The sequence below is a fragment of the Cibotium barometz genome, chromosome 23 (assembly GCF_041138505.1).
Source record: "Cibotium barometz isolate CiBa-2024 chromosome 23, ASM4113850v1, whole genome shotgun sequence".
Classification (NCBI taxonomy): Eukaryota; Viridiplantae; Streptophyta; class Polypodiopsida; order Cyatheales; family Cibotiaceae; genus Cibotium; species Cibotium barometz.
Genome location: NC_141068.1, coordinates 20,766,955 through 20,830,656, shown reverse-complemented (window position 1 = coordinate 20,830,656; position 63,702 = coordinate 20,766,955). Strand labels below are relative to the sequence as shown.

The following is a 63,702-nucleotide window of genomic DNA, read 5'->3' as shown; positions in this document are numbered from 1 at the left end:
TCGGAATGAAAGGGTGTAAGAGATCTGCAATAGCTTTCCATATAGATCTATGATGCATCCCAAGATTGTATTGTTGGCATGCTGCCGGAAAAGAAAGAATTTGCCCTCGAGTATCTACCACGTCGTCAATGAACCGGATGCCCAACTTCATAAGATTGTAAGCTCTGATTGGTTGTTGTACAGCAAGGGGAGAGTAAAAAAACAGCACTCCAATGTATGCTTTCCATTCGAAGCGAGGAAGCTATAGAGGCAGGATGGGGAGACCATTTGATGCGAGAGAGCACTTTCTTCCAATCCTGAATCAAGGAAGTAGAAAATGGACAACCAGGGATTTTACCTTGAAATTTGCCAAGTACTACTTCCGATGGATCAACTAACCAACGACCATAAGCATTTGTGCGCATCTGACCACACAAAATTGCCAACATGATAGACCAAGGCTGCTCTTGTTGAAAAAAGGTTTTGAGCATAGTGATCTTTCTTGCTAGCACATGAAATTTGATGTTTATAATATTCAAACCACCATGCATTCTTGGTGAGCAAAGCAGGTCCATTTTGAGCAACCTTAAAGCTTTTTTATGAAGCTTAGTTTTCCAAAAAATCTCCATGGCTTGAGACATAAAGAAGAAAGATCTCGAGATGACCAATGTAAGAGAGGAAGGTAGAACTGGACATAAGCGAGAACAATGGACTGAACAATTCGAAGCCATACGTGCAATGGCCAAGTGGAGATCTTCCAATATTCTAATTTGTCCTGAATTTTGTTTAGCACCCAAGATATTTGTTGCTTATTTCTGATTTTCCAGCCAATGGGATAACCCAAATGTCTTACTATGCTTTCCGGATAAATAATCTGGCCGGGCCACAGGATAGCATGCCAGTCACAATGCTTGAGAGGTAAGAGTTTTGATTTTTGAAAATTAATTTTTAGACCAGCTGCCAACCCGAAATCTGAAAGAGTATCCATCAATAGGCGAAGCTCCAGAGGACTGTTCTTTGGCATGAAGAATGAATCATCTGCATAAGCCTGTGCAATGAAAGGCCGTGAACCAGAAATCTGAAGGCCCTCTAACTGTCTAGTATCAACCAGATGATCCATATAAAGAAGCAAAGGATGTGAAGCAATAGCATAGAACAAAGCACTGAGAGGGCATCCCTGTCGAACTGATCGTTCTAGAGTCCAAGACTCAGACAAATGTTTCCCTATAAAGCATTGAGCAATGGAATCTGAGTAAAGCCAATATATGACATTAACTAGCTTTGGCCCAAAACCAAGTTTAGACATGATTTGAGAAACATAATCCCACTGCACCGTATCAAATGCCTTTGCCACATCCACCTGCATGACCAAGACATCCTGAGCAGAGTATTTTGCATATTCCATTGCAATGAGAGTATTAGAGATATTATCATGTATATGCCTTCTTGGAACAAAACCATATTGCCTGGGATGAAGTCCATCATGAAGGATATCCTTTATCCGATGTACCAACATTTTAGCAATAAGTTTATATATAACAGGCATCAAAGTGATAGGCCTCCAGTCATCCATTGTCTCACACAGAGGTTTTTTGGGCAGAAGCTTAACCAGACCATGCTTCCAAGCTGAGGGAAGATGTTGATGCTGCCAGGCTACATTAATGAGCTTCAAGATTGGACCCTTCAATTCAGCCCAGAAGGCTACAAAAAGTTCAACCGTCAAACCATCCCAGCCTGGGGATTTATGTTTACCCAAATGCTTAAGGGCTTCATCCAATTCAGTATCTGAAAAGGACATTTCCAGCATTGAAGCTTTTTGCAAAGAAACAATAGGAGAAACAAGCTCAATAAATCTGCTCCGAGCCAATGCAGCCTGAAGTGTAGAAGAAGATGGTAGAGAAAAAAGAAGCTGAAAATGATCCAGACATTGTTTTTCTAGCTGCGATAAAGTCTGGGTCCAAAGACCATCGGGTTTCCTGACTCTCATGATAGATTGACTTTGTCTGTACATGTGTAAATTTCGAAAGAAAGATTTCGAGGAGCAACCCTTATCTAGCATAGGTTTAACTCTAGCCCTTGTCTGCCATTTAGAAAGCTTGCGTTTATCATTAGCATCAATTATGGAAGAAGCACAAGACAATGAATTCTGTTCAGAAGCAGAAAGAGACCTTTGATGGCTAATCTGTACCAAGGACTGCTTGTATGATTTTGCCCACTGGATATGCTGTCTGGTTTCTGCCATGTACCATCTTCCATATTCCTTAATGACATTTTGAATACGATGTACAAAAGAGTTCCAAGCAAAATCCAGATCCTCCTGAGCATGGGATAACAATGGCTTACAAACCAATCTGATCATTTGCTGGAATTTTTCATGAGAAAGATATAATTCATTAACCTACAAATGTCTGACTAAAGAGAGCTGAATATCATCCAGAGGCATACCAAATGAAAGGTTGAGCCAAAGTGGAGTGTGATAAGATAGTTGTTGCGAATAATCAGTCCACATTTGAATGTATAATCATCATATTGCTGAGCATGAATAAGATACCATCTATCAAGCCTGGCCCAATATTCTGTAAAAGCATTATGATGATATGTGAATCCCAAAACCGAAGGGTGAGTTGCTGTCCATAAATCTGCAGTATGAAGTGATGAAGTCATATGTTCCCATTGCTGGATTTCAGAGGGAAGCATATGGGATTTATGTGTGGTATTGTCCTTCCAGTGAGGAGAATTATTAAAGTCACCACAAAGTAGAGCATTTGAGGACCAAGGATATTGGTTTATGGAGTCCCACATTTGAGCTCTGGAAGCTGAAATTTGAGAGGCATACAAGGAGCCTATTTCAAAAATCTCTCCATTGATCATACATTGGATAATCATCCATCGGCCACAAAGATCATTATATGCTACACAGGGCTGCAGATCATGTCTGGCTAAAATACACAACCCAGAGAATTCTCCAAATCCTGCATAAAATATATCATATCCTGAAAAGAACCCATGCTGGCCAGCAAAAGAATGCTGATTATGCTCTTGCAGACACACAACATCTGGATGAGTATTATTTATATAATGCCATAGGAGCCCTGATTGCAGAGGCCCTGTATGTTATAAGAAAAACATTTAAGAGAAGTACGCATGAAAATATGTACAAGAGATGAGCAGTCCTCAAAGAGAAACGGAGGCATCAGGCCTCTGCCATTGCCACAGGGTCTTGCTGACCCTCAGAATCCAATTCCCTGACTAGATCATCTTCTTCACAAAGTGGAATACCCTTCTTAACTGCATTGACCCATGCCTTTGAGATGGAGCTGTCCGAAGAGGTAGAAGGTTGACCAGGAGATGGAGCAGAAGCATCCCAATTACGAGATTGGAGAGGTCTTTGTTTGAGAGGCACCGTCTTCTTTGCATTCTGCCTACCCTTGTGAGAAGATGAATTATTTTCCACTAGCTTGCTTTTTCCTTTATCCTTGTTTTGAGCTGAATTGGCTTGGTTCCCTGTATGAACTGAAGGCTTTGCTCCTTTAGCTTCAGTCTTTTCCACATAAGTCTATTGACCTCCTTTATTAGATGACTGAGGAATGGCAGCTGGAGGAGGCGGATGAAGGATTGAGGGACACTCAGAAGCTAGATGCCCGAACTTGTGACAAGAGAAACAAGCTCCAGCAAAAATGCCCCATTTCAAAGTAAAATATTTCTTTCCCAAATTAACACCCTCAATCTCAACTGCAATAGAAGAGGGGGTTGGTCTATCAGTATCCCATAAGATGCAAAAACGATTTTTATTACCTGTGGGACGAGGGGGACAGATCACTTGTCCCAATGTCATCGCTAAGCCTGGAAGCTCTGTTCTCATGTAATCTGGAAAATCAACGACTTCAACCCATACAGGGCAGTGATGTTTAATGAGACTCTGATAATCCTTATTATGAGACAAAGGCATGATGTGCACCATTTGACGACCAAAAAATAAAGGGGACATTTCCAGCATCTTTTGTTTTGTCAATGCATCCAAGAGATGAACCTCATAAAATCCTCTGGAGGCAAAATAGACTCCTTCTGCATAGCATCCACCTAGGAGAGAATTCACCCATTGTCCCACATCATTAGCCGAGGGTATTTTACCTGGAAAAAAGATGATGACTGCAGTTTGAGAGAGCTTCTTCAGAGGATGCACAAGAGAAGGCAACTTCTTCTTGTAAGTGAGTTCCGGAGCAGGTAGTATCCATTCTCTTCTACTTTGTTGAAAATCCTCATTCAACATGTCAAACACATAGGAAGCATCTTCAGATGAAGGAGCTATGGGGGGCAGAGTTTCCCTTGATTGTCTTTTAGGTTCAGGAGAAAGAGCTCTCTTGACATAATACTTGCTTGTTTCTGCCATCGAGACTATTCGAATCAGCAGGAAGACACAGATCAGAAAAAAGGGGGACAGCGCTATTGGAATACTATCTTACACAGAAGGGAAAACAAAGACATGTAGCGAGGCGCGCACACACACACACACACCCCCGCACACACACACACACACTCCTACACACGCAGACAGGTCGCAGAAGAGAGGAAGATAGGGCAGATTGACGATGAGAATATAGTGTTTCTGTGCGCTAAGAAGGGACCCTCAGATTGTCGCGAAGAGGGCTGCAGGCCCGACACAGACCAGGAAGCAGGCGCGCCTTACCAGACGTGCTCACACACAAGGGGCGAGCAGGTCGAGCAGACCAGCATGCGAGCAGGTCGAGGGAGCAGGCGAGCCAGGCGAGCAGGTCGCGACGTCCACCACACACCACACACACACACACATAGGCACTGCACTATACACACACACACTTTTTTTTTTGTAAAGCTTAATGTCATTAATTACAGGTGGGAAACCTCAAAACGAGGAAAACCCACCAAAAAGATCACACTTTTTATTTACAAGTGGGAAACCTCTAAGCGAGGAAAACCCAGAAAAAGAGGAGTAACTATAGGCTTCACCACCTAGAAGCAATCAAAGTAAATCCTATAAGCATCAAGAGTGATGTCCCCAGCATCATAAGCAAAATGAAGCGCGTGACCAAGCGAGAACTTGAAGTAATGGAAGGGAACAATGTCATTGGCTTGGAACATGAGGTTGTTCCGAACATGCCATATGGTCCAAAAGACCCAGAATCGGACCCAGCTGAAAAATACTGCAAACTGAGACTGTGATGCTTGTAACACCCCAAAAAGCCAAAAGCATCTGTGAAAAATGCCCGAAGGGAAACGAAGGCGAAGAGCAGTCGAGACCCGGCGAATGAACGATCTGGAGCATACGCAGCCCCATAGTAAATGTGGGACAGTCTCCTCAGTAGCTTTACATCGGACACAACGTGAAGGCGCAATATGACGTGCATGTAACAAGCTACCAACAGGAAGAGCACCAACCAAACAGCGCCACAAGAACAGGCGTTCTTTAAGAGGCAGATGACTTTTCCAAATGCGAAACAATGTATGTTTCCACCACATTGAAGATTTGGAGAGAGACCATAGCTGATTACCATGTCTGACTATCCATGCATCCGATTGCAAGAGGGCATAAACTGTCCCAGCTGAAATACATTTCATAGGAGTGGTTCCAAGATTCCAATCAGATAGACGGGAATCCACATTCAAGCGAGGTAAAGGAGAAATATCAGCAATCATCCGCTGAATTTCTGTCCAAAGATGAGAATAATGGGATCCCAATTGAAAACGATCCGCCGCAACAGAGAAGGAAAGAACCTGACCAGTGTCATCCACCACCTGATGTATCTGACAAATTCCTTTTTGAGATAGAAAATATGCCTGACGAGGTGAACGGTCAACCAAAGTGGAAGAAAATACACGACTCCAATGCAAACTCTCTAGCCGCAGGGAATTGCCCATCAAAGATCGGGAACCATGCCATATCATATGTGAAGTAACTTCCTTCCAATCAATAATGAGAGAAGAAGTGAAAGGACATCCCGGAATGTGTCCTTCAAGTTTTCCACATATAAGATCCCAGTATGTGGGTTGCCAATGACCATAGAATGGCGTGACAATATGCCGACACAAATGGGACACCATGAGAGTCCAGGGTTGCTGCTGATCCAACAAAACCGGCAAAAGCATAGCTTTCCTGGCCAAAACATGACGTCTCAAATCCAAAATATTCAAGCCTCCAAGGCGCTTAGGAGAGCATAACTTGTCCATGGATAACAATCTGAGGCCCTTTCCACGAGATGAAGTGCGCCAGAAATGCGCCAATATACTTGACATAAGGGACTTCAAGCGGGATTGAGACCAATATAGCAAAGGTAGATAAAACTGCACATAAGCTACAAGAATGCATTGCACAATTCTAAGACGCACATGAAGCGGCCAAGTGGACAACTTCCAATAATGTAACTTGGAGTGCAAGCGCTCGGCTACCCAATCCAATTTCCGTGTAGCCGATACAGTCCAACCCAGCGGATAACCCAAATGACGAACTATAATGTTCGGAGGAACAAGTTCGCCTGGCCAAAGCAGCTTATGCCAATCATATTCAGTCAGAGCCAATAGTTTGGATTTACGAAAATTCACTTTGAGGCCTGCTGCCAATCCAAACAAATGAAGAGTGTGCATAATTTGTTCCACATCATCTTGGTGATTGCGAGGCATAAAGAGAGAATCATCTGCATAAGCTTGCGCAATAAAATGTTTCCCAGAGGGTAATTTCAAGCCCTGCAATCTTCCAGACGAAGTCAAAGATTCCAAATACATAAGCAGGGGATGAGTAGCAATCGCATAAAGCAAAGCACTGAGAGGACAACCTTGCCTTACTGAACGTCCCAAATGCCAAGGATCTGTGAGAAAACCATCCAACAAACCGGCAGAGGTACTGTCAGCATACAAGAAATAAACCCCACACACACACACACACACACGCACGCACACTTTTTTTTTTGGTAATACGCACGCACGCACGCACACACACACACACACACACACACATATATATATATATATATATATGTATGTATGTATGTATGTATGTATGTATGTATGTATATGTATATGTATATGTATATGTATATGTATATATATATACACATATGTCAATAAGAAAGCATACCCTGCAGTTCACCTTGTTCCAACAAATATATATGTACATATGTACATATATGTACATATATATATATATGTACACATAGTTGCCAGGCGTTTCAGAAACGGCAGGTATGAAACGGGTTTCATACGTTTTGAAACGTTTCATAAAAGGTAAGAAACGGGTACAAAAAGGTTTCATACAAAATAGAAAAAACATGTATATTTTTAACTTGAAATATAGAAAAGAAAAAACTGTTGACATAACTTATAAGAGACCACATTGAATTCATTTCAATAAAAACAAAATACATGTAAGATATGATGATATCACAAATCACGTGGGTGATCACTAATGACTAAGCAGAAATCAAAAGGATCACCACGTGGGTGATGAGTCATGACTCAAAATCCAAGATCAAAATAAATAGCATGTCCAAAGTTCAAACTAAATAACATGTCCAAATAAAATGATACTGGCAGCAGCTGCTAGCTACTATCTGCATCCTCATCTGCATCTTTTGCCTTTGCAGCCTCACTCTCAAGGTCACTGCCGGTAGCCGAGTCCTCAAATGCCTCATCCTCTAGAGGTGCAAGTGCACCACTAGTACTAGCCTCTCGAGAAGATCGTGTAGTGCGAGCCGGAGCCATGATCTCCTCGTAGAGCATAGAATAGATGTCTCTCTCCTCCTGAGGAATGTCGGGAATCTCCTTGCACTTCATGATATCAATCTTATCTGGATTCACTTGGCGAGGCTCAATGGGATGACCCTTTTGTTCTAGCAATCAGAGATTGCAATGACAAAAGACAAGCCTCTCCAATTGTGCTGAGCAGAGTCTATTTCTCTTTTTCGTGTGAAAAAGAGCCCATGTACTCCAGTTTCTCTCACAAGGCCCTGAACTGCAATCCTGGGAGAGAACTCTCAATGCAATCCGTCTCTACATTGTACACACAAAAAAAAAAACAAAAAAACAAAAAAAAACAAAACAAAACAAAATTGGATGATGAAAAAAACGCGTTTCATACGGGACGAAACGTTTCGAAACGTTTCGTACGTTTCGAACCTGTATGAAACGCGTTTCTATGCAACTGTGTATGTACATATATATATTTGTACATATATATATATGTATATATATATATATATATATGTACATACATGCTCCTGGACCTCCTGCTGGTGTCGAGACCGGATGGCCGCGATCTCTCTGTGGTGTAGCTGTGGTGTCTAGTAGCCGGCTAGTCTGGGTCGTCGCCTAGCTGGAATCTCCTCCGCTCGCTAAGATGTCACTCCCAATGTGTGTGGCTGGGCTACTGGTGCCAATCTCTGCAATAAGTCAGTCAACTGGGACTGTCTTCCTCCGCTATGATGTGCGGGTGTCTGAAGTAAGATCTCCCTGTGTCTCTGTAGTGGATGTAGTAGTCTGCCTATCTGTCTCTGGGCCGATCTCTCCCAGATGATCTGTCTAAGTGATGTGGTCCCTCTAAAAACCTCAGTATAGCATGCCCTGATCTCCTGCAAAGCACCACACTGGCAAACAAAATGCTCCTCTGTCTCTACCCCCGTCTGGCATAATCTGCAAATGCGCTCTGCTCGAGGGATGTGTGCTGCTCTCCCAGTCTCGATCTCTAGTTGGTGTGATGAGACCCTTAGTCGCCCAATGGCTACTCTGGCTCCATGTGATAAGTGGACCTCCAAGTATCATGGTCGCTGGATGAAGCCGTCTATGGAGGTGCTCAAGAAGTGGTCTCTGTAGTAGAGCGTCTTCGTCGGGAGTGGCTGACTGGGAGATAGCCAAGTCTCCTGTATGTGGCCCTGCCAAATGTCATGTCTCATGACTCTGTTCCTCTCTGTCGAGAGAGAGAGAGAGAGAGAGAGAGAGAAAGAGAGAGAAATATATATATATTAAGCGTCTACTAAAGACCCAATGGGCCTACAAGACCAAAGTGATACAATTGTCCATGGCATATCTCATCATGGAATGGAAAATAAAACAGAAACAAAACATAAACATAGCTATCTCACTGGGGTGATACAAAACTTTCCATTAATAGATAGGTAGATGGAGAGAGAAAGAAAGAAAGAAAGAAAGCTGTATTAACGTCTACTAGAGGCCGAACTCGACCTATGAGACAAATCAATGTACAACTGTCAATGTCTTCTGGATGTCCAGAAAAAAAAAGGACAAAATGAACATGAAGTAAACTATGAAAGTACTGAGCTAGTGGGGGGGGGTGATGGATAGGGAGAGAGAGAGAGAGAGAGAGAGAGAGAGAGAGAGAGAGAGAGAATACATACAGACATTAGATTCTTAACAACAGCTGCAGAGAGCAGCACTGCCCAGAGTGTGATTCCACTAAGACTTGCTATCAATGGATACATTGCAATCAGACCTGTAGTCAAGACCTTTTTATGTTTGAAGGCCAAGAAAAATGTCAAATGAGAAAAAGTAGCATTGATAAATGAGATACAGGCAAGACGTGAAGATCAAGCATACACTGACATCATTAAAATGCATTGAAAAAAAAAAGTCATATCATCTTAAAAGCATATGGTGCGGACACATCATTTATATTACCACATTTATCAGCATTTTGGCTCTTACCGCTGGCACCCGAACTAATTGAATAGCTCCAAAAACATTTGCCAATTGGGGAAATATGAAAAATTGAAACAGGAGGAGCGCAGCTCCTTACAAAACACCAAGAAACTTTGAGTAAGACAACACGCACTTTTTTTTTTGTGAAACCACTGCTTCATTAAGACAACACACACACACACACATACAAAGACCAGACAGAAAATGCCAGCACTTTGTGTCTCACCAGCCACAGCAAGCACATCACCCACTTCTGAGGTTGTAAATCCTAGTCCACCATAAACCTCAGGGCTTACAGCCCATAATGAAAAGATCTTAAAAATAGAACGGTGTTTTGATGTTAGAATATATTTTCTCATTAAAAGGATAGAACAGTAAAGAGCACACTCAGAGAGCACTCACCTCTGAATATGCCATATCCTGTACCCCCCAAAGACAGGTCAAAGAAACTGCAGCCACCATCCCCCAGCTTCTCCGAAGTGGTTTCTTCACTGCCTGTGTTTCACTTTTGGAAACCTCAACCACCACACATTCCTCCGCCTCCTCTGCTCCAACGTCAATGCTTTTGTCACTCGCATCATTGTGAACCTTTTTGTTATGAGTTACCACCTGTGTTGAATGGTTGTGCAAAGTCTCCTGTAAATGGATAGATTAGAGAAATATATTTGTCTATTGTAATATAAGCATGACATTAATGAAGTTTCTTCCCTGTTGCCAAAGGCATTAACAAACTCTCATGTAATGAAAACATGACCATCTTTGCATACCAAAACAGTCACTTTCAGATAGTTACACGGTCCACACTTCCATATAAGGAAGCATGGGCACAGAAGTGAGTCATGTATGACTCACTTCTAGTAAATGAGCCATACAAAAACAGTCTGCCTCGTCCCTACTTCCATAAGGAAGCATGGGCACAGAAGTGAGTCAGTCATACATGACTCACTACTGGTAAGTTAAGCACCATGAATTCAAAGTTCACAGTTGATTTTTTAAATTTTATTTTTGCAGAGAAGAGACTTCTATTAAGTATGAATAGACCATACAAAATCACGTCTAGAAGCCGAAGAACAGAATCCTCATCCCAAAATGTATGGTGATCTCAACCAATCTGGGACACAATGGTGCCAAGAGAGTCATGTAGGGGTCAATGAGAAAAAGATCCCATGATCCCACTCTCATGAAAACATTGTGCTTTGCTTGCGAAGATATGGATGGTCCCCTATATACGAGCCCACAAGGCCATAAGAGTGAACAATATCTCCCCATGCAATATATTGTGAATAATAAGAGTGTGAAAACATTGTGCTTGCTTGCGAAGATATGGAGGGTATACGAGCCCACAAGGCCATAAGAGTGTGAGAAAAAGATCCCATGGTCCCACTGCCTCATGAAAACATTGTGCTTTGCTTGCGAAGATATGGATGGTCCCCTGTATACGAGCCCACATGGCCATAAGAGTGTGAATAAAATCTCCCCATACAATACATTGTGAATAATAAGAGTGTGAAAACATTGTGCTTTGCTATACGAGCCCACATGGCCATAAGAGTGTGAATAACATCTCATATAGTACAAATGCTATGAGTGTCGTATATGTGAATGCCCTCTAGAGACTATGTGCATCTGACCCTCAAAATCTACCAAGCTGTGATACTCGCAATGATCTCCCAAGTGGTATCAATCCTCTCAGAGGTGGTGTATATTGTGTATGAGGAATATCTAGTAGTATGCAATGTTGGCCACACCTTTGCATATCAATATGGTGGTGTCCAAATCCCTGCTGCCCTCAAAAAATATGTGGACCACACCGAGTGATCCAAGCTCTAGCACCCCAAGGAACATAGGTGGTATCTCTCCTCAATCTGTTCATAATCTGAACTATAGAGCTGCAAATCAGCATCTCTACACCCCCACATACAACGTTGTACTATCTCAGAAGCTAAGCTACGGGGCATCTGGGGAGGAGTCATCTCTGATAAGCTGTATCAAGAGTGATTTGCTTCGTTTGGGATGGAATGGGTAGGTCATACAAAGGGGATGCATCACACGCCACTTGGGTTATCCGATTAGAGTTGATGTTGATTCACAGTCTTTGTTGGCATGGATTTCTACAAGGATAAATGATAAGTTTATGTATTGGAAATCTCAGGATTGGCCTATGCATGTTTGGCTCAAAGTGGCACAATCCATTGTGATTAGCATGATATCTTTTTTCTTGCCTTTATTGCCATGGATGGGCAAATATTTGCATCAAATACAAAAGCCAATTAGATTTATGCTATGGAAAAGAGTAGGAAATAAGCAAGGGAAGACGTGGATTTCTTGGGAACATGTTACTACTCTGAAGAGGAGTGGAGGGACAATCCTATTAGATGTCAGATTACATATGGTCTCTCTAGGAGATGGCCTTTATTGCAAGATATGTGCGTATCTCAAGAGCCATGCATGGTAATGGCTAAGGCCCTCATAGAGGAGGTCACACTTGTGCATATGGTAATACTAGGATTGATGGTACATGGTGGGATATAGTCAATGGTTCCCAACAAGTTTCAGTGGTGGCTTCACCTCTCCTTTCTCATTTAATGATCTCATGGAAGGAGGTGTTGGCACACACACTAAATGGAAGCCTTCAGATCAACGGTTGCAGTTGAATTCTATGGTAGACCCTGGACCCACTCCTCCAAAAATCCTATCCTACCCATCATCCCCTCCAAAACGACCCAATCTACTCTGTCATAGGCTTTCTTGAAATCAAAAAAGAGAACAATAAGATCCTGCTGACGCATCGTGGCCAAAGGGGCAGCCTCCCAGAAAGTTAGGATGTTTTCCAAAATGCTCAGATCCTGAACGAAACCCGTCTATGTACCATGTATCAAGTCGGGGAGGAAGGGCTAAGGTCGCCAGTTGATGCGTCTCCACTACCAAATATCCAATCTATCACCACTCTCCTTGGGAATCAAATGGATCAAGCCCTCTGACAACCTCTCCGGCATGGCTCTCGTAACCATATCTCATTGAAGGCAGCTCCGAGACCGCCTTCCATGAGATCCCAGTGTCAAAGAAATAAGGAGACCGGAAGCCCGTCCTCTCTCGAACATTTGCCCCTAGGTAATGCCGTCGTAGCCTGTGCCAACAACTCAACTGTGAGGGGGCCAACAAGAAGGTCCGGAGAGCAAGAGGAGCCATCTCTCTCATATGTCACCAAACCCGCTCACGCATGTCCAACACCTTCGAGGATATGGAGGCACCCATGAGGAGAGAGCTAAAGAAATATGTGGCCATGGCTCTCACATGAGGAGGGGTTGTAACAATGGATCCATCCTAGCCTCGCGACTTGCTGATATCATCTTTCCGTTTGGGTTGGCCTGTAATCTCAAAGAAATCCCCAGTGACCCTAGGGCCTATCTCCTACTCTTATGTCCAGAAGGAGACTTAGGCATGGTATCTGTACTCCACCCTCTACTCCTCTATGGATCTGAGCTCTATACGGACGGCAACCAACTGACTCTCAATCCATGGGCTATCTAGTGCACTCTCTTGTGAAGCCGCTGTAAGGAAACTAAGCCCCAACAAATGCTCCTCTCCTGCTCCCGGAAGCCACCCAGTCTGCTATGCGCTACCTCTTATAATAAACTACTAATTGTTGAAATATGCACCAAACACATCCCTAGTAGAATGGGGCCAAATGGACCTTGTACATGTGAAAGGGATCAAATCCTTTAGCATGTGGGTGAAGCTTCCTTAGCACCTAGTTTTGAGTAAAACCTCTTGGTTGATGAAACCACTAGGTGGTATTTGGTTTGTAAAAAAACCTATAAAAGGGCACTTGCCTATGAACGAAAACATCAAGTTCTATTTGCCAACATCTTGTGTATTTGATCAATTTCTCTAGAGCCAAGTTATAAGGGAAAGACGTTTTTAAGTAGGTAATTTCATTTATAGCCTTCTTTGACCTTTTCTCCACAAAGCTCCAAAATTCTAGCATTACCCCCAAGCTAGTGGAGGAGTGATTTCTCCCCACTTGCTCCACTAGAGCTCAAATTGTTTTGCAAGCTTCTTCTACACCTCAAGGCGAACTGGACTGCACCATCAATTGCACCGATCTACTTGCCGTTGCCGTGTCATTGTCGTTTTCCCCAAAATCGCTTGTTTTCTGATCGTACAGCCATTGCCGTATCTACATGCCGCCATGTCTAGCTCTCCCTAAGAGGGCTTGCCCAGTAGTCTTTCCATTGAGGAGAACAAAGCCTCTCATCAAGGCTATATACTGCACTGCCATAGCCACAACTTCATAATCTTCTAATTAGTGATAATTAATCACTAATTTCTCTATTTTTTGGCTAATCAAGCTTGCTCCCTCTCTAATTAGCACTTGCTCAGCAATAATGTTTGTGTTGGCCCCTCTTGCAAGGCCCAACAAATCCTTACAAAGCATTCCAAAGTGCCTTCCAAGCTTGTTAAGAGCTTCTACCCCAAATCTCTTCTTTATCAAGAGCCTTAACCTTCAAGGTGACTCAAGGCTGAGTCAAATCTTCTTTAATATTTGCTCTCAAGTGTGTTCCTCAACACTCACAACCCTAATGGCCTAACATGATACTACCTTCTGCTTCAAAGGGAAAAACTTCCACACTTGGCAAACGCGCATCAAGCTCATTCTCATGAAGAAAGGCCTATGGAGTATCACAAGTGCAAAGGAGAAGAAGTCAAGGGACCAAGCTACTATTCCAGCATGGGAGACCAGAGATAACAAAGCAAGAGACATCGTAACTAGGATGACACATACATTCACCATGTGGATGGGTGTGAATCTTCCAAGGCTTTGTGGGATCAATTGGATACTTTATTTGGAGCTCAATCTAGGAGCCCTAATTTTGGGAGGAGGACCAATTCCCGTTGCTACCAACCCAAAGAAAGTTGTGGATCAAACATTGAACTTGACCAATGCAAGCCTGGGAGAAGGCCGAGAAGGACCAATTCCCGTTGCTACCAACCCAAAGAAAGTTGTGGATCAAACATTGAACTTGACCAATGCAAGCCTGGGAGAAGGCCCAACAAGTGATTTACCACATGGTAGCGAGAAGAACCTGGTTCGCCACCAAAACCCAGCCAACTAAGAAAAGCCTGGCTGAACTCCACTTAGTAGCTTCTTTCGAATGCTCAAAAGAAGAGGGGCTAGTTGTTGCTCCGGCAAGATATCGATACCAACCTCGCATCCAACATAAGGAAGTGGAGTGCCACTTGGGATCCACTAAAAAGCCTCAACTAGCCTCCAAGTCAGGGCGAGCGATGATTCAACCCACAATCCACACTTCTTGTGCCAGTTAGTCTGCGCTCCGGATGCACGGCAAATGATCTCTATTGCCTCAACAAATCCCTTCATCTCTGAATAGATATGTTGTTGTGTCATCAGCAAACTCTGAATCATGCAAATCCTACGTGCGGATGGGAAGACGTAGTCCCTGGAGCCTTGTCTCCTAAGTAGAGAGAAAATTTCTCATGGCCTCGGGAACAAACAAAAATAGATAAGGTGCTAGTGGACAACCCTGCCGGATGGAGCGAGAACGCGGAAATCTATTGCCTTGGGCTCCCTGAATGAGAACCTGGTTGTGTGAAGCCAAATAGAGCCCAGAAACACCTCGGACCCACTCCTCGGGAAATCCCATCGGGCACATTGTCCTCTCGACAAAGCCCCAATCTACCCTGACATAGGCTTTCTCAAAATCCATAAGGAGAACAATAAGATTATGTTGCCTCAACATGGTTGCCAAAGGGGTTGCCTCCCAAAATATGAAGATGATGTCCAAAATGCTCCGATATCCTAGACAAAATCCGTCTACGTGCCATGAATCACATCGTGGGGGAAAGGCTGCAAGCACCAGCTGATGGCTTTGGCTAGGATTTTGTAGGTAGTCCCTAGGAGGGTGATGGGCCTCCACTGCCGAATCTCGATCTATCACCACCCTCCTTGGGAATCCAATGCATCAATGCCTCTGACCACCTCTCCAGCATGGAGCCCATGGTCATAATCTCATTGAAGGCAACTTTGAAGTGGCCTTCCATGAGATCTCAATGCCGAAGAAATAAGAAAACCGGAAGCCTATCTTCTCCTAGGTATTTTCCCCTAGGGAGTGTCGTCAAAGCCTCCGCAACCTCCTCTAAAGTAAAGGGTAGTCCGGAGAGCAGGAAGGACCACCTCTCGTGTGCCGCCACACCCGCACACACGCGTCCAAAAGCAAAGAGAATACGGGACACATGTGAGAAGAGAACCAAAAAAATCTATGGCAATGGCTCACATCGGGGGGGGGGGGGGCGTTCTGCAACTATCCTCCTGGCCTTGCAACCTACGGATACCATCCCCCTGGCTGTGTGGGCCTGAAATCTCAAAGAAAGCCCTAGTGACTCTCTCACCTGCCTGGGTAATAAAGGAGGCTCTAGCATGGTATCTATACTCCATCCTCCACTCCTCAATGGACCTAAGCTCTATACGAGCTGCAACCAATTGGGACTCAATCCACGGGCTAGTTGGAGTACTCTCCTGAAGCCACTACAAGGAGGCTAGGCTCCGACGGATGCTCCTCTCTTGCTTTTGGAAGCCAACCAATCTACTCTGTACGGCCTTCTATAATAAATTGTTGATCTCTCCAAGGCTTGCGTCCAAAGTTCCTCTGGCTAAACCAATGCGAAAAGCCAAACTCTCCCAAATCTTAGTGTAAATACATTGCTTGAAATAACTTGCGGGACTCAAAAAATAGTGTTCTTTTACAAACATGTCGACTTCTTAAAAAATAGTTTGCTTTATTGGACGTGCAAGCTAATCTACTTCAAAAATGGATGTGAACCTAAAACCATATAAATGTGTGCATATCTTGTAAAATCAAATACACACAAGGGAGCTTTCACATGTCCCAAATGATATATATATACATATATACATATATACATATATATATATATATATATATACATATATATATATATATACATATACATATATATACATATACATATATATACATATACATATATATACATATACATATATATACATATACATATATATACATATACATATATATATATATATATATATATATATCATCAATAAATATGGATGGCTCCCAAAATGAATTAATGGCGCTTATTGTCACAAAATCAAATGATATTTGTCGACACTCAAAATCGATTATCTCAAAATATTCCTAACCACCACCCATGCACCAAAAATCTTCTTATGGGAGGGACTAACGAACCGTACTCCAAAAAGTGGCTCTGCCTGCTATGGTGTTCGGTGCATATATGTTCAGAAAGTCCACTGTGTCCTCTTTAATCCTGATGATCACCCACTAAGCTCTCCCAATGACAATGGTGCCTGAGTCAACCACTGCAGGGAAGAGTTGCTCATTGACGGAAATGCATATCCCACCCTCAGTTCCAAAGGGACCAAAAGGTGTGCCTCTTGCCCTGAAGAATCTTCCCGCAACGTCGGGTATGACCCTTAGAAAGATGACACTCCTGAAGGAAGAGAATGTCAATGGGCCTGCCAGCTATGGCTTTGTGAAGCTCCTATCTGAGAATCCTGCGCCACTGCAAGCACTACGGTCCTCCGAAACCCTGAATGTTCCATGAGACAATCCATATGACTAAGAGTAGTGGAAGGCAAAACTGTCGGAACTGCCCTCAACACGAAGAGTCTAGGGAGTGGGTTTGGATGGGGAGTAATCACTATCAGTGGTTCAAGGGTTTCAAGAGGCTCTGCATAAGTGGGGTTGGTCTTCATGCCATCCTCGTTTCCATCTGGAATCTCTGTCAATGTAAGGTGGTAGAAACAAGTGTGTCTCTGAGTGACGGAGGTATCCCCTTTATAGACCTCTTACCTCCAAACTCCTCCCTTCTAAGGAGCCTGCACCTGACACCACTAACAGTAAACCCCTACTAATGTAGCTTCTTCTTCTCTACACTTCTCTCTCCCCCGAGGAGTCACCGGCACCAAAGCCTACTGCGGACATTTTTTATTTCTCGGTCAGTGCACCAGGAGATTATTGTCAGTATGATAGCTTAGCAAATTTGGAGGGCCAGATGCATAAAAGCTACGGATTGCAGGCAAACCTATTATATTTGATCCATGTGCATAATTTGGGCAGATATTACATACTATTATGATCGTTTGAGCTCGTATACAGGGACCTTCTAGATTGCGCAAGCTAGGGACATTGAATATATGAGGGATTTATACCATGGAGTCTTCTATTCATCTACTCCCTCTGGACTTTCATGGCATCACAGTACTCCAGATTGGCTACACACACCCCGCATTATGGGATTATGACTCTTCCAGCTGAGGGATGTGATTTTGTATAAATCTATTTGTACTTAATAGAAGTCTCGCTTTTTCTTCAAAAACAAAACAAAACAAAAAATACCGGTAGCCAAAAGCTTGATACAAGTCCAGCGACTGCAAATGCGGATATGCATATACAAGGTAAAGCATAGGAAAACCTGAAACCAGCCCGTTTCATCCAAGCATCATAAGACAATCTTATAAAAAATCTAGAACTTTCCAGTCATATTTCATTATCTTGTCTGTGTATAGATAATACTTACATGTCAAACAATGATCCACTCGGAAACACACCAGGGTACTTTTGTGAAGGCTGCAAGAAGTATTGCATTATGTAAATTTGAGTATGGTGGCACTCTGATGATCACAGAAAGGGAAAGGGGAAAAAAACAAATTCATGGAATCAAATATAGACAACAATGTATATTTTTATTTTTATTCCAGAAACAAGATCCTTCCATTACAGAAAGACGGGGGCCGAGTTTTGAGCTGACCAGATCAGTCCGTCAGGGGTGTCCTCTCGCCCCTTTTCTTTTTCTCTTCTTTGCGGAGGCTATGAGCATGTATTTGACGGCAAAGGAGGTTGGTTTGAGAGGACTTCAGCTCCCAGTCCGGGGGGAGGACCTGCTTGATGCTGAGTTTGCAGACGACACGGGCTTATTTTTGCATGGCCAAGAGGCCAATCTTCTTCGGGCAGAGCAGTCGCTCCAGGTTTTTAGTGCAGCTTCGGGAGCATTGATCAATTGGCGCAAGACAGTGGCCTTTTGGATCAGTAGTGCTCCCACTCCGGCATGGAGCTCGGACCCTGGTTTTAGATGGATTCCTCCACGCACAGCAGTGCGGTATTTGGGATGCCAGATTGGCCTAGATTTGTCACCTGAGCAGCAGATTGCCCCGCTTCTTCTGAGCATTCAGAAGAAGCTTTTGTATTGGAGTACAGCTCGACTATCCTTGGCTGGGAGGGTGGTGGTGGCAAATCAGGTGCTGTTAGCGACCATGTGGTACATTACGTCTTGCTGGATCTTCTCGAGCTCTTGCATCAGCCAGGTACAGAGGCTGATCAGGAACTTTCTGTGGTCTGGGCGGGACGGTCAGCCAGCTCGGGCAAAGGTTGCACGGGCAGTTATTACACTTCCGCTGGCTCAGGGAGGTTTGGGCATTATAGATCCAGTCGATCAGAGTAGAGCCTTATTGGGGAAGCTTATCGTTCGGGGGTTGCTTCCAGGCGCTGAGCCTTGGAAAGAGCTCCTCTTGCAGCGGCTGCAGGCTTGGGCGCCCCCAGCAGGGGGCACTTGGGCACCAGAGATTCGCTGGATCTTCATAGAGATGAGGAGGACAGGCCTCAGTAGAGGATGGGAGGACAGATTTGCTTTGAGTATCCCGAGAGCTTGGGAGCTGCTGAGACCCGGGCTCTCTCAGCGACCTCCTTCTTGTGTTGAGGAGCGGGCCAGACAGCCGCTCATCTGGAGCCCAGCGGTTCGCACAGAGCAGGGTCATATGCTGGGTTCTCGGCCTCGTCTAGCCTGGGGGCCTTTAGCGGCAGGCCCAGCTCGTAGTTTTGGAGACTGGCAGGCCTTCTGCAGTCTACCAGAGGAGATCCAAGTGGAGAGGCTGAGTCACTTCAGAGGGGGGTTGATTATGAGGGATGATATTCAGGAGGCACTCACAGAGGAGTGGTTCACGCCTCTCGAGCCAGTGACCCCACGGTGGATGGGAGCCTTTACACAGTTGGAGATCCTGATTGCTGTCAGAGCTTGCACTGAGGATGGCAGTTGCCTCTACTATGAGATTCAGGATGAGGGCAGACTCCAGAGAGTGGAGGTGGAGTCGCCTTTGATTGCAGAGTGCACCTTTCAGAGGATTCGGGTAGTGGCCGCCGCTTCTCGAAAGTGGCATATTGACCCCGACCCTGCTGATGTGCTCCCGGATTGGCGCATATGGGCATATGCGGCGCGCCCCTTGGCCCGGCTACAGTGGGACCCCGGGGAGTACGAGTGGCATGATCCTTATGCATCCCTTGAGGCCACAGAGATTACCTTTTTCCAGTATACTGTTCGGCTGGGGCGGCATATTTTGACGGCGAGGAGGACGGTCTCTCCAGCGTCAGCGGGGCATTGGCGGCTACAGGGACTCTCACAGGAGTTCCTGGAGGATTTTTGGGCTCGGCTCTGGGCTAGTCGACAGGCCCGCAGGATCTCGACTTTTCAGTGGCTGGTCGCCCACAGGGGCTCAGCAGTTGGCACTTGGCTTGTTTACAGCGGTCTTCCGGCGGCCTGCGTCCGATGCGGCCACCCTATGGAGACACAGAGACATTGCCTTTGGGATTGCCCTCAGGCGCAGCAGATTTGGCTGCGGATGCTGCGTATTCTGGCCCCCCTCTCTCCAGAGGGTATGTTTACGTGGGGTGCCGCTGCTTGGTCGACTTCATCAGGGCCTGCTATGGGCTATGAGATGGAGCAGGGCAGTCAGGCCATCAGATTTATTAGGGGCCAGCCTCGCCTGGTTCCGGCACCGGATTTCTCGTCCGCCAGCTGGACACAGGAGAGGGATTTACGATGGGAGCTCCTCAGCAGCCTCACCATCTGGTTCACCTGGAGGGCCCGGTGCTTTACGGCCTTTGAGGGGAGATTGGAGCCACCAGCAGAGACTGTACGGGGGATTTGGCAGGAGTTGATCCACACCGTGCAAGGACAATACGACCGCATCCGGGGAGACTCGGATGAGGCGATCTTACGGTGCCAGGCCTTTCACACCACTTGGCGCTGTGGCCCCTTCTACACCTTACACACGGGATCCCCCCGTTGGCACTACAGGCCACCTGTTTGGCTCTTCCCCCCCCCCTATTGTATGATTTAGCCTCTCAGTCCTTTGTACTGATGCTTGTATTTTGCAGCACCTAGGGAGAGTCTCCCGGGCTGCCTTGCTGTATTCACTGCTCTGTCTCTCTTATGAGCAGGAGAGATCTTTTGTAGCCCTACGGGCGTTTTTTATATAACTAATGAAAGGATCTTTTCTCGGAAAAAAAAAAGATCCTTCTATTAGTTAATAAAAAACAGTCTCAAAGGGCTAAATACAAACGGACCAAAGAACGAAAGGGGAGGAAGGATTCACTTCTCCTCTGGCTGGCCGCTCTATGAGGAGAAGGCTATCTCATACAAGGGGTGGGGGAGGGAATAACCGCACAGGTGGTTTGTAGCGCCAAGTGGGCTCACCACCTCTACCTGTGAGAAAAGGGCCAAGTCACCAGAGCCTCAAGAAGGCTTCCCGATGCTTCCGCATATGGTCATAACCACCCTGCAACTTCCCCTACTCGTCAGGGAGGGTGTGAATGATGTCGAGCTAGATGCTCTTGATGGTCTCCACAGGCAGAGCGTGGGTGCCTGACTTCATTGCATCGAGCTCTCTAGATGTGCCATGCTGCAATGCTACTACAAATCTCCCATCTCTCGCACGAACCTAGAGTCCAATGACCACTAGATGGGGCTAGGACCAGCACTGTCGAAATGCGAAGGTGAGAGACCTGAAGGGCTAGCCCCCCTTCTTCCTTCTCATAAGCCATGACAACCTCAGCCTCAATGGCCCAAGCGACAATGCCCCATGTAATAGTACGAGTAGAGGTCCTATCCATCGTGAAGATGCGGAGAATCCGCTGCCAAGCTTGCCGAGTCTTCGGGCAATCCCAAAGACAATGTCACTAAGACTCCTGGCGGTTGCCACACCTCAGACATGCTATTGGTATACCGCCAATGACCAACCACGTACCAACCGCCAAACTCCTATGTGCCAGCAACCACAAAAAGAGGGTGATCTTCTGAGGTCAAAAACTGTCCCAGAGCCTCTTCCAAAAATCTAGGAGAAAAAAAGATGATGAAAGGCCCTCATATTGCCAATGTCTTGATGCTGCCGGAGTGCCCTCTACCTCGGGCATCTAGATAGTACGGCCTAGCTGTGCAGTGTATGCAAAAAAACGGGGTACACAGAGTCTCCTCCCTATCTGCAAGATCACACCAAGTCCACTCCCCCGAGTCCCACTGTGAAGGCGCATGATGGGCCGGCTGTCCTAGATCCATAAACGCCAGTGCCTCTCCCTGTCCACCTTGGTCGCAGGGGGATCAATGTGCCACTTATGTGCATGAAATCCGATCACCCTCACCCTCTGTAACGTGCATCCACTAAAGTCATCCAAGGGGTTCTGCTCTCTCTAATCTGCCTTGAGGTCCAATTGAAAAAGTGAGCAAGGTGCAGCACTCATCCACACCATGGACTGCAAGGAGAATATCATGCCTGGTAAACACTCCCAACCACTACGGGGAGTAGGGTCAAGAATAGGGCAGCCACTCCATAGGAATAGTAGCGTCGATGTCGAAGCTGAGTCTGTCTCTGCCCCGGATCCAAGTCAAGCCTCTCTCCTGAGCCTCTAGGGGAAGCTATCTGAAGGCAAGCCAATCTCGAAGGGATTTAGCAAGTCTTGTGCTCAACGCTCCCAGGGATACATGAGGTCGGGCCCCAGCATGTGGCCACTAGGTAAACGGATCAAGGGGTTCCAGATCAGAGCTTGCCGAAGATGCTTCCCTCAAGGGCTACCAAATCGAACTACTGGAGGGTCGGCCTAAGATAATCTCAAGCTCGTAGTAGGCTCGCAGCAAATCTGTCCTCAAAAGTTGGGTAAAGCAATGGGCCTGCATCTCCGTGAAGATCCATCAAGTGCTCTGCGGCCAAGGGCCCCCCAGGCTCGGAGTATGGGCTGAAATCCTGGCCTAGAGGAAATCCTTCCAAGGCTCGCCGCCTGGGAGGGTATTGGGTCTCCACTACCGAATCTCCAATCTGTCACCACCTCCTTAGGAATCAACCGAATTAGACCCTTTGAAAGCCTCTCTGGAATGGCACCTGTGGTCATAATCTCGTTGAAGTTGCTTCCATGACGAAGAAAAAAGGAAACTGGAATCCCATCTGCATCCTAGCATTCACCCCTAGGGAGAGTCGTCAAGGCCTCCGCCAACTCTTCTGCTATTATGAAGGAAGGCAATAAGAAGGTCCATTGAGCGGGAGGAACCACCTCCCTCGTGTGCCGCTAGACCCTCTCTCCTCATCCACCACCTATGAGGATAATGGGACCCCGTGAGAAGGCATCTAAAAAAATATGTGGCAATGGCTCTCACGTGGGGAGTTAGAAATGATAGCTCCATTCTAGCCTTGTAGCTTGCAAATACCATCTCTCCACCCGTGGGCACCGGCAATCTCAAGGAAATCCCCAATGACTCTATCTTCGGCCTGGGTCCAGAAGGAAGCTCTGACATGGTATCTGTACTCCAACCTCACCTCCTCTATGGATCTGAGCTCTACACGGGCGGCAGCCAACTGACTCTCAATCCATGGGCTATCTGGGGAACTCTCCTAAAGTCGCTAGAGAGAAGCAAGACCCCGGCAAATGCTCCTCTCCTGCTCACGGGATCCCGCCAATCTGCTCCGTGTTGCCTCCTATAGTAAATTGCTAATCTTTCCAAGGCCTGCATCCAAGGTGCCTGCGACAGAACCTAAGAGAAAATCCGGCCCCTCCCTTATGTGTTGTATCTTGCTACATATCTGGGAGTCCTGTATGAGGCTGTCCGGAATCCTAGTGCTCAAGGTTTGTCTTGCCTCCAAGGGTCCTCCAAGGAGAAAATAACCGGAGCATGATCGGAGAAGGTAGTGCTTGCCAAGATACCAATAATGCCCCCACGACCGCAAGCCCACTCATCCACATAGAATCTATAAAATCAAGAAAGATTGAGACCGGTGCTCCTCCTGTCAAACCGCGAGAAGCACAAACTCCTGCGCAAACTCTCACAAGTGCCAAGGGTCCTGTCCCTAACGTGCCAAGATCAACTCCTCCCAAGCAGAGAACTTTGAGCCAAAAACTGTATCCATGCCTCCTCTGAGTCTCTCCTCTGCTCACTCTATCATGTTAAAAGTCCCCACCCATGCACCAAAAGTCAGCTTCAAGGAGGGATTGACGAACTGTACTCCAGAAGGTGGCTCTGCCTACAACGACGTTCGGAGCATACATATTAAGGAAGCCCACACAGTCCTCACCAATCCTAACATTCATAATCATTTAAGCACCGTATTACCCGTTCACACTAAAATTATCATACTTCTAGTCAACTAAAAATGAAAAATGAAGAAAACTATCGTCACACCTGAGCCAAGTACCCTCCAATAGCTGGACCAATGATCAAACCAACCCCCCACATTGTTCCTACCTGTTAAAATGAATCAAACATTTCAAATTAGTTCACGTAAATCAGCATGAGAATGAGAACAAGGTGACCAACAAGAAAAGGATACAGTAAAGAGCAACACCATTGATATACCCAATGCTTGATGCTCCTCGCTATAGATCTCAGATGCATAAGCCTGCAAAACCTCCTTTGGTTATTGATCATATCTAGAAGCTAAACAAGCTCATAATCTTGAGCACAACTAGTGAGGAAAACCATCACCAAGACAAACTTTGAAAATACAAATACATATTACAATTTTGAAAATTTTCTATTTAATGAATTTTGTGAACGTTGGAAAATGGAATATTGAAAAGTAGCCTGATGAAACCCTCATTCAAAATGCTAATGTGGCACACAAAACACTAATTGGCAGGGAAAAACTCTAATTCGACCTCAAAGCTTCTAATTTGTGCCCTTATGTGGAAGCAAAAACCCTTCCACCTGCCTGCTGCCCCCCAACCCTATGCTCCTTCTCCCACTGTTCTCTCCTCCCCCCCTCCCCCCTTGTCCTTCTGGGTATGAAAACCCCATCAACTTTGTAAAAGGGGTTCTGAAAGTTTGTGATTCCTAGCTCCATTGAGTCTGTATTGTCCTTGCCTCAGCACTAAAGCCGTCTAAGCGATTTGTACTCTCACTATTATCCTAATACAAATCCTCATCTGTATAATGGTTACTCTCCGGAATATAATGACAAGTTTTGTTGCTTACATCTCAATTATTGTATTGAGAGAGAGAGAGAGAGAGAGAGAGCAAGCAAGAGTACAATCATTAAGCGTGCTTTTGAATTCCACGAGCGAACCTCAAAAATGTGTTGGCAATCCGGACCCAAGCCTTTCAAAGACAAGGAGAGGAGTAGATTGTGGTTGACGGTGGACAGATTCCCAAGAGAAGCACTCCGAGCACCAAGTAGTGAGCACGAGTGCTGACCAGAGACCCAAGCAGAAGTTCCGCCATTTACGAGGGACCATCTACAATCCACTCAAGATCAATGCTCATACCATCCCAGGAAATCTGATGACCTAGATAAGTGAGATCTTTCACAGCCATTTACAAGGGACCATCTACAATCCACTCAAGATCAATGCTCATACCATCCCAGGAAATCTGATGACCTAGATAAGTGAGATCTTTCACAGCATTCAGCTGCTCCCGGGAAATCTGATGACCTAGATAAGTGAGATCTTTGACAGCATACAGCTGCTCCCATCTTAGAATCCCCAATACTACCCTGAGATGCTTAATATGCTCCTCTAGGGTACGACTATACATCAAAAAATCATCTGAGAACACTAAAACGAAATCCCCCAAATAATCTCGAGAGAGATTATTCATCATCTACTGAAAAAAAACAGGGGTCATCGTGAGCCCAAAAGGTAATACGAGAAACTCGTAATGAAGTCCAAGCATCTATTGAAATAGAAAGAAGAGTGCGGCGGAATCACACATAGCAAAATCATCTACTCTAAGAAGAGGATACGTATTCTAAACTTTATTCAACTTTTATAATTCACACACATCCGCCAAGTACCGTCATCCTTGTTCTTCCAAAGAATTGGAGCTCCCCAAGGAGATTTACTCGTGCATATCTGTCCCATCCTGAGATATTCAAACTAGTATCGGGTAATTGTATCCTCCATCCGGCTCATCCTGTAAGATGCAATACTCACACGCTGAGACCCCAGAAGCAAATCAATCTTATGATCTACCGACCTACTAGGTGGCAAATCATGGGATAATTCAGAAAAGACATCTACCAATTCCGCCTTGATGTTCTCGAAAGCCTGTGTCTCCCAAGCATCTAACTTAACTGTATTTAAATTACAATTGACATTAGACGAAAAGGATCAAGAACACACCGAAACACCTCATAATATGAATTTGCAATTACATTATGAAGTTCTGCTGAATTTACAAGAGTAGAGGGTGGGACCGCAAAATCACCCTTAAGACGAGTCCATTAGGAGCATTTGACTCGGCATCATTCATACCCTTCACGGTCAGTGGAGAGACCTGCAAGGCAACTCTGACCGCATGGCGATCCAGCGGGAAGCTTTCTTGAGGCTCTGGTGGCTTGGCCCTTTTCTCACAAATAGAGGTGGTAATCCAACTTGGCATTACAAACCACTTGTGTGGTTATTCCCTCCACCTCCCCCTGTATGAGATAGCCTTCTCCTCATAGAGCGACCAGCCCAAGGAGAAGTGAATCTTTTTTTTTTTTCCGAGAAAAGATCCTTTCATTAGTTATATAAAAACGCCCGTAGGGCTACAAAAGATCTCTCCTGCTCATAAGAGAAACAGAGCAGTGAATACAGCATGGCAGCCCGGGAGACTCTCCCTAGGTGCTGCAAAATACAAGCATCAGTACAAAGGACTGAGAGGCTAAATCATACAATAGGGGGGGGGGAAGAGCCAAACAGGTGGCCTGTAGTGCCAACGGGGGGATCCCGTGTGTAAGGTGAAAAAGGGGCCACAGCGCCAAGTGGTGTGAAAGGCCTGGCGCCCCAAGATCGCCTCATCCGAGTCTCCCCGGATGCGGTCGTACTGTCCTCGCAGGGTGTGGATCAACTCCTGCCAAATCCCCCGTACAGTCTCTGCTGGTGGCTCCAATCTCCCCTCAAAGGCCGTAAAGCACCGGGCCCTCCAGGTGAACCAGATGGTGAGGCTGCTGAGGAGCTCCCATCGTAGATCCCTCTCCTGTGTCCAGCTGGCGGACGAGGAATCCGGTGCTGGAACCAGGCGAGGCTGGCCCCTAATAAATCTGATGGCCTGACTGCCCTGCTCCATCTCATAGCCCATAGCAGCCCCTGACGAAGTCGCCCAAGCAGCGGCACCCCACGTAAACATACCCTCTGGAGAGAGGGGAGCCAGAATACGCAGCATCCGTAGCCAAATCTGCTGCGCCTGAGGGCAATCCCAAAGGCAATGTCTCTGTGTCTCCATAGGATGGCCGCATCGGACGCAGGCCGTTGGAACACCGCTGCAAACAAGCCAAGTGCCAACTGCTGAGCCCTTGTGGGCGACCAACCACTGAAAAGTCGAGATCCTACGGGCCTGTCGACTAGTAGCCCAGAGCCGAGCCCAAAAATCCTCCAGGAACTCCTGTGAGAGTCCCTGTAGCCGCCAATGCCCCGCTGCCGCTGGAAAGACCGTCCTCCTCGCCATCAAAATATGCCGCCCCAGCCGAACAGTATACTGGAAAAAGGTAATCTCTGTGGCCTCAAGGGATGCATAAGGATCATGCCACTCGTACTCCCGGGGGTCCCACTGTAGCCGGGCCAAGGGGCGCGCTGCATATGCCCATATGCGCCAATCCGGGAGCACATCAGCAGGGTCGGGGTCAATATGCCACTTTCGAGAAGCGGCGGCCACTACCCGAATCCTCTGAAAGGTGCACTCTGCAACCAAAGGCGACTCCACCTCCACTCGCTGGAGTCTGCCCTCATCCTGAATCTCATAGTAGAGGTAACTGCCATCCTCAGTGCAAGCTCTGACAGCAATCAGGATCTCCAACTGTGTAAAGGCTCCCATCCACCGTGGGGTCACTGGCTCGAGAGGCGTGAACCACTCCTCTGTGAGTGCCTCCTGAATATCATCCCTCATAATCAACCCCCCTCTGAAGTGACTCAGCCTCTCCACCTGGATCTCCTATGGGAAACTGCAGAAGGCCTGCCAATCTCCAAAACTACGAGCTAGGCTTGCCGCTAAAGGCCCCCAGGCTAGACGAGGCCGAGAACCCAGCATATGACCCTGCTCTGTGCGAACCGCTGGGCTCCAGATGAGCGGCTGTCTGGCCCGCTCCTCAACACAAGAAGGAGGTCGCTGAGAGAGCCCCGGTCTCAGCAGCTCCCAAGCTCTCAGGATACTCAAAGCAAATCTGTCCTCCCATCCTCTACTAAGGTCTGTCCTCCTCATCTCTATGAAGATCCAGCGAATCTCTGGTGCCCAAGTGCCCCCTGCTGGGGGCGCCCGAGCCTGCAGCCGCTGCAAGAGGAGCTCTTTCCAAGGCTCAGCGCCTGGAAGCAACCCCCGAACGATGAGCTTCCCCAATAAGGCTCTACTCTGATCGACTGGATCTATAATGCCCAAACCTCCCTGAGCCAGCGGAAGTGTAATAACTGCCCATGCAACCTTTGCCCGAGCTGGCTGACCGTCCCGCCCAGACCACAGAAAGTTCCTGATCAGCCTCTGTACCTGGCTGATGCAAGAGCTCGAGAAGATCCAGCAAGACGTAATGTACCACATGGTCGCTAACAGCACCTGATTTGCCACCACCACCCTCCCAGCCAAGGATAGTCAAGCTGTACTCCAATACAAAAGCTTCTTTCGAATGCTCAAAAGAAGCGGGGCAATCTGTTGCTCAGGTGACAAATCTAGGCCAATCTGGCATCCCAAATACCGCACTGCTGTGCCTGGAGGAATCCATCTAAAACCGGGGTCCGGGCTCCATGCCGGAGTGGGAGCACTACTGATCCAAAAGGCCACTGTCTTGCGCCAATTGATCAATGCTCCCGAAGCTGCACTAAAAACCTGGAGCGACTGCTCTGCCCGAAGAAGATTGGCCTCTTGGCCATGCAAAAATAAGCCCGTGTCGTCTGCAAACTCAGCATCAAGCAGGTCCTCCCCCGGACTGGGAGCTGAAGTCCTCTCAAACCAACCTCCTCTGTCGTCAAATACATGCTCATAGCCTCCGCAAAGAAGAGAAAAAGAAAGGGGGCGAGGGGACACCCCTGACGGACTGATCTGGTCAGCTCAAAACTCAGGCCCCCGTCCTCCTGCAATCAACACCTGGCTGCGAGCTGTGGAATACAGAGCCGCCACCCCTCTGATCCATCCTGGCTCAAAGCCCAGGCGAAGCATAGTGCCCTCTAAGAAACCCCAATCAACTCTATCGTATGCCTTCTCAAAATCGAGAAGCATCACGACCAAGTCCTCGCCAAGAAATCTAGCTCGGGCCGTCGCCTCCCAGAAAGTAAAGATGTTGTCAAGGATACTGCGCTCCTTGACAAATCCTGTCTGAGTAGCATGAATCAACTCCCCCAGGAAGGGCTGGATCCTCAAACTCAAGGCCTTTGCTAAGACCTTGTAGACAGTATTGAGGATCGTAATAGGCCTCCAATGCCGAATATCATCTGATACTCCCTCCCCCTTGGGGATAAGATAGATCAAGCCCTCTGAAAAGCTCTGCGGCATCACCCCAGTGTCCAAAACATGCTGAAAGCCCCTGCGGAGGCCTGGCCCCAAAAGGTCCCAATAGCACATTAAAAAGGCGGGCGTCCTCCCGTGGGCAACTATATCGCGGCAGGACCCTCAAGGCCTCGGCAAGCTCAATCTCTGAAAGAGGCGCACCAAGAACTGAACGCATACGATCTGTGACCCTCCTCTGCACATGGGCCCACACAGTCTGTCTGCAAGCATCTCTGTCCTCAGTGGCTGGCTCCGCTGAAAGCAGGTCTCTATAAAATGCAGTGGCAATGGCTCTGATCTCCCCGGGCTCAGTAGCTACTGAACCATCCGGTCTACCAAGCTGACGGACTCCTGCCCGAGCATGGCGGGGTCCAGTGATCTCAAAAAACTCCCCAGTCACTCTATCACCAAGCTGCGTCCACTGAGAGGCCTGACGACGATAGTAAAACTCATGTCTCTGCTCCTCTGCCTCTCTAACCTCCTGGCGTGCCTGGCTCAGCTGTGACGCCAACCACTCACATGCAGGCTGCTGCTCCTGGAGGCGCTGTAGCGAGGCAAGGCTGCGTCTCAGCCGATGCTCCCGCTCGCAAATCTCTCCCAGCCGTGTCAAAGCTGCAGCGTGCAGAAAAGAGCTAAGCTCGATGAGTCCCTCGGCACACTGGCCTGCTGCATCCTGGTTAGAGCACTGACTATCATGCCAGATCCTCTCAATGTCCTCAGCGAGACTGGGATCTGTAAGTACCCTCTCTGGGATCCTCAACTGCAAGCTGAGCTCCCGTGTCCTCTCCTCCAATGTCAGGATAACTGGCGCATGATCTGAAAATGAGGTGCCAGCGAGAATGCCGACGGAGCCCCCTCGCTCCCCTAACCAGTCGCCCACATAAAAGCGATCAATCCGTGATAGATTAGTCCCTCCCTGTCGGCGATCCGACCGAGAGAAACTAAGACTGTCCTGAGAGCGGGAGAAGGCCCCATGCTGCCATGCATCAGTGATCCTCAGTGTCATGCAAATCCGGTCCCAAGCTGCAAGCTCCGTGCCGTGCACTGTAACATGACTGCCTCCCACCCTATCGGCCAGGTCCTCAAGCATGTTGAAGTCTCCCCCGACACACAAATGTGCGGCCTCTGGCAATGCATCCGTAACCTGGGTCCAGAACTCTGCTCTGGCACTAGCATGATTAGGCGCATAGACGTTGAGCGCGCCCAATAGCTCATCATGCATCCTCAGAATGACATACTGTGCTCTACCAGGCACAATGATCCCTCGATCCACAATGGCCTGCCGCCATACATCTGCAATGACCATGCAAACTCCTCCCTGTCCACCCAACGGACCAAACCCTGCAGACCAAAAGGTATCCCATCTACCAGGCATCACCGAACCATATCTCCGGATCCTGCTCTCACCCAAGTGGTGCTCCTGCATCATCAAAATATCAATGCTGCCACCAACCAGGCATCTCTGAAGCTCCTGCCTCAAGCAACCTCGATAGCGTATAAAATGAGCTCCGCCCAGGCCCTGTACATTCCATCAGATGATCCTCATGGATGACCTGCTGAGGTGGATGCTGTCTCAGCCGTGCGGCGGGCCTTCGCAAGCGGCTTGGATGGAGAGTAGTCCCCATCCGAGCGGCTGCGAATCTGCCCACCCGGTGTACTGCAAGAATCACGGATCAGGCGCCAGTGGCTATGGCCCATGGCGACTGCCTCCCGCTCTGACAGAGCAACCTCGTGTATACATACATATCCAGGGTCGCGTGCTAAGTCTGCCACTATACGCACGACCAAATGACGAATCCCTAAGGCATCCACACTCCCGGGATCCAAGAAAAAATGAGCCAACTCCCAGAGCCGGCCTATCACATCTGTCACCTCCAAGTCGCTCACATGATGAGAAAACTCAACTGCCTGAGTCTTCAAAGTGCTAAGAGCGAGCTCTAGAGTCCACTCCCGGTCGCAAGGGCCACATAGAGGGAACGAGAAGGCCACCGCTGAATCAAGTGCCTCCTCCCCGCGGGCTAGAGGTATCACTACATGAACTCGGATGGGTGCTGGCTCATGGGGGCCCTCTGCTCCAAAAAGCTGAGTGAAGGCGTAATCGAAAGCCTCCGATCGCTGTCTAACACCGAGGCGACTCAGCCGACTGCGGATAGCTGATATCCGTGAAGCCCGAATCGGCATGGTAGGTCTCCTCTGTGGTGCTCGAGCGAGGTCGGTGCTCAGCGCCCTCCGGACTGCGGGCGAGCGCCAGGGGACTGCCAGGGTCTCCCGGGAAGGCGCGGCGGGTGGGGGGGGGAGGAGGGGGGGGGGAGGGGGTGGAGAGGGAGCCGCTGCCGAGACCGGAGCGGGGGCGGGAGGAGGCGAAGGTGGAAGCGAGGCGGTGGGAGGGGATGGGGGTGGGGGGGGTGAAGGAGGGGGTGCTGGCATCTCCTGGTCCTCAGTCGCTGCAGGTGTCTCCTCCTGGAGGGGAGCAAAGCTGTTCCTCACGGGAACCCAGTGAGGCTAAGACTGTGGCTGCTGCTGCAGCGGTCTCTGTGCGTGCTGCTGTGGCTGTCTCCCTCGGCGGCGCTCCTGTCCAGGCTGCCACTCCGAGGTCTTTGTGGCCTGAGCAGGTGTCCCGGAGGCAGCCTGCCATGCCGCATCTGTGGGCGGGCCATCAGGGGCCTGCTGCTGTGGTGAGGGTCGAGGTCTCCTGCGAGGGCAGGCCTTGGCCAGATGGCCGACCTGCCTGCATATGAAGCACTGGTTCGGGAGCCCCGAGAACTCCACTCTCTGATCAATCCATCCCCCCCCTATCCTAGGTAGCTGAATGACCTTAGGAAGGGAGGAGATGTCAGACACCAAAACTCTGACGGAGGGTAGCCCAGCTGCTCTGGCCACCACTGAAGCTGCTGTGGGGCCAGTCTCGAGTACCGAGCCCACCAATGCTCCTAGCCGAGAGAGGAGCGGAAGATACTCCCGGCGGAGTCTAGGGAAGCAAACTGTAACATGAAAAAGGCGCTCTCCCTGCTCAGCCGCTGCTGGGTCAAAGCCATGCTGCCAAGGTCTGAAGAAAGCCCGAGCACCCCTGATGTCAAGGGGGCTCATGGAAAGGACCTTGGCCACACTCTGGGCAGTCTCGAACTCGATCTGATAATGTCCACGGCCCAGTAGCTGTACGTCGAGGATCTTGCCCACATCTGCAAGAAGGCGGGCCTGGAGAAGATCCCAGATCTCCCCTCTGCTGGGGCGAGTGCCGACTATACGGCAGATGGTGGAATGGGCCTGAAGGCGTTCCACCTCTGCGGTGAGGCTCGCTTCCTCTTCCGGCGAAAGAGAAAGCCTGATGGGGGTGTCCTCGGGGGCGGGCGAGGGGGCTGCGGATGAGTCCCTCTGAGGCGAGGCGGGAGGAGTCTCCATCAGAGTCTGAAGCTCAGGCGTAGGCGAGGCGAAAGCAGAAATCCTGCAAGAAACGGGCTACACACAGAGAGGCGGAAGACCGGAGGAAAAGGAAAAACAAAACCCCCTGGGGGCGGAAGTCAGCACGAAAGGGGGGGGGGGGGGTGAAATGGCGAAGGAGAAGCCCGGGGGGGGGGGGGGGGGGGGCGGCAGCTACGCGAAAGAGGGGCGGGGAGGAGAAATGCTGGCGGAGGGGGGGTCGGGGCGCTGCAGAGGTGAGGTGGGCGCGAATGGGGGGGGGGGGGGGGGGGCGAGAAGGCGAGGAGGCGAGGAGGGGGGGGGCGAGAGGGCGAGGAGGGGGCGCAACAGCGAGGGAGGAGGGCGCAGCAACGAAGCAGGCGAAGGGGGGCAAGAAAGATGGGCGGCGGGCAGAACAGCGAAGGAGGGGGGCGTAGAAACTACAGCAGGCGGGGGGGGCAAGAGCAAGCGCGAGGGGACAAGGCGGGGGGCGCTGGCGTGCAGGACGCGCAAGCAGGGACGGGGCGGAGCTTCAGCGAGCAAGTTTTTTAGGAGAAGTGCATCTTTCTCCACCTTTTGATTCTTTGATTTCCGCCCCGTACATGGAGGCGAGTTTGTATCTAGCCCTTCGTGATTGTAGTTAACCCTTCGAGACTAGTTTTTGTTAACTAATAGCAGGATCTTTTTCTCGGAAAAAAAAAATCACCCTTAAGACAAACTGGAAGACCCTCCATTACAAAGGATGAAGTATGACCCTTCCAATCAATATGAACATCATGGCTGAAAAACCATTCCTTTACTAGAATGACATCTATCATATCTAGATTCATAATAAGAAAAACTAGGGCTCTGTATAATCTTGGATAGAGATCGACAACTGTGAAATCTTTCAGTCCCAAATTTGCCCATGCCCCACCACCATGTTGACATGATATACATGATCACTTGACTGCATCTCCACTCCCAACTTCTGCACAACTTTTGCATTTACAAAGTTGTGAGCACTACCAGGATCAAAAAAGATGTGTATAGTCTTCCCCAATACCGATTACCTTTTGCTTCAGTCACATGAGCTGCCTTGGGCATTTTCTTTGTCTATGGGCAACTCGACTTAATATGGCCCTTCTGGTCACAAATGAAACACCCACCATCATGAAAATTCTGGAGGCCCTAGGTTTTCTTATCTTTCTTCGTATTGGGATCACCCAAAGCCTGGGTTTGATTTTGATTTTGTGAAGCCTTCCCAAACTGAACTTTCGTTTACGTTGCAAACCTTGTGTTGCATGCGTGGAAGCCTTGCTGCATTGATCCACACCCCTAAGCTTGATTATGAACAAGATTAAGACATGATTAAGACAAAGGAGAGAGAAGAAGAGAGAGAGATTGGTGTCAAGGCTTTTCTTTATTCATATGGTACAAAAAGGTGGCTTAAATGCTTGTACATGACTGAGCCCTAGGTCCGCCCCAAAGGAGGTGACCCTTGGCCTTTCCATGACTTCTACTGACTACTACTATGATGGATGATGATGAAAATGACTTGCTTGAACTGATTTATGCCTTTATGCTTATATATGTGTAAGAAGTGGTGGTCGGACAAGCAGATGCTACTGTCGGGCCGGGTCGGCCAGCTTTGGACATGAATAATCATGATATACTTCTAATAAATGCTACGCTTCTTTTATGATGGCCAAAACCTGCTGACCAACTACCTAATACTGGCCGCTTGCTGACTAAGTCTCCTGTGGCTACCAACTAGTTCCTGTAGGCTCCCAACTGGGTACTCATGCCCTCCTTATGATGCTTATGTTGGTGATGCTAATGATGATGATGATGGTGCTAATGTTGAGGATGATACTGATGATGATAATGCTGATGAAGATAACCTAAGTGTTGTCCTATCTGCTATACTAATCAGGGATTAAGATTGTTCATGCAGAAGATTAGCCATGGCACGGGTGTGCACATGGAATTTCCTTCTGCTAAAATTGATGATGAGGTGGACACTCTGTCATCCTTCCTCCTTGGACTACTGACTTTGACTTACTAACTTCGAGGTTAACTTGCTACTTTAACTAAATTTGACTTTAACTGATATTTTTGTTTGAACACCACTCCTAATCTCCACTTCCAAGTCTTGCTGAAGAACTAAGCATCTATTCCACTGCTATCTCCATGCCTGCTTTCCCTTACCCTTAACACAGCAGTGGGTCACCTGCCGGACCTGATCATTCCTGTTGCTAGGCCTTTTTTTTTCAGAAGGGAGACTTCTATAAAAGTATGAAAAAACTTTACAAAATGGAGATTTCACACCAAGCAACGTGGAGATCTCAACCAATCAGGAGCCTTGTGCTACCAATAGGGTCCCGAATGAGAGGATGTGAAAAAGATACCAATGTCCCACTCTCTCATAAGCTGGCCGCGCTTCCTCTCCGCAGCCCTCGAAGATCCCTGGATTCTGGCCCAAGTAGCTATAATGGTGTGAATAATATCACTCCAAATCCTGCAAGAAACACTGAGAAACAAGAACGGGAGTACCCTCAATGGCCTCAGTGCATCTAGCCTTCCAGATATTCCAGGCTGAATGTGGCAAATCCTGAAGACAACACTGCCGAGCAACCCCTTGCCAAACCATAATGGCCAAGCTCCTGTCAGTCCCCTCGAATCTCAGCTGAGGCCCAGACTGTGTCAACCAAATGATAGAGCCAAAAGAAATGATAGCATCCCTCTTAATCCTACCAAAGAGGGGTGCAATCGCAGACCAAACCCTCTGTGCTTCCCTACATTCCCATAAACAATGGTAAACTGACTCCGAAACTCCTGCACATCTAGGGCATGCTGGGCAAGCACCAGTTATAGACCTCCACTGATTGGTGGCCAGACCACCATGAAGAGAAACCCAGATAAAGGAGGAAATCTGTGGCTTCCTATAAGAATGCCACAATCTCCACCAAAATACCCTCTGAATGTGAGTAGAAATGCCGTAAGATTCCCAATGGGGTCTACGAGTAGGGACACTCTGAATGTGTCCCAAGATAAGATGTCTGGCATTCCGCACCATATAACTGAACAAAGACATGCTTTTCAAAGGGTTACAAGCATCCTTCCACTCCCACTCACCGGGGTCCCAATGCAAATGTCTGATAGGACAACCACCATACAACCAGAGCCTAACACTCTCTGTGATCATCCCTGGGCGGTGGAAGGGGGGGGGGGGGGGGGGGTCAACAAAGACGTGCTTCCCTAACCTGCCAACACCATACAACCAGAGTATAACACTCTCTGTGATCATCCCTGGGCGTTGGGGGGGGGGGGGGGGGGGGGTCAACAAAGACGTGCTTCCCTAACCTGCCAACAACTCTGACTAGACGAATCTGGGGGCCCTCAATAAGGTCCTGCACGTCACATCTCTCCAACTGCCATCCATCCTGTACAGAAAAAAGACCGGTACATCATCCTCCCTAGGCAAGGGGAGACCCATAACCTGAAGAGGAACACCTATCCTAGAAAAAACCCAAACCAAGAATGATGATGCCTTCCAAGAAAGATCCAGTAATCCAGTGGTTGGGAATGGCTGCATCAATTTGTGCAATCCTCCGCCTAGAGCCTCTCAAATGCTGTGTGAAATCCAATCTCTGCACCTCGTTGAGGCTCTGAAGCCTCTTCCAAGCCAGCACTGTGGGGCATAGGGTCTCCCAGCCCCAAAGAATATGCATAGCTGCCCCAAGAGGCCTACCATGCACATCTAAAATCAAATCATTCCACAGAATGGGCTACCTGTTAGCTTCCTCCACTGAACGCGGGGGGATATGTACCAAAAAACTCCTCAGGCAGTCCTAGGCCCGTAGGAGGGACCTAACCAGGGGGGATGAAGGGGAGCGATGAACTGCATCCGAAAAAATAAAGCGTGAGCTGAGAGTCTAGTCACCTCCGCGAACAGGGACACTTCGTGATCTGCTGCATGAGAAAGTCCTTCCACGGCTCAGTGCCTGGAAGAAAGCCCCTAACAACAAGCTTACAAAGCAAAGCCTTACGTTGCACCTCAGGGTCAATGATATTCAATCCCCCTTCCTGCTTAGGCCTGATAATGGTTTCCCAAGCAACTCTGGCCTTGGTGTGTGCATTTCCATCAAGCCCTAACCAAAGAAAGTTCCGAATAAGGCAACAAAGCTGGCCAATGCAGCCCTTATGAAAAATCCAGCATGAAGCGATAAACCAAGCCATGGCTAGCAAAACTTGATTAACCACCAAAGCTCTAGAGGCCAAGTCAAGCTTCCTCCTACTCCAGTGATGAAGTTTGCTTTTAATGCTTAAGAGCACTGGAGCAAACTATTGTGCAGTGGAGATGTCAATGCCCAACTGACAACCAAGGTATCTGGTAGAGCATCCTCTCTCAATCCAAGTAAAACCAACATCTGTACCCCAATCTACAAGAGGAGAATCACTAATCCAAAAACCAACTAACTTATGCCAATTGATAATAGCTCCTGCTGCCAAACAAAAGGCCTCCAAGGCTGTCCGAAAAGCACATAAACAAGCATGTGAAGCCTCAAGGAACAACGCTGTATCATCTCCTAACTCAGAGTCCAAAAACTCTTCCTCCGTGCATAAAGGCAACCAAAGACCCACAACACCAGGGGCAGCCCGAAGAAACCAGCTCATAGCCTCAGCTACAATAAGGTACAGTAAAGGGGCGAGGGGACAGCCCTACCTCACTGAACGGGAAATCTGAAAATGCTCGCCGCGCCCCCCACATGCTAAAACAGTGCTATGAGCCTCCCTATATAGGACGGACACCCCTCTGATCCAGTTTGGGAAAACCCCATGTGTGCCATAGTGCCCTCCAAAAAATCCCAATCCACTCTGTCATAAGCTTTTTCAAATCAAGCAAAAGAATGGCAAGAGGCTACTAACTAGACTTTGCCCACTCGACAGCTTCCCAAAAAGGAAAGATGTTATCAAATATACTCCTTCCTTGGAGGAACCCATTCTATGTATCATGGATAGTCCTTTGGAGAATCGGGTGCAACCTTATACTCAAGGCTTTAGCTAAGTATTTATATGCAGATCCAAGGAGGGTGATGGGCCTCCATTGCTTGATGTCAATCTTGTCCCCACTCTTGGGGATAAGGTGAATCAGCCCCTCCGTGAGGTATGGCGGCATCATACCCGACAACCACATTTCTTGAAGGGCAACAGTGATAGCATCTCCAATATGATCCCAAAAAAGAATAAAGAAGGTGGGAGAAAGACTATCATCCCCTGGGCATGAACCACTGGAAAGAGCATGCAGTGCGTGACGGAATTCATCCTTCGAGAAAGGGGCATCCAAGGAAGAACACATAGCATCTGTAATGAGCCTGGGCATGCACTCCCAAACTTTCTGCCGTGCCACATGTCTCTAAGGAGAGGGCACCTCTGCAATCAACAGAGACAGATAAAAATCTGAAGCAATACCCCTCACCTTATCAGACTCAATCTGAACCTCACCCTGTGAATCCTGCAAGTACGTCACAGAATCCCTGCTATGGGAAGGCCTGTGGTGTAAGGAAAACTCTTTGTTGCATCTGCCACTCATCTAAGTCCAAAAAGCCTCGTTCGCATGAAACGCGAACTCAGCCCTCTTGTCCATGGCCAACTGCAGCTCTGCTCTAACTGTGGTCAAAAGGTCGCATGTGGAGGCTTTTCATGTTCCCTCTGAAGAGGAGCAATCCTACGCCTAATAGCTCTCTCCTTGTCCAGAGCCTCCTTCTTCTTGGACAAGGCAGTGCTATGATAATGATGGCTGGTCCTCTCAAGAGCCAACCCAATATTATGACGAGGATCAGGACCGTCACAAGATCTCCATATCTCTCTGATCTCAAGGGAGATGTCAACATCTAGATAAAGAGAGTCAGAGATACGGACACGGGGAGAGGCCGAGCAAGCCCCAGGCTCCCTAAGACACAAAACAACGGAGCAATGATCAGATTTGGTGGTGCCACGCATAATAGCAATGGTGCCTCCTCTGTCCAACGACCAATCATCCACATAAAACCTGTCCAGACGTGCAAAGATGCTCTCATCCCTGCTCCTGCGGTTATGCCAACAGAAAGATAAGGAGTTTGGCCTTCTCTGGAAGTCATCCTCAGTCCAACAATCCCTGCCAAAAAAAGAAAGCATGAACCGCTCCCATGAGGTTCGCTCCAAAGGGTGTAAACCCCCTTCGCGTCCACCCTTCTTGTCAGAAGGTTGCTCAACCATATTAAAATATCCTCCCAATATCCAATGATCAACCTGGGAAATGACATTTGTAATGGTGTCCCAAAAGGCCACCCTTTCACCTCTCACGTTAGGAGCATAGATATTCCCAATTTCTAACCCTCATCCATGATCAAGATCCACTGCGCTCTAACAGGGATGATAACACCGTGCCCAATAACATGAGGCATAACAGACGCTGCCACTGAAATGCAAACACCCCCTCTAGTCCCAACTGCCGAGGACCAAAAGGTGTGGCCAGAAAGCATCTTACCAGTTTTGCCACACTGAGATCTATCCAATTTGTGTTCCTGCAACAAAAGTGCATCCATAGACCCTCCTGTAACAGCAAGGTGAAGATGGTCCTTCAGAAGGCACTTCCTACCACAGGTGGGAAGTCCTCCAAGGCCATGAACATTCCATGAGACGATTCTCATGGAAGAGAAGAGGGTTTGACCCCCGATCTAAGAAGACGATGGGCAGCCTGAGGACGCCTCTCATAATGCTGGAGGAGGGGATAATCTAGAGGGTAAAGTCCACTGACATGCCCTTCTCCAAGGCCCTCCACAATACCTGCATATGTACGAGAAACCTGTTCGCCCTGCGGGGCATCAGGAGCAATGGCATCATGCTGAAAATCCTGCAATACATGATCCCCACTGCGTTGAACATCCTACATATCGCCCCTCCAAGTAGAGAGGACTCAACAAAACCATCCTGATCTGAGATATCATCTCTCTGCAAAGATGCATCAGCTGACACATCCCTCTGACCAGAAACATCATCTATCTGTACATGATCCGAGGAAGCCTTCCCATCAATCGCACCAGGGGGGTGGGCGTGAGAGAGCTCGCCACACCTGGCGGACTGAAGGACAGGAAGGAACCAAGGGAGGTGGTGCCTGAGAAGCACACTTGCGAGGCCTCCTGTGACCCCGAGCCCGAGGGCAATCTCGAGCAAAGTGACCCTGTTGTTGGTGACAAACCCGGCACTAATCGGGTTTACCTGCAATCTCCATACGTTGCTTCAAAGGGCCAGAAGGGTCCAGAAGCAAAACATAGTCCTCAAAGAGCTCAATGTCACGGGTAAGAACCATGACCCTGGGGACAACATCCGCCGAGGCAGTGACCACCTGGGCACAAGATGTCGGCAAGGCGTGGAGGGGGGGCACTTGAAGAACCAACCCAAAGGCGGACCCGATGGCCTCTAACATAGGCCAATATGCGCGAGGAAGACCTGGGAATCTGAGAGTAATCGGGAAACGGTTCCGGTCTTCCTCAACAGGGTCAAAATAGCTGGAGTAGGGAAGAAAGAATATCTTCCTCGGGCCCAATGGCAAAGGGCTGCCCTTCAAAACCTCTGAGGTTGCATCCTCATAATCAAAACCCACTTGGAAGAAACCTCTTCCAAGCAACCTGACATCTCGAAAGTGTGAGGCGAGGTCAGAGGGCAGAGCCGCCAAGACCCAATCCCGAGCCTGGAGACGAGAAGGGTGAGATCCAAAGATTCTGGCAATGAGGGTCGTTTTGGAGTCTTTCTTGATTTCGGCGTAGAGGACCGCAAGCTCGGCTTCGGAGAAAACAATGGTTCGCCCGGCCGAGGGAGATTAATTAGCCATGATGCTAATCGAAGAAAAAGGCCGACCGGATGAGGAGCAATCCGAACCTAGGGGAAGGAGCAGGCAAGGAGGCAGAGGAAAGGAAAGGAGGGCGGAAAGGGGCAAAAAAGGAGGGAAGCAAGGGGAAGGGAAGAGGGCTAGACACACGAGCGAAGAAGGGCGGGGCAAGGGCAGCTCAGCAAAGGTTGCGTAGAATGGAGGAGGCAGAGGAAGGAGGGGAGGCGGAGAGAGGAGAGAGGAGGGGAGGCGAACAAGGAGAGCAGGAGAGGAAGGGGCACAAACTAGAGAGAGCAGCGGGAGGAAGAGGGGCGGGCAGACGCAAGGGCGAACAGCGGGGGAGGAAGGAGGGGGGGCGAAGGAAGAATGGGGGGTTAACACAGTCGACAGAGGCGGGGGTTCGGGGAGCTCGCAATGGAACTGATCTGAGAGCTTAATGATGTACTGGTTATGCGTACATCAGGAAATGCTTCATGTAGCTTCACCTCTTGTAGACCACTTCATCATCTGCTACCCTGCTACATTCTTCTGCTGGAACTGTGCACCTTCCTTGGGACTATGCTTAGTGGACTAAAAGCCTGAATGCCGAAACAATGTTGCCTCATCACCACACCACCAAAAGATCAAGACACGGGCGATGGTTTCATCCATGCGCAATGCAGTAAGGGTCGGCGGGACATGGGCTGCAACAATATCTCCAAAGCAACCTGAACCTTTGATACCAATGTTGCATGCACGGAAGCCTTGCTATATTGATCCACAACCTTAAGCCTGATTAAGAACAAGATGTTGATTAACACATGATTAAGACAGAGGAGAGAGAAGAAGAGAGTGATTGGTGTCAAGGTTTTTCTTTATTCATATGGTACAAAAAGATGGCTTATATGCTTGTACATGGCTGAGCCCTAGGTCAGCCCCAAAGGGGGTAACCCTTGGCCTTTACATGACTTCTACTGACTACTGCTATGATGGATGATGATGAAAATGACTTGCTTGAACTGATTTATGCCTTTATGGTTATATATGTGTAAGGAGTGCTAGTCGGCCAGCAAATGCTGATGTCAGCTAGCTTTGGACATAAATAATCATAATATACTTCTGATGAATGCTGCGCTTCTTTTAATGAAGACCAAAACCTTCTGACCAACTGCCTAATACTGGCTGCCTGTTGACTGAGTCTCCTGCTGGCTGCCGACTGGTACTCATGCGCTCCTTATGATGCTTATGCTGCTGATGTTGATGAAATTAATGATGATGATGATGGTGCTGATGCTGAGGATGATACTGATGATGATAATTCTGATGAAGATGACCTAAATGCTGTCCTATCAGCTATACTAATCAGGGATTAAGACTGTTCATGCAGAAGATTAGCCATGGCATGGGTTTCCACATGACACCTTGTTCGGAAGTACCTGAAGTGTGAGGCTTCCAGGAGACCTGTTTACGAGTTTGGCTAGCCATTGTCTCCTCATAAATCGTCGCATACTTGATGGCATCCTCAAGTGTTTTTCTTTGATTATTCCTCACTTCGGGCTTATGCTCTCCAGACAGCCCACAAACAAAGAATCCACACACAGTCACTGGATCCATATGCGTGGCCTAAGACTACAACTCTCTAAACTGTTGTGGATATGTGTCAAAAGTCATGTTCTTCATATCTAAGTTTGTAAACTTGGACAACAAGTCAATCTCATCTTCTGGCTGAAGAAACTCATTCTGAAACTCTCGTCTCGAAATCTACCCACGTAGTGAGTTTGTCCCTCAGCCTTCCCTTTCAAGAGGCCCCTAACCATCTGAATCTTGCACAAAAGAAGAAAGAAGAAAAAATAAAGGTATGCCTGCAAGAGAACCTGATGACTGATTCTGAAATTCAGAAAAACCAGAGAGAAACAACGCATATACATGAGAGAAAACATGGAAAAAATCATCATCTACCTTATATCCACGCACAAGATTGGGAATTATGATGTGGTAAGGCACAACAGACTAATCCCCAAGTTTTGTCACACTTGGAGAAGAAGATGCTGAGGTAAAAGACCCCTTCTATTCACCGATTTTATCACGGAAAGATGTTGTCCCTTGAGCAAGTTTACAAAAAAGAAGAGAAGGCTTTTTTTCTGTTTTAGAGGTGCACTAAAAATATATGCTAGATATTTATGGTAGTACTACAATGAGGCCATGTGCTGATGCTATGGATGCTTCTGTCCCACCGGGTTTTTCCCAATGGCTATTGAGGTGTGAATGGGCACATTAGGGTTGGCTAGTATATAAGCAACCATTGTTTAGGGTTACGGTTCATTCGTACTTTCTCCTCTGTACTTGCAGAGAGCTTCATCTCTCTCCCCTTTTAGCTAGCCATTCTCTCTCACACTACACCCTTGTGTTCTTCTCATTGAGCATTCTGTGTGTGTGAGTTCACCTCCATTGTGAGCTAACAGTGGTATCAGAGCAAGTTTCTCTTCTTCACCATTGAGAGGTTTGATTTTGGTTGTGGAGACTTCTACCTAGCAAGCATCAAGTTTTTGGTTTTGATAAGCGACTTCTCCAACGGCCTACAAGCTAACAATGGTATCAGAGCACAGACTTTGATCTCTAAGCTTCTTCACCATTGAAGTTTTTCTTTTTGCTAGAGCTTTGGATTCCTTGCAAGCTTCCATTAAAGCTTCTCTTGCATACTTGGAGCTTCACTCACACGTGGCACAAGGCGGCTTCTTTTGCATACTTCGAGCTTCACTCACAAGCAACAGAAGGCAGCTTCTTTACTCGCCGTTAACGACTCCAACAGTGGTAACAGTGGGGTTCGTCTCCAACAATTGTCTCTAACAGTCCTCAATTCGTCTCCAACAGTCGTCTCCAACAGCACCACACGTACTGCATACACCGTCAAGTCCCTCTGTCACTGCAGTTCGTCATCCAAAAGTTGCCGCCATCAAGTCTCCGTCTACCATCCATCAACTCACCACTTCACCACCACGAGCTAAAATGTGGCAGATGAGTCTTTGCAATTGCCAATTTAGGTCCAATTCGGTCGACAATCCAACTTTTACAATCACCTGTTACCTACATAAATCATGCAATTCAGCATGATTAAATTGTGCGATTCAGGTCCAGTTTGATCCGCGATCCAACTTTTACAATCGCCTGATTGCTACATAAATCGTGGGATTCAGCACAATTCAAACGTGCAATTCAGGACCAGTTCAATCAACGTTCCAACTTCTTCAATCACTCGATTCGATCATCCGATTCAATCTTTCGATCTACAATTTAACTTCTTCGATCAAGCAATTCGAATTCTTCAATCACCCGATTCTCCTGCAATTTGATCACTCGATTCTACTTCAACAACTGTCTGATCCAGGGCTTCAATCGTCCGATTCTCTATTGCAATTCAATCACTCGATTCTACTTCAACAATCATTCAATCTAGGACTTCAATCATCCGATTCTACCACAGTTCGATTGCTCGATTCTACTTCAATAATCATCTGATCCAAGTCTTCAATCATTCGATTCAACTGCAGATTTTCAACAAACTGACAAGTTGATTATCAGCATCGCATCTAGGGACTTCATTTCAAGCTATTTTCAGCATCTCTGTTTCTCATATTCAACAAGAGTCAAGCATGGCCATCAACTCATCCAATGATTTGTTTGGTTTTCTTTCAAAAGAAGACAAGTTAGATGGGTCGAATTACTCCCTCTAAAGTTGCACGGTCAAAAATGTCCTTATTGCAAAGGGTTTATGGGGTCTTGTCAGTGGTGATGAGCGCCCTATCCTCGCACAATTACTCCTGTCACTCTTCAATGAGGTCAAGGCCAACAAACCCAGACACATGCTCCTAAAATTAATGCTGATCAAAGAAGATGGGATTTAATGATGCACAAGTTTTGGCATTAATTGCTTTGTTTGTCAAAAGGGCAACTGTTCCGCACATTCATTCTTGCAAAACTTCTAAAGTTGCATGGAACACTTTAGAGACTATGATTCAAGCTAAAAATGATACATGAGTTGCTTTTCTCAAAAGGCAACTTGATAATGAGAAAATGTAGAAGAAGGGAACCATAAATGAATACTTAGCCAAGTTGCAGGACTTAAGAGAATAGCTTCTCAATATTGATGCGATCATTTCTGACAAGGAAATGGTTAACATCACCCTTAACTCTTTGCATAAATCTTATCTAGGTTTCAATTCTTCTTTGAGAAACAATGAAACCCCTCTTACCTACCAGGATCTTGTTAGCTTGTTGTTGCAGGAGGAGCAGTCCAAAAAGAATGCATCTATTAGTTCCAACAGTGATCAAGTTCTTGTCACCAAGGACAAAGGCAAGAAGTTCCAATGGAAGAACAATTCAAACCAATCTTCCGAGGCTAAGGATGATTCCAATAAGCCAAAGAAGGTTAATTGCCGATATTGCAAGAAGCCTGGCTACGCACTTACACAGTGTTATAAATTCAAACCAACAGAAGAACAATTCTAACCAATCTTCTGAGGTTAAGGATGATTCCAATAAGCCAAAGCAGGTTAATTGCCGGTATTGCAAGAAGCCTCGCCATGCACTTGCATAGTGCTATAAATTGCAGGCTAACGAAAAGAAGAAAAAGAGATCTAACAAAGGTTCTACCAGTTCTATCCTCCAAGACAACTAGAGTGCCAAGAAAGAGAACTCTACGAATGTTGTCCTTGAAGACTTCTCACTTATGGTTGTTTGCAACTTCAATCCTAACCAGGATTCATGTCTTAGTGCAACTGCTTCAGACAATTGGTATCTTGACAGTGGTACTTCAAAAGCACATTAGTTTTCAAAGAATTTTAGTCAATAATATGGAGTCTGTGCAGAATGGTCACATTGTTATGTGTTCGAACAATGCCTCCTATGCAAACAAAGTATTGGAGAGATTTGCCTTACTACTGCTAGTGGTGAGGATCTTCATCTTCAAAATGTACTTTTTGTCCCAGTTGTAAAGAAGAATCTGCTTTCAGTGCAGACTCTAGTGAGGGGGGTAGGGGGGCGTCTTAATGTTGAATTTGCATATGATAAATGCATTGTCCATGATAGAGAACAGGACAAGAAAATTGTGCTTACTAGAACTCCCAACCATGGTTTGTACAAATTGGACATGTATGACAAGTGTGCTGATGCTTGTCCAGTAGATCTAGGGTTGGCCATACATCGATTGATGGATTAATACTTTGCAAAAGCATGGGATGTTAGAGGACCTACCTCAACTTGATCCCCTCCCCAAATATGTTTCTAAAGGATGTATCCTTGGCAAACTCTCTTGCCAACCTTTCCCAAAGAATGCAACAGATAGAGCTGACCAAAAACAGTGATTGGTGTGGTCCAATGCGGACTCCGTCTTTGGGAAGAAAATTCAACTCGTCTTACACTAATAGAGTGTGCGCAGAGAGGAAGCAAAGGGAGCACTAGAATGTGTTGAACTGAGAGTGCAAGAAATGAAATGAAATGAAATGATATATTAACGTCTCTAAGAGGCCATTGTGGCCTATGAGACCAAAACTCAAAGTACATCTGAAGTTGGTGTCTCATCAAAGAGAACAACTAAATGAGACTAAAAAGTACAATAAACTGATTGTCCTACAGTTATAAGAACAAAACTATAAGACTCCGAGATGATACTGAGTAGAAAATACTGGAAAATACTGGAAAATGTATATCAGGTAGATCCATGTATGCTGATCAGTTGAAGTGTTGCCCTCTCCTTAGATCAAGTATCTCCGCCATGGGGCTGTCTAGAATGGAGAGGTCGTAGAAGCAAGGTAGGCGCCTCCGATGCCGAGCAATAATGGCTCTGATCTGGCGATGGTGAGGATGCCGTGGTCGGGATCCTAGTGGGTGTGGCCGACGAGCACGACATAAGATAACTGCTCTATCAGTGGTGACTCCCTAGGAGCATGGTCGGTGCCCTGATGGCCCAATGGAGGAGGTATCAGGAGGTGTGTGGGCTGGGTTGCTGGTGCTCGTGCTGGTGCTGAAGAAATCTGTCAGGGTCCTCTGTCTAGGTACATCATGGCTCGGCCTCCTGTCTGCCAAGAGGGTCTCTCTGTGTCTCCTGACCTCAAGTAGAAACAATCCCAGGCATCTCTGATCCTCAAACTCCATGACCCTGCGTAACGGCCCAAAACTCTCTCGGAAGAGGCAGTGATATCTCCCTCAGATCTCATAATAGACTGTACATCGGCAAATGTAGTGTTCCTCTGTCTCTACCTCTTGGTAGCATAGCTGACAAATGCAGTCATCCAAGATCTGATGCACATATCGCCCTGTCTCAATCCGCAGCTAGTGTGATGAGGTCCGGATCTGTCAAATGGCACAACGTATCCCATGTGATAGGTGTACATCCATGTACGCCGGGCGGGTGATAAAATCATCCAGTGAGAAGTGTAGAAAATGGCTCTTGTAATGAGCCATTTTCGAGCCCAAGGGCTCAAGGGGGCTAGTCCATGTCCTCTCTGTGTCCACTCTGATGATATCCATCCTGATCACGCGGTTTTGCTCTAAGCGCGTGAGATCCAAAAATGGACAATCCAGACTCTACTGAAAGGGTGGTAGTGCCTCTATCCGCAAACCATGTAGGTCAAACCATGATCTCATCTGAGCGTACCAACAATGAGTATCTCCATCCTCTGCCAACTATATGGATGAGGTCAATGCCAATCGGGAGTACCTCTGTTGAGGGAGCTCCCATAGCCGCTGTAAAAAGGTAACTTCCTGGAATAGGACCTCGGTTACTACTGGTGGGGCATCCAACTCAGCCCGAACAATCTCATGTGGTACTCATGATTTGCTCCGAATCATGCGGGCAATCATCATAATCAGTGGTCTCTCCATTTGCCTCCGTCCCTCATCGGTACCTAGGTAGATGAGTGGCTAGCCCATCTCTCGGTGTAAAGTATTGCCACTCCTCCAGATCCTCTGGTACCTCCCACTGTGCGTGGCTGAGGGCGGAAAACTGATTCCCATCTATAACCCCGAACGTCAGGAAGCCTCTTGTTTATGCACTGATGGGTCTCCGTATACATAGCAATATCACTGTGTCTGAAAGTATCCTCAAAGTATCCTACATCTGTTCTAAGGGCTCCGTTGCAATTCCACACCGTGAATTGCAAGGTCTCATAGGCCGCGCACCGTCAAGCGGGCCTCCTCTCCATAATGATGACTCGGCCATCTCTGTATACTGCCCATTTCCCCTCTTTCCTTGCCTCAAGCACACGCGGCATGTGTTCCTTCCGGTGTGCTATCTGTGCCGGTGTAAGGTCCTCATCCAAATAAATATTTTCCCCCTTAAGGGCCATCCTTTTGGAGAGGAAGGCCTTCTTCTTCTCCAAGTCACCAAACCTGATGATCAATATCTTCGCCCTGGTTTCATCTCTACCTACTCGCCATGCTCCGGTAATGGGTACATCAGTGGCTCCAATTTTTGTTGCAAGAGCTTTTGCGTCCTCTTGGGGATTTCCCTTATCTTCCCACCCAACTACACGTACATGTAAGGCACGTGCCCGTCTCTTGGCTTCCTCTTCCAATGTAGCATTCATCACCTCTACTTTATTGACTGGTGTATCCTTCTGTTTTTTTTACTACTTCAATCCATGGGTTGACTTCCTCAATTTGTTTCTTTGTGGCACTGGCAATTTCAGTCCATGAATGCATTTCCTTCTCACCTGCAGCCACTTTTGCCTTACATGATTCCAAAGTGTTTTGCATTTCTGTGATGTCTTTTTCGCGGTCAGCCATACATGTCTTCAAAGTGCCTTCGTACGATGCAACTGTTGTGCCAATCTCTCGGAGCATGTCATCCTTCCATTTCTGCATCTCTTTTTTCATTTATGTGTGCATCAAGGCTTGGGCTAATTCCATCTCAACCCGTACTTGGGCTTGCATTTTTGCCTTCAATTGGACATATATCTCTTCCTTCAGCGTTTCGTATATCACTTTCCTTTGGGCATGCATCTGCTCGGTCCATTCCTTTTCAAGCTCCTGTCGCATGGTGTTCATCTCTGTCCTTATGTGAAGCTGTAGCTCCTCATAAAGGGCCTCATCTCGTCGGGCCATCTTCGTAATCCTTCGTGAGCCAGGGGACATGAGTCCTTCCCTCAGTCTTCTGCGGTAGGCATTTGGTGCCTTCGTGGGGGTGTGAAAGGTTGTCTCACCATCCTGTTCCCCCTCCAGGGGTTGAGACATGTTTTCCCCTACTAGTTGCTGCCTTGGGGGCCTGAGCAAGGGTGGGTGGGAAAAGGGAGCAGAACTGGCTGTGCACAGAGTACAGCGCAGAGAGGCGTGCAGGTGGGTGCGCATAGAGCAGGCGCACAGGTCAAGCCCGCCAACCTTCTCACACCAAAGAGTCTTACCACGTGCAGTCTAGACCTATCGCCAAAGAGAGAGAGAAGATCATTTCTGTCCTATGTGCCCAACCAACCAGCTTTTTCAAAGAAAAACCACCCACGCATGCTGCAACCCGACTGTGTGCCCAAGGAGAGGATCAGCCAGTCGCCTGTGTGCCTCTGTGTCTCCTACCACACCCTTCACAAGAGCGTGAGAGAGAATTCAATGTGGAGAGAGAGAGAGAGAGAGTTTTGCCTGACTGCACCTCCTACGCCTGACTGTTTGCAAGGGGACAGAGAGAGAGGGAAGACGCCTGCGATCTGCGAACATGTGACCTGCGCCCTATGACTTTTCAATCTGCTGGCCAGTGACTCAGCGACTTTGCACGCCTTCGACCCTGCTCGCGTGTGTCTTAGCTCGCTTGCTTGTTTGCGATTCTGCTCGCCTGATCGCCTACGACCTACTCGCCTTCATCTCTGTTCGCCTGCGACTTGCTCGCCTGAGTCTTTGTGATGTGTTCGCTTGTTCGATGTGCGACCTGCTTGCCTCCTCATGTGCTCTTTGCGACCTCCTGTGATCCCCCTTGCGCATGGAGAAAGATAGAGCAAGAGAGAGCGAGAGATATATGAAGCCGAAAGGCTGAATATACTGCAGAGAATACAATCCCGAGCAAGAGACCTTGTAGTCTCATAAGTGAAGGATACAAAAGGAAGCAACTATGTCAGCACATGAACCGCACAACTCGACTAACGAACATATGGAATGGGATAGGCCAACCCACTATATATAGGTAAGGGGATGGCCGATTGGACATAAAGACCCGACCAGGAAAAAATGCCAAAAAATAGTGGAAAATCGGGAAAAAATATGGTGGCCAGCCCACAATCAAAGGCCATAAAAGGGAACAAAATATGGGCTAAATACGGGCAGCATATAGGGATGAAATGCTAACACCCCCTCTTAGCTTCAAATGCTAAACAAACTCCAAGAAGCCGAAGATGAGGAGCCAAGGAAGCCTGAGACACCGGCTTGGTGACCAAATCTGTTGCATTCTCTCCTAAAGGACAATACTCAAACACAAATCTCCAGCAATAACCCATTCACGAATATAGTGATACTGGATCTCAATTGTTTCGTACGAGCATGAAACATAGGGTTCTTGGCGATGGCGATGGCGATGCAGCTTTGATTGTCACACCAAAGAAGAGTAGATCCGGTAGGTGTCACGACCCTATGTATTTGTACAGCGTACCCGAACATTGGGCATGGCAGTCAATATGCAAGACACAAGTGTGCAGAACATTTATTAAATGTGCACCCTTGGGGTCAAGAGGTGACACTAGGAACTATTAAGTTTCCCTTTTATAACCCCATGAGGGGGGGGGGGGGGGAACAAATGTTTGGAGGGGACAAAGGTTTTAAAAACCTTTAAACCAAAGGAATACCTTTGGAGAGGATCGTAGCCCCTTGGAGGGGGGGGGATTACGTTATTTTTGGCGTAGAAAAAACTCCTTTTTTGGGGGAGAAGTCGGCTGCACGCTGGAGGCTCGCACTCGCTTTTGGAAAGGCTGGCGGGCAGTTTTGCAGGCGGCGCACAGGAGCTGAACAGCGGGCCCTTTATCTCTTTGCAACAGGCCGGCTGCAGCTACACGGCACAGGAGCTTCTCTCTTGGGAAGGCAGGCGGCTAGCTGCAGAAAATAGTGGGCTGAGCAGGGAGCGCTGGGTCCAGCTGGACAGCAGCGGGCAGGTCTGCAGAGAGGGCTGGTCGGGGCTGAAGATGACGCAAAAAAAAACACACAAGCATAGAGCAATGATACCATGATAGAGTGTGCACAGAGTGGAAGCAAAGGGAGCACTAGAATGTGCTGAACTGAGAGTGCAAGAGAGAGAGAGAGAGACATAGAGCCAAAAGGCTAAATATACTCCAGTGAATACAATCCCGAGCAAGAGACCTTGTAGTCTCATAAGTGAAGAATACAAAAGGGAGCAAGTGTGTCAACAACTCATGAACATATGGAATGGGAGAGGCCAGCTCACCTACGACTGGAGCTGGCCAACTGGACATGGAGACCCGACCTAGGAAAAATGCTAGAAAATAGGGGAAAATATGGGAAAAAAATTTAGGGTGGCCAGCCCACAATCAAGGGCAATAAAAGGAAACAAAAAATGGGCTAATATGGGCAGCATACAGAGATGAAATGCTAACACTTACCTCATGAAAGCATTCAAAGTATTTTCTCATTTTCAACACTTTCTTGCTTGGGTTGAGAATGAAACTAGTTTAAAAGTCCAAACCCTCTGTACAAATAGAGGGTAGGAATATTAGTCTAATGCTTTCAAAAACTTTTTGGCACAAAAAGGCATTAAGCATCAATGCAGAGCTCCTTATACACCACAACAAAATGGTGTTGCTAAGAGAAGAAACAAGACTCTCATGGAGATGGTTAGATGCATGGTTACAGATCAACAACTTCCACACAAGTTTTGGATGGAGGCAGTTCTTCATGCTACCTATGTCCTGAACAAGTGCCCCACTAAAGCTTTGAAAACCATCACTCCTTATGAAGCTTGGTTCAACAGAAAATCTAAGATTGAAGACTGCGTTTTCTTGATTATTTAACATATGCCCATTTGAAATCCAATATTACCTATAAGTTTGGAGAGAGCGCATACATATACATTGCATGATAAGATAAAGGCAGCTACTACGACTTCATCTTGTTTATGCTTACTCTATTATACCACCAAAGCTTTCATATGCATACATTGAACAAAGTGAAAATTTTCTTTCCAACATGGGTTTCCATGGAGGACATGTTGAGATTGAGAGATGCTAAAAAGTCAGGCAACATAGGTGACGTGCCGTCGGAAATATCTATGGAGGAGCAAAAGCTAGACGATTTCTATGTAACCAAGATAATAAACAAGCGACAGCTATGTGAGAATGTTGGAAATCTCTGTGTGAGCACACAACCGCCGATCAAGGAAGTAATCCAACAATGGCCAATCCCCTAATACTGAAAGTATCATTAAACTCCTAAGACAGAGTAGAGAAGAAGGCAACTATGTAGAAGATTACAAAAACGCAATAGCAAACCTTTTTTAAAGGATGAGGAGAGATGCCTATATTTATTTTGGTGCTATTGCTTGGTTGACACAATCAGGCCCGCAACTTAGGTTTGAAGGGAACGATAGAGATATGGTCATGCGGGTCACCTAGGGAGTGAGTCGGCGGTGCCGTCTTCAAGACATGCCAAAGTCATGCTATGTACCTACCAACACAGAGATTGGACACTACATGGGACATCATTGCTAGCATCACAACATGGCACATCTGGAAGGCTAGATGCACTTAGGCCATGGAGGGCACTTTGGTTTATGATACACAGTGCATTTGCAGGATCTAGTGTGACTCACAGTTTTCTGGACACTTCTAGCACCTAGTTTTCCAAGATTTGGAGACTACATTAAGTATGAGTTCCTTTGATCATCCTTGGTCTAATGGGCAAACAGAGAGGGTGAATCAAGATTTGAAGGATATGCTTTGTACATACGTCTCCAGGTGACCATATGACTAGGATGATCGTTGGTCATTGTCGCAAGGATGTCACACTACAGATCTGCCACGCAGGGCAACAGTGGTATATTTAAGCATTACAGGCCCCCAATGCGGCTATTTTCCCCTCCCCCACAGATGTAGTCTCCCTCCAAGAGCGTAGAGGATTCCCCCCCATCTTAGTGTCTGTACCTCTTCAGAGGGTTCTCGTCAGTTTCTAGGTAAAACTCTCTTTTACAAATGGAAAACCTTGCTTCAGAAAAAAAAAGGTGGAAAAAACTAATATCTTTTCCTCAATGTTTGCTTCAAATCTTGTGAGAAAAGAATCACATATTATCTATATACATCAAAACTGATGCAAAGATAATAATAACAAAAGGGGGGAAAAATATAAGAGCATACCCTTAACGTCCCAATCATTCCATTGCAAATGCCAAGAAGGAAACGTAATGTTAGTGCCATCCAAAAGTTGGTACTGAAGCCAAAAAGCGTGTTGAATATAACTCTGAAATGACAAAAAGGAAGAAAGATAAAAAGAACTAAATAGCTGGATCATCACTACAGGATACAATAAGCCAGCCACAAATGGTTGCAAAGCATGCTTCCATCACCATAGCTGCATAGATCCTGTCAAGCAAATCGATGGATTTGAAGATTCACCATTTACATTGATGTGGTACCAACAAGGATGACAGGCTTACGGCCATATCTATCAGCCACCATACCCCAAGGTGCTGAGGTCATAAAGCGCCCCAGCATCATTGCTGACCCTGCATGTACCACCTCAACTCAGCTTCTTCTTCTTTTTTTTCCCCCAAGGAAACTCAGAAATTAAACACTGGCCCAGATAGAGAATATGGAGTCTACATGCATTCCTACTGATGCCAGTACATCTTAGAAAGTGAAATAAAGAGGCAGAAATAATAAAGAAAGAGGTACAGTTGAGAAGAGGACACTTAGATGTAAAACTGGCAACAGTTCAAGGGGAGGATGAGAAGCACCCGGAGACCTTTGGATCAGCGTGAGGGGAGCAAAAGGAACTATTGCAGGGCAGGATGGAGATAGTTTGTCACACTGGAACCCCACTCAGCAATTAGAAACAAATCCCAGCAAAGATTAACTGGGCCTTAAAAGCAGTAAGGATCCAACGCCCTGATTTATGTTCAGTAGCTTGTATCTGTTGCATCGGTGATGCAAAAGTCATGCATATGCCATTTACCTCATTGGAGCTCAAAAGGGCCCTTATGAGGACAATTGTCCAGGTAAGGATGACCTTAGCCCCATCCAATTCTGGACCATTTGGTCTTCCTTTGAATGAAACATTACAGTGGCTCTCCTGAGATTTGGAATACAAGAGATGCATTCTATGCTCTCAGATGACCTTATTCCTCTCATCCCTGAGGAGGGAATATGACTTTGGTTACCCAATGGGAACCAATAACCTTGCTTGTAATTTCCTACAAAGTCCTTGTCAAGGCGGACATCTTGAGGCTCTAAACCTTTTCTTGCTATATCTCATACATGAGACTTGATTAAGTTTCATGCTGGGCAGGGGCATTATTTTACGATGTCTTCTATTTGTGTGGAATGGACTAAGAAGGCAATCGGCCCTTGGCTACTCTACCGCTAGAGGTTGAGAAGGTGAGAAGGCAGATGATCAGGTTGATTGAAATTCCTTGGAAGCAGTCTCTTGCATTTTGGATTTTCTAGGTGTGAACTAATGAGGTCGCTTCCTTATACCGACCACATAACTCCATAGAAGAGCAACTGATTCCGAGCATAATAGATAGTTCACAAAGCCCAGAATCTGGTCCAATCAAGGAAGTTTGTATAGTCTACTAGGGGAGGAGAAAGGCAACCAAAGTCCTTTTGCTTTACCAACAAAAAGATCAATTGGTCAATCAATGACATGCCAGATCTTGATACAGCAAAGCAGCAAAAGTGAGACTTTCACATGTCTATGGTATTAAGGCAGGGCTGCCACCTCGCTTCTTTCATAGATTAAATTGTGGCCAAGGCCATGAGCTCATAGTCACATGGAACGTGGAACAGGAGCAAGAACGAGGCCAATTTCAGAACGGGGAACGGACGTTGGGACTTGGAACGGGAACGAACGACACGTCATCATGAGATGTAGTTTACATAGGAATGAGAGAGATTATTTTGCGAACAGAGAGACAAATAGAGTAAAGAATGCAACAAATCTATAGCCTACAAACAATTAAAACTTCAAAGAGAACAATTTTCAAATCTGCAGGTCAGTTTTTTCTTTTTTTTTAATCCCGTGTTGTGCTTTTCCCTTGCTGCAGAGGTGCGCATCATTTTTTTCCCTTACAAAGGTGCGTGTTTGCCGTTAACCATTCGGCGTTCTTTTCCCCTTGGTTTGTTGCAGACGACGTGCGTTGGTCAGTATCATGATTCGTGGGTTACTTTTCATGGGTCGTGGTTTATGTTTTAATAACATCCCACTACCCACGTTGATAAACGCACGATGCCCACGTCAACAAAAAACCACCCACGGGCCATGATGCCATGATGTCCATTCCTGCATGCTCCCACATTCCAGCTCATGGGGATGAAGGCCGTTCCCACATTCCTATGGACTCGGAACAGCATTCCTTGCATGAGCTACTTCTTGAGAGGGCCGATGGTGGCATTAGTGACCTCCTCTTCCTTGTCAAGAGATCAAAATGTTCCAGATATGGACACCAGACAGGCTGCAAGGAGCCAACTCAGGAAGAAATAAACACTGCAGACGAACACTCACGAAGAAAATGCATTGGTAACTTTTTCTACAAGTCTCCTACAAGGGAAACTTTTCTTGTAAACCAAAGTCTAAATATAATTCTCTTTCAGAAAGATTAAAGAAGTCCAAGGGTTATTAGTCTTGGATTGTAAGAAGGGCTACATAAAGACCCTTACTCTACCTAGAGATGACATCAAACCTTGTATAACTACTTACTTATGATTTGTTAATACAACCCAGGTTAAACTCCAAGTGTCACCAATTGGCCGACCATTTGGTCCATCTCCAGATTTTGAGTCTCGTTCATTTGAGGCCAGGCCGGTGTCTCATGTGAAGAGGCCAGTATTTTGCTGACATGGACGGGAGCCAGACTGGTGCCACCCGTGTGTTAGCGGGATGGTGTCGTATGGACAGGAGCCAGACTGGTGCCACCCGTGTATGACCTGGACTGTGTTCGACCCATGGGATTGTCACGCCATGGAAGAGCCAGTATTCATGCCGTGTTTTGTCTATGGGACTGTCACACCATAGGGAGACTCGTGCCTAGAACTGTGTCTTACCTATGGGACTGTCAACGGAGTCTTCCCACCTGACGGGATCGGTTTCATTGGTATCAGAGCACGGTTGTTTCCCTCTTTCTAGTGGGGAAACGAACCTGTGTACTGGACATCCCGCTTTTAGCACACTTAAACACAATGGACAGCCAAGGCAACCCTTTGGAAGTGCCAAATTCGAGGGGTCCATCTAGTGCCTCTCGTGGGTCTGATGCCCTGCGAGGTAGACACAAGCCCCTTGAAAGGGTAAATGATAGTGAATCAAAGGGTCAACTGTCTCCAGGAAAGACAGTCATGCTTGAACAAGAGCCTGATGCAATGAGGGCTGAAATGGAACATATGAGAAAACTTTTGCAGGCACAAGAGCAAGAGTTAAAGTTTTTGCATGAAGATCCCCATGTGCAAAGTGCCATTGAAGCCAGGAAGGCTGATGCAATGGTAGATGTAACTTTTGAGTCCATGACACGGAAAGTGGGTAAGAAACCAAGGGAGTTGGCACTTGCCTACCTCCTCCGCAAAGGTGATATCAAAGAGGGGGACGACGGAGAGCTGAAATTCAGAAATCCACCTCGTCTGAAGCATGGAGATCCCGCATCTCAAAGGCTGAAATCTTTTATGCAAAAGGAAGAGGTGACAGTCACCTCTCGACATGCATCTTCTCCACAAGGCACTAAGCCTGACAGATATATGTATGCCAGTGCTCATGGAGGGCATGAAAGTCACATGCATGCAAGACATGTATCCCATGGTAAGGGTGACAGGTCTGCTAGAAAAATTTTGCCTTCTGAGTTGTCTCATGGAGAGACAATGCCATATGCAGGTAAGTCACATGCATCTGAGTTTCAAGTTCGTGGAGCACATGCCACCGTGCCTCACGAAATTTCTATGACGGCCCATGGAGCCCATGCAGATAGGGCTGCCCCGTTGGATAAGGAGAAAAGAAAAAGAGAAGACCATGAGCCTAATGCCAAGAAGCTCAAGGAATTCAAAGCAGGTGACAAATCTGTTAAATTTGATGTTTTTCATGGAGAACATGATGCTTCTAAAGTGTTAGCATTTGTGGCACAGTTCGACGTTGCTTTTAGCGATGAGGACTTTACTGAAAAGTCTAAAGTACGCCATGCTAGCATGTTTTTGAAAGGGACTACTGCTCATTGGTGGATCACTGAAAACCAAGGATCCCATTTCCACTTGGAAGGAATTTAAAGACAGATTCTATGCTCAGTTTTTGCCACCAAATGCGGAGCAAACTCTCACTCAAAAGTGGGACAGGCTGGAGCAAAGAGAGAATGAAAGCGTGCAATAGTATGTTAACAAGTTTTGGAAAGTGTTGCTGGAAGTAACTCCCTTTATGCAAATCACTGAGGATGAAAGAAAGAGGAAGTTTCGTTCTGGACTGCAACCAGCATATCGTTCGGGCATTGAATTGCACCCGAAACATACTTTGCAACAGCTCACAGCTTCTGCTCTTGCTACGGAGCAATTGGTGCTTAAGATTAAACAGGATCAAGGAGGTTCAAAGGGGAAAGACAAGGCTGTCCCAAATCTGCAAAAGGGTGGACAGCCACCTAAAAAGAACTTCCGGGAGACCTACAAGGGTGGTAAAGCTGAAAATAACACATCTAAAGATCAGGGCCCAAGGAAGAACAAATTTGGCTTAACCCCGGAGCAAAGAGAGCAATATGCGAAGGATGGAAAATGCTTTTCTTGTGGTAGCAAAGACCACATGTTTCGACAATGCCCAGATCGTAAACCTAAGCACGAGGACAAGCAGACCAAGGCTAATGTACATGCAGTTCCGGATGTGCAAGGAAATACAAGTCATGATGCAAAAGAGCGAATGATTTGCAAGACTTGGGAACAAATCAAGGATCAGCCCGCACTATTCATGTTTGATGACTGTGCAACCGATAACTTCATCTCTATGCAAACGGCAGCTGCATTGGGTATTGAGGTTGAGAACATGGGACCTCAGATTGAAGCTGAAGCTGCATTTATTGTTAAAGAGATGCAGGTTACCCCATTGATAGGGAAGTTACGCATCCATATACAGGGCTACCTGGATAATGAGCATTTCCTAGTTGCTCCACTAAATGGATGTGATGTATTGTTGGGCAAGCCATGGCATCATAGGCTTGAGCCCCGCAAAGACTACAAGTCCAATATGATTTCTTTTATGCATAAAGGCCGCATGCATTTTATTGATGCTGGTAAAGAAGGGGATTCCATCCCACTTGTATCACACATCCAAATTAATAAAGCAATGAAAAAGAGTCTTTCTCCGTACTTGGCTTTTGTGCGTGATAGCCTTGTGCCAAATCATCAAAATGTGGATGCTATGTCTAATGATAGGCTGAATTTTCTTTATGCATTCAATGACTGTTTTGCTGATACTTTGCCAGGAGAATTACCTCCCCAAAGGCCCGAAGATCACCGCATAGATCTTGTGCCAGGTAGTTCTCCACCCAACAAACCCGCATACCGAGTGAGTGCTGCACAACAAGAAGAAATCATGAAGCAGGTAAACGAGCTTTTAGAGAAAGGTTTGGTTCAGCCCAGTTCCTCACCTTACTGCTCTCCTGTGCTTCTTGTTCAATTGGTCGACCATTTGGTCCATCTCCAGATTGAGTCTCGTTCACTTGAGGCCAAGCCGGTGTCTCGTGTGAAGAGGCCAGTATTTTGCTGACATGGACGGGAGCCAGACTGGTGCCACCCGTGTGTTAGCAGGATGGTGTCGTATGGACGGGAGCCAGACTGGTGCCACCCGTGTATGACCTGGACTGTGTTCGACCCATGGGATTGTCACGCCATGGAAGAGCCAGTATTCGTGCCGTGTTTTGCCTATGGGACTGTCACACCATAGGGAGACTCGTGCCTGGAACTGTGTCTTACCTATGGGACTGTCACTCCATAGGAAGACCAGGTTTTTATGTTTTACGTCGTGCCATTTTTGTGCCGACAGATATTTTGTACTTGTTACTTGTTCCATGAACGGGAGATATGTCCATGATACTATTTGCACATGCACACATGATTTGCATGTTTGAAACTGTTTTCGCATGACATATATTTTTGTGTTTGCCTGCTTAACGTGTTACTTACTGAGCGGGGACGCCTACCAGTGAGTCGTGAAGTCTGTTCTGTATTCTGACGAGTTTTGGTGCATGTGAACAGGTGGTAAGTATATGGCACATGTTATTTTAATATTTAATATTCTAACCCTTTGTTTTATAAGGTTAAATGTTCACATTCACTTAAAAGTGGGCACCCACTTAGGGGCCAAGGTGGGGAGCCCCACTTAAGTGTGTGTGGGGGGGTGGGTGCATGGGCACCTACCCAACCCACCTTGGAACTGGCCACCCACATGCAAACGTGGGGAGCCAGCCCAAATCTAATGGTTTAACTCCACTTTATTTTTTATAAAAAAAAGCCTTCACCTCCATTGTAGTCTCACCCGGCGATTGGCTTCCATCATCTTTCGTAAAAGAAAAACAATTCGGCGACCACCTCCTACGCTTGTTTTCCCAGGCGGCTAGCTACCCTATCCTCTGCACTACAGGCTGCAGCCAAAGCACCTCCCCATGCTCCCAGGCGGCTGCTGAACTATATACGCTTTTGCTCCAAAACGGTTGCTGACAGGCTGCACTTCAGCACCTTCTGCTGGCGACAACAAATCCCTACTGCTGTGGGCTGCACTGGTTGTCTAGTGGGCTGCCCACCACACAAGCAGGCAGCTGCGCAGGCTGCATCCTCTACAGGCGCTGCTTCCTCTGTCTACTGCGGGCGCCTCCATCTCAACAGAACGGCTGTGTGCTGTGAGTCCTCTCCAATTGTGTGCTATAGGCCGGTGGCTGCAAGTTGCTATCCCTTCTCCACTGTAGCCGGGTAACCATACAAGCTGTGTGTCACCTCCATACAGCAACTACTTCTCTCGACATGCCGTGTCTCGGTGATTCTCTCAAGTAGCTGCACACAAATACCACGGGTATTGGACTTCCTTCTGCCATCCACAAGTAAGTGCATTTTCAGATTTAAATAGAGTACTTTGTGTTAAATCTGATAAGGGATTCATTCCCCACGGTAACACACGTTCGGTGCCGGGTAGTCCAAGCTCTATTGGAGAACCTCGGTCCAAAGGTGCTGAGATCGGGAGAGCCAGGCGTTAGTACAAGAGCGCCTGTTTGTACGTGGTCTCGGAACACCAATAAGGCGCTCTCCGCGGAGTCCAGTGAAAGCACAGGACCGTAGAGACTGGACCACGCTAGTGGTCGTTCTACTTCGAACTTCTACTTCGATCGTCGACTTCGAGCCTATTTGTTTGGTACTGTTTTCATATGTACATGGACATCATCTGGTTCTTGGAACCCATGGAGCATTGTATTTGTTAAATACTCCCAATAAATATATCATATATTGAGGGGGGGGTCGGTCCGTTCCGGCCCCAGTGCTGGTGTCCATCGTTCCATTTCATCTCATTTCAATTTCAAGTTGTATTAAGTTGTCCATTTCAAACTGTGGTTTTAAAGTTGTGCTATTACACGTGTGGGTGTCCAACGGAGTCTTCCCACCTGACGGGATCGGTGTCACCAAGTCTCCTGCAAGGGAACTTTTTCTTACAAGTCTCCTACAAGGGAAACTTTTCTTGTAAACCAAAGTCTAAATATAATTCTTTTCCAGAAAGATTAGTGTTGGATTGTAAGAAAGGCTACATAAAGACCCTTACTCTACCTAGAGATGGCACCAAGCCTTGTATGACGACTTAATTATGATTTCTTGGAGGGTACGCTTGCTCGCATGGGCTTTTCTCCAGATTGGACCAGAGGTGTTTCTTGCCTATATCAGGAAGCACATAGCATTGTGATTGCGTGTGGAGGTCGAGGTGAGCACTCCCAGATCTCCTGCTCCGTACGGCAGGGTTGCCCCCTTGCTTTTTGGGGGCAAGGGATACCATAAACTAGCATAAGTCTATTGGATTTTGGGTTAGTGACTCTCACAAGATTGATCGGGGCACGGATGTTGGTTTTACATGGATTGAGAGAGGACACATTGCCAAATACCTTGGATGTCGGGTCGGGATAGACATCACTCCTGCACAACAGTTTGCACCTGTGCTTATGAGCATAAAGAAAAGCTTATTCATTGAAGCTCTAGGAAGCTTGACGTGGCCTCTAGAGCTTTAGTGGTGAACCAAGCATTGCTTGCCACAACTTGGTTTATCACCTCTTGCTAGTGTTTTGACCATAGATGCATTGGTCAACTACGGAGACTAATCCACAACTTTTTATGGTCAGGGTTGGATGGCACTTTGGACGCCAGGGCCAAAATTGCTTGGGATCATTCTCCCCAAGCTTGAAGGGAGACTAAACATCATATAGCATTGCTTTGCAAGTTGATAGTTAGAGGGTTCCTTCCTGGCATTGAGCCTTGGAAGGACTTTTTCTTGTATCATATTATCAGATGTATCCCTAAGAGTGGTGGCCATTGGATACACAGCCGTGCTTTATCTTTTCAGAGGCTGGCCCCCTTCCTCTCCATTGCTTTCCCCCATTATCAGTTCTTGGCGTGGTATGAGGATATTCTTACGGCATATGCCGCCCGAGCCTTAACAAATTCTATGGTATCATCGAACAATGTTGGCCACCGTAGTCCTGTTGGAAAAGCTTGCAAGCAGTTTTACATCGTTAGCAAAATTTCCTCATGGACACTTCTTCTAGAACATTTACACATTCATCCTCCCTTAGACATCTCCTTAGCATAATATCCTTTCCAAGCTTATATAGTTGTCCCACTATTAACTGATAAGCTGCAGTTATTTTTTCTAAAAGCGAGACTTTTCTTTCTGCAATAAAAAACTGACAACAAATTTCCGCCTTTGTTATATAAGATATCCACTAAACAAAGCATATGTAAATACACTGTATGCACAAACATGTTTAGGCATGTTTGAAGAAAAAAGGCAAAGCCAGGACACTGATTTTTTAGCGTGTGGAAAATTTGATCAATTTTGACACCTATGTAGCCTGCATATGAAGCAATTTGTGCGTCTGACTTCGCAATTCCAAAGTCTCGGACCTACAAGAAAGACATAGATAAGGTTCTTACAAAGAGTAGAAGGGTATGCATAGTAATGACACTGATAAATTTGTTAGTTTCTTGTTCATATGTGAACCAAAACATCAAGCTAGTAGATGCCCGCAAGAGACCTTACACTTAATCAGTAGCCTATAGCATATGATGCCTTGGAACCAGTGAACCAAAACATCAAGCTGGTAGATCCACAACATATGCAAGGGACCTCACACTTTAAAGCAAGAATTACTACCGTATAACTCATCATGACCCAAAAAACAAAAGAATGGTTTCTCTAAGGCATGGATACGAAGGGAACTTGCCAAAACAGGGAACAACTTACCATGAAATATACAAATGGGAAAAGTGAAGAAATTGGTAGGGCTGTAAACAATCAATCCAAAAAGAAGTGATTAGAAACATGTGGTATTTAGGCCTTCGACATGAAAAAATAAAGCTGAAGATAAAAACAAAGAAGCCTTATCATGCATCCATTTTTGCAAAGAATCCTCTAGTTCAATACAGGTAGAGAAGACCAGAATAGTCCTGAATTGCATAAGCAAGAACCCAATGCAGTTTCAAGAAGCCCCCAGGCAATTGTATTCCCTTAGCATGCCTTCCAATGCCCTAGTAAGGCACTCCAAAAGCAACAAGATGTGAGGTGAACAGGGCTGCCCCTATGACTGGTTGCAGCAGAAGAATGCCTAGTGAGTTGGTTTTCTTGGGTACCTTTGTGGTGATAGAAGGGGTGACCTTGTGGATTTTAACTTGTTTCTTGATTAAGAATAAGAGAAACACAGAGCTTACTTCTCGTCTGTTTGGTCTTATGAATGTCTTCTTCATGCTGTCAAGCAATCAAATTCCTACAAAGAAGCACTAACTGATGATGCAAAGACAGAGGGAAACACCGAAAACTTATATCAATTTGGGTCATGCTAAGCGAAAGGGGCAGCTACAACAGCTGCGTCAATTTTCATGATCGTTTATGAGAAATTAATCACAAATGGAGATGCTTGGAGCTTTGGCAATCACGTAGAGTGCTGGTGACAAATTAGATAGGAGTAATAACAAAATATTGCAAACATGTAAAAAGGAAAGGATTGAGATCTCACTGCTGCAGAGGACCAAGAGGGCAACCAAGAAGAGCTCTTTTTTAGGGGGGACGCCATTGGCAGCAGCCTTGCGGCGGTCGAGCAGGCAACCGGGGCAGCCATGGTGGTATGAAGGCAGGAGAAGCGGGGTCTCAACGTGGGGCTCGCCATCGCCCATCCCAAAGCGCTGCAGGCTGCCTCAAGACGGCGGGTGCTGCCTTCTCTCGAGTCTCGCGGTAGCATCCCCCCCCGCTGCTGTCAGAATTTTCTGTTAGATTTCTGGCGGTAGCCTGTTGCTCTCAGAATTTTACGCTGTCTGAAAAAGTGTAATTTCAAGAATTCAAAAATCTGGAAATTTTAGTTATAAAACAAATGAGTTTATATATCTCTTCAATAAAAAAGGTCATTTATTTTCTTCGGTGGTGAAAAAATAAGCTTATTTCTCACACTAGGCCTTTTCACTCTCAAATTTCAATTATTGTATTTCACTATCATTAAGGAATATTTTGCTAGTGATAGGACCACGACATTCAAACCCATTTTCCTCGTGGCCATGCTACCTTTATCACATTTTTCCACTTTCCTGTCCCATAGCATCTCTCTAGTTCTCTGGCAACCCGATGGTGGGGGACAGTGGAGA

General features: G+C 46.8%; 1 protein-coding gene across 3 annotated transcripts; it reads right to left on the bottom strand.

Annotated features, from left to right (window-relative positions):
* Window positions 1-9,343: 9,343 nt before the first annotated feature.
* On the bottom strand, window positions 9,344-63,371 carry LOC147625728 (protein ZINC INDUCED FACILITATOR 1-like). Of its 3 annotated transcripts, XM_086817257.1 has the most exons (13): window positions 63,084-63,369; window positions 62,315-62,355; window positions 61,914-61,974; window positions 53,270-53,372; window positions 53,005-53,107; window positions 24,344-24,397; window positions 24,181-24,243; window positions 18,265-18,314; window positions 18,084-18,159; window positions 10,063-10,296; window positions 9,887-9,974; window positions 9,667-9,752; window positions 9,351-9,454 (listed from the first exon to the last, which is right to left on the bottom strand). In XM_086817257.1, exons 1-13 carry the CDS (start codon window positions 63,238-63,240, stop codon window positions 9,449-9,451), a joined length of 1,122 nt encoding a protein of 373 aa, XP_086673383.1. In that variant the 5' UTR covers window positions 63,241-63,369; the 3' UTR covers window positions 9,351-9,448. The 3 variants fall into 3 exon arrangements, with proteins under 3 accessions (XP_086673384.1, XP_086673383.1, XP_086673385.1); XM_086817258.1 differs by lacking the exon at window positions 9,887-9,974 and having other exon boundaries at window positions 9,344-9,467; window positions 63,084-63,371; XM_086817259.1 differs by lacking the exon at window positions 9,887-9,974 and having other exon boundaries at window positions 63,084-63,371.
* Window positions 63,372-63,702: the final 331 nt, after the last annotated feature.

Excerpts from the sequence above, each read along its gene's own strand:
- LOC147625728 (XM_086817257.1), bottom strand. The coding sequence starts at position 63,240 with ATGGGCGATGGCGAGCCCCACGTTGAGACCCCGCTTCTCCTGCCTTCA. Across the intron at positions 62,356-63,083 it reads CCTCTTGGTCCTCTGCAGCA|CCCTACCAATTTCTTCACTT; the intron begins GTGAGATCTCAA and ends GATTGTTTACAG. Across the intron at positions 18,315-24,180 it reads TTGGAGGGTACTTGGCTCAG|CCTTCACAAAAGTACCCTGG; the intron begins GTGTGACGATAG and ends TACTTCTTGCAG.